The following is a 72,089-nucleotide window of genomic DNA, read 5'->3' on the forward strand; positions in this document are numbered from 1 at the left end:
TTAGATCACTTAGCGGTATTGAATGGGCTGGGAATGGATAGCAGCACGCAGGTCCCAGCGCCAGGGCATTGGCTGAAAGCGCTCTCAGACTGGGGGGGGCGTGGGGGGGAGCACACAGAGTGCTTGCCAGGCCGCAGTAATGTTATTACACAGCAGAACATTCTCAGCATGTTTAGCATGACGCTGCAGGCAGCCTGAGCCAGCAGCAGAACAGCTGAGCGCTGGCACAGCCTCCGGCCTGGGGGGGAGCGCATGGGGGGGGAGCCTGACTCGGGCCGGGGGGGTCTGGAGCCGGACTCGGGCCTGTGGGGGAGCGTATGGGGGAGCCGGACTCGGGCCTGGGGGGGGGGTCTGGAGCCGGACTCTCGGGCCTGTCGCGCACAAGGCAAGGGGGTGGGGGGGAGCCGGACTCGTGTCTGTCATGCACATGAAGGGGGGGAAGGGGGAAGGGGGGGAGCCAGACTCGCGTCTAAAATCAGTCTGAATCAGCTGTGTTTCCACGCCTAGTTAGCGTTAGGAAATACCCCACAAAATGGAGGACGTCAGGGATTCAATTTGTTGGCATGTTAATAGTCCTTAATGTTAATCTGCCCAAATTATGTCTGCCATTACACTATGACATAGTTCTGTCACATGACATCATGTTTTGACACAGGTCGATCGCTATGAGACACCCCACCACGCACTACAAATGGGAAATAAATTTATGCTGCCGTCACACTTTCACATTGTTCTGTTTCGAAACACTTTCCTTTTTATGAGCAAAGGTACGGCCAAAATGTTGCGCAACATACTGGAAAAGTAATAACTCTTTACTGGAAGTTAATAACCAATGGAATTACCTCAGCCTGAATCAGACAGAGGGGGAAGTACGTGCTGAATCAGCGGAAGAATCAGCCAAAACCCAGCCGTCAGTCAGGTGCACGAGCAAAAGGCACTTAAATAATCCCAGACCACAGGTACGCAGAGACAGAATCGCTGAGGCGTCTAAGTAAATTCACTCAGCTCTTTCACAGTCCCACATTAGCCTCGGGAAGCTTATTCTGTTTCAGCTGAGCGTGATTCAGCGCGATTCAGCCGTTAAATGGCCGCAAACCCCGGCCTGCGTTCGATAACGCTGTACAGGCACTGCTAGTCATTTGTCAAAGCAATGAGTTGCTTGTACAAGGTTAAAAAAAATGATCACTCCTTATGCAGTAACTCAAATTGATACTAAGCTTGAACAAATTCACTTTTACCATTTGGATTTTTACCATTGAAATGTGAAGTAAGCTGTTTTAGGGCCCTGTGTTAGATGCACAAGACATACATGCTAATATATAGTTTTAAATATATATAGAAAACATGTAAAATAGGTGCCATGCCTGTGCATTTCATCGTCACTGTTTGCATCCCCTCTCATAAGGATTTCAGGAGGTGGACTCTGATGCAGTGCACTGATTAGAGTGCTGATGGAGTCACTGGAACAGATGATGGAGTCTCTGGACCAGATGATGGAGTCTCTGGAACAGATGATGGAGTCTCTGGCACAGATGATGGAGTCACTGGACCAGATGATGGAGTCACTGGCACAGATGATGGAGTCTCTGGCACAGATGATGGAGTCACTGGACCAGATGATGGAGTCACTGGACCAGATGATGGAGTCACTGGAACAGATGATGGAGTCACTGGCACAGATGATGGAGTCTCTGGAACAGATGATGGAGTCTCTGGCACAGATGATGGAGTCATTGGCACAGATGATGGAGTCACTGGACCAGATGATGGAGTGACTGGCACAGATGATGGAGTCACTGGCACAGATGATGGAGTCACTGGACCAGATGATGGAGTCACTGGACCAGATGATGGAGTCACTGGAACAGATGATGGAGTCACTGGCACAGATGATGGAGTCTCTGGAACAGATGATGGAGTCTCTGGCACAGATGATGGAGTCATTGGAACAGATGATGGAGTCACTGGACCAGATGATGGAGTCACTGGCACAGATGATGGAGTCTCTGGAACAGATGATGGAGTCTCTGGCACAGATGATGGAGTCACTGGCACAGATGATGGAGTCTCTGGAACAGATGATGGAGTCACTGGCACAGATGATGGAGTCTCTGGCACAGATGATGGAGTCACTGGACCAGATGATGGAGTCTCTGGAACAGATGATGGAGTCACTGGCACAGATGATGGAGTCTCTGGAACAGATGATCGAGTCTCTGGCACAGATGATGGAGTCATTGGCACAGATGATGGAGTCACTAGACCAGATGATGGAGTCACTGGCACAGATGATGGAGTCTCTGGAACAGATGATGGAGTCACTGGCACAGATGACGGAGTCACTGGACCAGATGATGGAGTCACTGGAACAGATGATGTCTGTGGCCGTGTTGCAGAACCCGCTAAGTTCCGGCACACAGAACACAGAACAGAACCGAAGCAGGCCGCGCGTTCCGCAGGGAGATATCCGTCCCCAGCACATCAGGAAATACTCGCAGACTTTCAGCGGCGTTGAGTGGTTTTGTGATCGCAGATAATGGCGAACGCTCCGCAGAGAACAGTTCACCCCCTGGAGGGACGGCAGCGGCCTGGCAGCACTGAGATTAAAGAGCCCGAGAAACTGCTGAATGGCTAAATTTTATTTATTTATTTATTGCAATCTCAAGCCATCTCTTGTTTCTCTGCACATTTAGCAAGATCGCAGCTGCCAGTTCTATGAAAGGAAGTAAAATGTCTTATAATATCTTAAGTCTTGTTATAATATCTTTGTTTCTCCAAGTGCAAATGTCTGTTAGGGATGCCAAAAACTTTGCAGTTTTTTTCTGAACTTATCACTACCATTGGAACTGACTCTTTTGTCTTCTTTGATGGTGTGACTGTTGAGAGCAGCAGCAGAATTAATTCTGAAGTGTTCAGAAGTATCTTCTCATATCCAACCAAATGCCTCAAAACTCACTGGATGGCACTTCACCTTGCAGCAGGACAATGACCTGAAACGCACTGCGAAAGCAACCAAGGAAAGTTTTTTATGGTCATAATGTGGAATGATCTTTATTGGCCAAGTCAATAACCTGTCCTGAATGCATCTGGACATGCGTTTCGCTTGTTTAAAACAGGACAAGAGGCAAAATGCCCCATAAACACTCAGGAACTGAAGACTGTTGCAGTACAGGCCAGGCCCAGCATCACCAGGTTAAATACCCAGTGTCTGGTCATGTCTCTGGGTCACACACGTCAGGCAATCATTGACTGCCCAGGATTTGCAACCACATACTAAATATGACAACTTTATTTCAGATTATGTTAAAATTGTCCAGTTACTTTTACTCCCCTAAATGTGGGGGACTTTATATAAAACAGTTTATAATTCCAAAAAAAATGAACTGATATGGATGTAAATACCCTCAAATAAGAGCTGACAGTCTGCACTTTAACCTCATGTTTGTTCTTTTATTTAAAATCCAATGGGCTAGAATACAAAACAACAAAAATTGCGTCTGCGTCCCAATATTTTTGCATTTAAATGTGTAACCCAGAGGTTGCAAGTTCACGTCCTTGGTGGGGCGCTAATACTAGTGTACAGTGATGTATCTATTGAGTGTTTTAACGACCATGTCATACGCCATATGGTCATTCCTATTATTAACTGGTGCCATTTTAGTATGAGGTCACGTGTTCCAAACTATATTGTTTACTTTAATTAGTGTGCAATAGTTCCTTGCTTGTTCGAGGGATTAGTGGGAATGTGCTTTTGCATCTTGGCACAGTACGTCTGTGTGAACAAATGGCACTCTATTACTGTATATGTCTTGCCTCCGTGAACTACATCAGGTTTGCGGCAATTTCACATAATTTTGTTCGTGAAATGAATGGTCTGTTTTATGAGGACCTTTAGCATGTGCAAAACATTTTAGCTCACGCAAAACCAATAAAATCACCAGTGATTGGTCTCTGTGTTTGGTTCGCACCAATCACTGGCTGTGTTATTCGTTTTGCGTGTGCAAGATGGTTTTGCAAATGCTAAAGGTCCCAGAAAATCAGACCATAAATGTGTAAATAATTTATTATTTTGATAAGTGTTATTTGCTCCCCAGTTTTTAAATGAACCTGCCAATCCGGTTAGAGCTTAAATAAGTTAAATATGCAGAGAGAGCTGGCTGGAAGGGTTCCACCTGAAACAGCCCCTTTCAGTCCAAAGGGCCAAACACCTGATAAAGAACCCGGCTAAAGACCTGATCCTCGCTAGGAAAAAAAAAGGTAGAATTTCACCCCCTTTGAAGCAACAGAGAAGGATTCAGGGCTCTCATTCAGCAGATATAATCGACACTCAGACATGTAAGTTGGCGATTCGGCTCTGCGGGGACGGATTGAATTCCGTTAAATAGCGCTGTGGAGCGGTGTTCCCAGGCCCCTCGGACGGCTGAACTCGAGCGTTTGACAATGGAGCCGCGGCAGCGCATTCAGGGGCACAATCTGGCCCCACAAAATCCTGCGGCTGTCTCATGTTGCCATTTCTTTCTCTCTCTTTTTTTCCACAAATGTTGCTGTAAGTTGTTTTGTTTTTTTTGTTTGTTTTTTGTTTTCCCTTCCTTGAAAAGCACCTCGTCGCTTCTCGGGCGTCTCATAACTGAAGTTACAGCTTTGATAGAGGTCATATAATACATAATTTTTAAAATATACTTTGTGTTGGTTTCTCTCAAACTCAGTCCTGGGAGCCCTGTGTGGGTATGCTGGTTTTCCTTCTAACCGCAACGGCAATGCCAGAAATTTAACAAGCTGTTCATTTCTCTTAATTAGACACTTTCCCGGTTTTGAGAAATTATTTACCCTCTTCAGTCACATGATGTCAGAAATAGGTATGCTTGCCATGAAGAATAAAAGTTTCATGTTCACATAGTTCTTATTGTGCTATATTGCAATAATTACACACTGTATAAGTTTAACTGATCAAATTAAAGACTGAGGTCTGTAAATTTAACCAGATCTACCAGATGGAAATAAAAACACTGTGCTGTAAGTTGGCTCAGAGGGGATCGTCTACACAAAGGAAGCTCAGCTGCTTCACACCCTCCTGAATAAAACCTCACACTCTCCGCAAGCCGCGAATTTCAGCGTCTGAGAAGGGCAAATACTGAGCAGGGCTCCACCGCCATTCTCCTGGGGAGCGGGAAGTAATCAAACGTAATGTAACAGGAAGTAATCCAACATAATGTAACAGGAAGTAATCAAACATAATGTAACAGAAAGTAATCAAACGGAATGTAACAGGAAGTAATCAAACGGAATGTAACAGGAAGTAATCAAACGTAATGTAACAGGAAGTAATCAAACGTAATGTAACGGGAAGTAATCAAACGTAATGTAACGGGAAGTAATTTAAACTTAATGTAACAGGAAGTAATCAAACGTAATGTAACAGGAAGTAATCAAACGTAATGTAACGGGAAGTAATCAAACGTAATGTAACGGGAAGTAATCAAACTTAATGTAACAGGAAGTAATCAAACGGAATGTAACAGGAAGTAATCAAACGTAATGTAACAGGAAGTAATCAAACGTAATGTAACAGGAAGTAATCAAACGTAATGTAACAGGAAGTAATCAAACGTAATGTAACAGGAAGTAATCATATGTAATGTAACAGGAAGTAATAAAATGTAATGTAACAGGAAGTAATCAAACGTAATGTGACAGGAACTAATCAAACGTAATGTAACAGGAAGTAATAAAATGTAATGTAACAGGAAGTAATCAAACGTAATGTGACAGGAAGTAATCAAACGTAATGTAACAGGATGTAATCAAATGTAATGTAACAGGAAGTAATAAAATGTAATGTGACAGGAAGTAATCAAATGTAATGTAACAGGAAGTAATAAAATGTAATATGACAGAAAGCAATCAAATGTAATGTGACAGGAAGTAATCAAGCGTAATGTAACAGGAACTAATCAAACATAATGTAACGAGAAGTAATCAGTTGTATTGTAACAGGAAGTAATCAAAGAGGGTCACATTAGTTAGCATTGCAGCAAGGAATAAGCAGGGAGCCGGCTATGGTACCCAATCCAAGGCCTTCCGAAGACATGAACATTGGGCTTTGAGGAAGCTGCTTAAATAATATGTTAATAGGTACCTAAAGTTGGAAAATAAATTCCATAATAAATATAATAAATCCTGTTTGACCAAGAAAAACAGTAGGAATAATGGATTCAAATCCACGTGCCTGAACCTGTGCCAGGATCTTAACGTCAGCATTAAGCAGGGAGATTTGGAGCTTTGAGTTACGTTCCAGGTGGTCCTTATCTTTATTCACTAACAGTGAAGCAGGCCAGATAAAAACACACATACTGCCCAACGGGAGAAAGTTCAGATTATTTTTGTGAAAGTCAGATCTGTCCTGAATGATTTCCCTAAATGCATTGATGAGACCACCCTATTTTAAAATAAATCTTCTATTCCTTTGGGGTCTATTGGAGTATGCTGGTTTAGTTTTTGTTTAATATAACCCTGGTCCGATGTGACTAACCCTGACTCTGTAAGAGGCAGCACAATCATGAACTTTAGGATGATGCAACAGCTGAGCCAGAAGTTTCCAGTGTTTTGTTTTTTTGCCCTGTTCATGGAATTATGACTTCATCCTGATTAGCTGGCTTTCGATTTCTGTACTTAGTTTAATTCTCTCTTAAGCTTCAAACATTTTCTATAAACATCTCGGGAGGGAGACCTATCGTATTGTTTATCTAATTGAATAATCTGTCAACTGGTTGCTGCTTTTAGGAGATTACAAGGGTTTTAAAATGCTTGCCAATAACAGTAACAAATGTGCATTTTTAATTAAGATAACACAAGAGGACATGATTTACAATCTTTAATCAATAATTACTGTCAGTCCTCACGCCTTTGCATAAACATCAGAACGGAAAAGTCTGCAAAACATACTCAGAATTTCAAAAGTCTGTCTCCTGTAATAAATAAATAAATACATAAGCCTGACTTTCAATTGTGTGAAATGCATAAACACACTATTCCTTTTGATTTGCTGCTTCCCGACTCACAAAATGGAGGCTATTGCCTCTGTACAGGTGGCATTATGACTAAGTTCGTTATAATAAAATAACTTAATGAGCATCAGTTACAAGTTGAACAGAAATAACCCTTTTTCAGTACAGAGTAAAAAAAAAATTAAGCACAACCAGAGACCCAAGTCAACAGGGCAGAACTGATGGGGACCAAAAGAGTAAGGAAACCCTCACCTGTGAGGAAGGAAACTCACAGGAAACCTGTGTCCAACTCCAAGCTCCTCTGTTCTCATCCAAATCCTAAAATACAAAACCAAAACAATGCAGGGTCTCATGAAATGTGCCTGTGGTTGTCCTGTACCCTGGACATATTAAGCATTTAACAACACAATGCAACATCAGTAAGAGATTCGCTTTTCCGCACTGCTTCTTTACCCAGAATGCAATGCAAAGTTTTACTGTTGTTGCTGTCAGAAAATTAGTAGCATTTGGGGACACTGTAACTTAAATATATTAAATAAGATATTGCGTCTTTACAGAAAAAGTCTTTCGTAATTTATTCATCCAAAAAATAATTGATGCATTATTTAGATACGAGTATGGATGGCAGGACCCACACAATGTATTGTACATTACTCCAGAAATTACTCCAGCAAATACAGTTAATAGCGCCATTGATTTTATCAATTTACTGTACTAAGGAAAACATACATAAAATAACAGCAGACATTTAATTTTAGAATGTACCTGAAAACAGAACAGTCTTATTTGCCAGTGTCAGTTTATAGCCTTTTGGTCACACACTAAAGGTCACACTAAGGTAGATTGCCAACTAAGGTAGAATTTGGTCACACACTATAGTAGTTCATAGAGTAGTTTTGGTCACACACTAAGTAGAATTTTGGTCACACACTAAGAGTAGGATTTTGGTCACACACTAAGAGTAGAATTTTGGTCACACACTATGAGTAGGATTTTGGTCACACACTAAGAGTAGGATTTTGGTCACACACCAATACCAGTTCCACAGTTGGGTCAATAAAAGGAAAAATAAATATAATCAGTCACAACCGCCTACATGCCCGGACACATCCTGCAGCACAACACTGTCTCTGAAATGGCGCTGAGAAGAAACAGAATATCCACTTCATCAAAACATTCAGCAAATTGTTTTCTTGTGCGGCGAAAAGTGTTTTCCTCAAGGAAGACTTCATTCGGACATCTGAGTGTGATTAGGATTCGACGCAAACGCGCAATATCGAGAATCTGAAATCCTGAATCAACGTGAGAGAGCACAACGGCTGGGTATTTCATAGGCTGTATGAAAATGTACAGCAGAGAGCTTGTTTGTGTGGATCGTTTATGTGCTCATGTGGTCATGTTGGTAGAGCTACTACAGTATAGAAGGAAATATAAATGCTAGCCCTTACCTTAGCACCACTTCCCATCAGCTGTAGACAGACTCAAAACCTCTGAGAAGGAGCCAATCAGCTTTACTTTGCCAGGAAAACACAACTGAGGTCCGTGTCTCTTTCTAAGAGGGACCTGACGTGTACATACAATCTCAAAGACAAGATTACATGAAAAGGTGAGAACGGCACAGCTCAGTAATGCAGCTATATACATTGGGCAATCAGATTAAAAGCACATTCACTCCTCAGTTATAATATTATTAACTTAAGCATTCAAATTTGAGAATGGTCTTAACATAACCAGACCACGTTTGCTCTACAGACCATTTCAGCTTTTTTAGTCCAGAGTACTTAAAAGCTGCTTTCCCTGGTTCTGTACCAGCTGGGGGGAGGGTGAGATGCTTTTAAAATGAGTCCCCAAGCATTGTGCTCCCCTTGTTGGCAGGAAGTGCCTAACACAGGAAGCGGGTCATAATGTGGTTGTGCGGCAGCAGATGGAGGCTTTTTGCTAACTCATGGAGGACTGGTCCTGGCCAGTGAGCTCAGGTAACCTATCTGGGTTTGACAGAGCATGCGGGACGTCTCCATCATAGCAGAACGCAGTCGGATTTCGCGGTCGGAGGTGGCAGGCACATACAGGTGTCCTGCAGTTCCTCTGTGGGCACAGGGAGATGTGTTAAAAGTCACAGAAGCGGGCATCGATAGGTTCGGTGTACCTCAGCTCTGAGGAGGGTTGAGGGTTCCCTTGCTCTGCACTAATGAAATCAACACGATTCTCAGGCTTACGGACCGCAGCAGATGTTCTCACTCACCCACCTCCTCCAGCTGTCCCACCCCCTCCCCTCTCAGCTCAAGCCAACCTCTTATGGTCCCCCCCCGCCCCCGGCTTAAATGGCCGGTTGGGAATTTTGGCAAGGCTCAGTGACAGGCAGAACCAACGGGACAGGCAAATCACACAGGTCCTGGGGCAGATGGCGGTCCTTAACCCTTTGAAGAGTAAAAAGAATCTTCTGGAATGTTTTCAAAATTCTAAGTCGGTGTTCTAGAACTCGATTAGTTTCAGTCAGCAGTAGTGGTTGTTACAGCAGCATTGGAATGTTCAGTTAAAAACGTTCTAACCACACATTTGTTACACGGTAAAGGGTTAAGAGAAGATCAACACTGACCGGTGCAGGCTGCTGGATGACTCATCGGGTCAAGGCCCCACTGTCCAGGATCGGATCCCGACTGGGCCGGTGCCCACTGCGGATGCTAGCCCCTCAGGGCAACGTTAGGGAGGGGTCAGACGAAAGGGATCCACATCTCATCGCTCTCTAGTGCCCCCTGCTGGTTGGCCAGGTGCCTGCAAGTCTGCCTGTTAGGCAGCGTGTGAGCTGTTTCCCTCCATTGCATCTCTTTGCGAGCCCAGCCTACAAACTGTGGTGTGCTGAGAAGCCATGTTGGTCACAGCATGCTTCTGAGGTAATCACATGCTCATGCTGTGCTCTCCCAAACCGATAGCACCGGTTCCAGCAGCGAGTGCCCATTAATATGATTGGGTATTCCAAAATGGGGGAAAAGGGGGAAAGAGCATAACTGCTGCTTAGAGGAGGATTGTGGGAAGGGTGTCACGTACTCTGGGGGTGCTTTCTGTGATTAAAATGGCCGACTTCATCCTTGACAGACCGTTTGTCCCATTCGTTCCACAGTGACCGTACGCACGAACATCTCCAACAGAAAAATGCGCTCCAAGCATGAAAAACAAGACATAACCTGGCAGTGGTTAAAACCAGCCGAAACGGGCCATCCCACCCCACAAAATAAAAGTTGTCTGTGGGACAGGTAACATGGGGGGAAATGAGCGGAGATTCGGATTCCGTCTGACAATGTGAAAAGGAAATGAAAGCACAGAGACAGCAGGCCTGAGAGCAGGGCTGTATTTCATGAGTATAATCTCTCACACGTAAAACTTAGAACCCCCCGCCCAGCCCCCATGCCTGTCTCCTGCCCCCAATACCCTTCTACTGCGCCGCTACCCCTCTACTGCACCCAATATCCTTCTAGTGCCCCTTCCCACCCCTCTAATGTCTCCTCCTACCCCCTTACTGCCCCGCTGTCTCTCTACTGCCCACCTACCCCTGTACCACCCCAAATCCCCTTACTGCCCCCTCCTACCCGTCTACTACCCAGCACTTTCCTGCCCCTGATTAAATGACTCATGACTAAGCATCGTGTTGTGTGTGTGTTTTTGTGTCTGTCTGTCTGTGTTGGTGTATGTGTGTGTGTGTGTGTGTGTGTGTGTTTGTGTGTCTGTATGTCTGTGTTGGTGTGTGTGTGTGTGTGTGTATGCCTGTATGAATGTGTTCACATGTGTGTGTTTGTCCGAGTGCATATGATTGTGTGTGTATATGTGTGTGAATGAGCATGTGGGAGAGTGTGTGTGTGTGTGTATTGCATTGAGAGAGAGGAGGGGGTGGTTGAGTTTACGAATCATTGGGGGTGGGACGTGGTGTCAGGTCTCTGTTGTGGTGGTACAATTTTTGTGAGGTTCTTTTTGTTGCTGTTGGTAGTGGAACACTTTTTCAACTTTATGGTTTGTGTTTGTGCAGTGTGGTGTGCGTGAGTGTGTGTATTTTTGTGTTGTGTTATGTGTGTATGTGTGTGAATGTGTGTGAGTGTGTGTGTGTGTGTGTGTTGTTTTTTACAGGGATTTTTATTTCATGTTCACACATCAAGCAGATAATAATGAGCAGCAGCGTAACTTGTTCTGAAGTAAATAAAAAGAACGAGAAAAGAAAGAATACAGAGAGAGGGATAAATGAAAAAGAAAGGTCATGAATTTAAGGAAACGAAATAGCAACGATCACCAGGTGTCTCTGATACCCCTCACATACCAAAACACCCCGCATCGTCTGCCTAGGATTGCCCTGCCAACTGGAGAGAGAGGGAGGAGGGGGGGGTAGAGAGAGAAGAGAGAGAGACAGAGAGAGAGAGAGGGATAGAGGGAGGGAGAGGGAGGGAGAGCAGGAGAAAGAGAGAGAAAGAGGGAGGGGAGAGAGACAGAGTGAGTGAGAGAGGGAGAGAGAGAGGGGGAGAGTAGGAGCAAAAGAGGGAGAGAGAGAGTGTGGGAGAGAGTGCTGGAGAAAGAGAGAGCTACCTCTCCCAAACATTATTCACTCCCATCTAACCTGTTGTGTATGACTTGTGGGGGTTGGGATGTAGAGGGGGAGGGTGGGGTTTGGGGTGTAGAGGGGGAGGGGTGTGGGAGGGTGGGGTTGGGGTGTGAGATAGGGAGGGAGACAGAAAGGGCAGGAGGGGCAGCAAAAAAAAAACTCTCGCACACACACGCGCACACACACACACACGCACACAATCCCACATAGATCTTCAAAGCCAACTGGTCTTCATAGACTGGCAATTAGCTAAAGAGATCACATCTGGGGCCCCAGGCAGGATAAATAAGGTGAGAAGAGTATCACAGCTCCAGTGGCTCTAGAGCACAGAGCAGCTTAAAGACCAGCGCTACCACACGCGCTCGCTCGGAGAGAAGAGCAGAGAGCACAGGGGAACTCTAACACAGAGCGGAGACCAGACCAGCGCTACCACACGCGCTCGCTCGGAGAGAAGAGCAGAGAACGCAGGGGAACTCTAACACAGAGCGCAGGGAAGCTCTAACACAGAGCGGAGACCAGACCAGCGCTACCACACGCGTTCGCTCGGAGAGAAGAGCAGAGAACGCAGGGGAACTCTAACACAGAGCGGAGGGAAGCTCTAACACAGAACGCAGTCCAGACCAGCGCAGACCAGCGCAGACCAGCGCAGCACCAGCACAGCACCAGCAGCACCCCACAGCGACTCTTCAGCAGGACAGACTCCAGCAGGGCAGACTCCAGCAGGGCAGACTCCAGCAGGACAGACTACAGCCAGGATTACCAGACTTTTTCTCCACCCTTCGGCCAGGATTCTGCGCTGCTTCTTTCCCCGGTCCCATCCCGGGGTGTGTGTTTTTTTGAGGAGGTGCTGGAGCGGGGGAGCGGGGGAGCGGGCGCGGGGCAGGGGGGCCGTGTGGAGCACCAGCCCACCCCAGCGGAGGCTCGCTGAGTTATGGATGTTGACGCATTCCTGGTCTGGGACGCCAGGAGCGGAACCGGCTGGGGAGCGAGCAGCAGCAGCAGCAGCAGCGGCGACAGCGACGGTCGCCACGGTCGCCACGGAACCCCAGGGCCGCGCCCGCCGCCCTGTCCAGCATGCCCCTGAGCCCCGGTGCCCCGCCCGCCCCCCCCGCGCCGGGACCATGCGCGCTCGGACAGTGAGGCAGGGCTCCTGGACCCGGCTCTCCTACCTGTGCCTCCTGCTGCCGCTGCTCCTCTGGTCCCTGCCCCCCCCCGCCGCCGCCGCCGCTGCCGCTGCCGCCGCCCGGGACCCCCGCCACCCCGCCATGCGCTCGCCCCGCGTCGCCAACGGCAACGCCTCCGCCGTGGTGGGGAGGCACGTGCGCAGCTACAACCATCTCCAGGGCGACGTGCGCCGCAGGAAGCTCTTCTCCTTCCAGAAGTTCTTCCTCAGGATTGACAGGAGCGGGAGGGTCAACGGCACCAAGAGCAAGGACGACCCGTTCAGTGAGTACCGCAGGCGCTGACGCTAGCTACGCCGAAAATAACTAAAAACAAAAAAGCGCTCTAAACGTTTTCACTGCATTTATCTCTTGTATATGGGTGTTTTTGTGTGGGGTGAGGTGCTCCTGGTTTTTGTCAGACCCCGTCGCTGTCTGTAGCCTCCCGGGGGAAGCAGAACCTTCGCCGGTATGAACGTACGCAGCAGTGAGCGTGCTCAGAGTTTCTGCCCGTTTGCGTGAGCTCTGGCTCCAGTTCGGGAGAAGCAGAATGTTTTTCTTTAGCCTCTGAGCTGTTTTTCATAACGGATAATGCTGGAATCAATTTGATCCTGGCATTGAGAGGCTTTCCTCTGATTTAAATCACTTTAAAAATGACCAAAACAGGCTTTAAATACACAAACATCTGAAACTTGGGGCTGAACAGTCTTGTATATAACAATAACAACAGCAGCGTCATAATGATAATTCATTGACTTGATCCCTTATCTTATGGCTCGAGGGCAAATCTGATGCTTGCATTCACACAAGTTATTCACCTTCAGGGTTTTTGTGGTCATGAGGTTTAGAAGCATAATTCCAGGGGTTCAGTGCTCATTCTGTTTGGGGACCCCCCACCCTCACACCAGTGCCCCTTACAGAGCGCCCCCGCTGCTCCACACCTGGTTACCGTGGCACCCATGCCTCACCTTTCCGTACGCGCGTTGCGTTGGGCAGGCAGTGCTGCCCGAGAGAACACATGGAGTCCATGTGCGTGCTCCAGATGCTGCGAGCGTGAGCAGACATGACGGCAGGAACTCCACACCCTGCGAGAGCGGGCAGACACGACTGCAGGAACGTCTGTGAGCAGATCCTTTCGTCCCCAACGCTGACAAACAACCAGAACACAATTAATTCAAACTTCCAAACAAACCCAAAAAAAGAGCTGTTTGTGCAGTGCTTAGTCTGGTGCAAGAAACTTTGATTTAAAATATCTCCTTTCTTATTTTACTTTTTTACTGCTTGTCACTTCTATGGCAGAGCAAAGATTCAACAAAATGTGTGTCAGAAATTTTTGTCGATTGCAATGTAGCTGTTATTAGTTCCAACAATTACCTTTAGCATGTGGACTAATGGTTGTAATAGGTACAGTGTTTCAGGCAGCTACGCAGAGAATCTCAGAGAAGTCCCATTCAGTACTGAATCAGCCTCAGTGTGCACTGAAATTACTGAAAGGCTGAAATTACTTTGCGATAATTACGTATTTTTTTTTATAGAAAGCTTTGAATTCTTGATATTGCTATGTCCATTTAGATCAAAAGGTCATTACATTATTTTAAAAGTTTGCCCACCAGGTAGCAGTAGTGTTCTCTTCCTCTCTCAGAAGTTCACAATAAGCAACATATTAGTTTATTAATTCTGATATCAGAGACTCTTTCAGTGCACGTTCAAGCTTTTTTTAAAATTATTATTACAAATTTCAAAATTCAGTCCTGAAACTTTGGCCTCAAAAAGTGTTTTTCTTTTCTTTACAACACGTGATGTCACTGTTTAAAACTGTACGGAGAGAGACTTCATCTGTACTGTGTGACCTAGTACATTCTTTAGGTTATCTGAACATTAATCTTCATACTGAATATGTATCCTACAGTATTTCAGAGTATCTGAACATTATTTGCCTCCTACACCATGTCAGAGAACCTGAACATTAATCATGGCAGATTTGACTCAAACAGACTCCTCTCTCAGGGGCCAGCGGCACATTCAGTGACCTCAGCTCCATAAAACTTGAATAACTGATGAATAGTGTGAATAAAAGTTTTATGCTATGTTGACATCCCGTAAGTAAAATAGAGACAGCTCGCTGTGAGCAGAACCCTTTTGCTTCACCCTGTCAGACTGGGCTCTATGTGCGTATCGCAGGCTACAGTGGCTTCACCTGCACCTTCCCCCTAATCTACCTCTCTTCTCCTCCTTTAACTGTTGCTTGTAATCTTAAATTATTCCAACAAAAAATGCTTGGATACAGTGTTTGTATTTGATTTATAGATCTATCGGAGTTGTTCTTACTAGTTTCGGCAGACATGAGAGCTTATAAACAACACAAATGTCACTGCGATGTTTGGATTGTAAAGGATGGCGGTGTTTGGATTGTAAAGGATGGCGGTGTTTGGATTGTAAAGGATGGTGGTGTTTGGATTGTAAAGGATGGCGGTGTTTGGATTGTAAAGGATGGTGATGTTTGGATTGTAAAGGATGGCGGTGCTTGGATTGTAAAGGATGGTGGTGTTTGGATTGTAAAGGATGGTGGTGTTTGGATTATAAAGGATGGTGGTGTTTGGATTTAAAGGATGGCGATGTTTGGATTGTAAAGGATGGTGGTGTTGGATTGTAAAGGATGGTGGTGTTTGGATTGTAGATGCGAGTTGATGAAGATGGGGTGTTTGGATTGTAAAGGATGGTGGTGTTTGGATTGTAAGGATGTGATGGATGGTGTGTGATGGTAAAGGATAGTGGTGTTTGGATTGTAAAGGATGGTGATGTTTGGATTGTAAAGGATGGCGATGTTTGGATGGTAAAGGATGGTGGTGTTTGGATTATAAAGGATGGCGATGTTTGGATTGTAAAGGATGGCGATGGTTAGATTGTAAAGGATGGCAATGTTTGGATGGTAAAGGATGGCGGTGTTTGGATTGTAAAGAATCCTGACAGTGTTCTAAGTAATCGGACAGAGGGGCAAATATCTGAAATATCCAATTCAAAACAATTCTGTTAATTTTTGAAATATCAGCAAGTGGTTAACAAATATATCCTTTTCAAAAAATCCCTTTTTCTAACATGGATTCATCTGTGCAGTATATAATACAGCAGTATAACTTAATGCTGTTGTTTCCAACGTGAATTTGATTTGGAGATTTCTGTCACCTTTTATTGTGCACCAGTGAGATGGTGGATAGACATGCAGAAACCAGTCGGGAACATGTCTCGTCCTATTAAGATGCGGTCTTGTCCTGTGCAATTACACAGGAACGAGGGGATCACATGACCAGAGGTTGCCCCGCCCACCAAATTGTAGACTATTAAGGTCCTTAACCTCTGGACCTTTGATGTACCAGTGCATGGGCCCAGTCTGCGCCGGCTCAGACTGCAGAGGCGGGCTCTAACCGCACGGCTAATTAAAAGGCCAGTTTGATGCGTTTGTGTCGAACACGCCAGCGTCCGGGACGGTGTGCCTCTGTACTCCGTCAGATCGGACAGTCCACATCCGGGGGCCCGTGACAGGCTAATCAAATGATAGCAGGGTGAATAAGTCACCCCTACCCCTGTCCCAGCCGCCACCCACTTCCCAAATAACTTCCTTTAGCTCCGGCCATCTTTAAACCAGCTCCGTAGAAACCAGCTTGGTAAATGTGAGCTCTAAGGGGCACCACAAAACCCAAAAGGGATTACCACAGAGAGTAAACTGCCGTGTGCACTGTGTTCTAATTTCCAATTAGATAAAATAATTTGAATTGCCAATATTCCAGATGGGGAAGAAGAAAAGAGGAAATCCATTTGCTTACTTTGGTCAGAATTCAGTCCATGATTTATCGATGCATGTAGTATCCAATGATGTTTAGACTCATATTCTTATTACTAGATTACTTATCAAACACTTTAGAATTATTGTTAAACCCCTCTATGCCCTCCCCTATGTCCCAAATAGCTAAATATACAGCACGGTACACATAATATATATATATTATATAGCCTTAACCCTTTTAAGAGTCTGTTTATTGGAATGTTGTCAGTGTTCTAGAACTCCATTGTATTCAATTACCAGCAGTGATCGTTACATCAGCACTAGAATGCTCAGTTATGAACATTCTAGTCAGACATTTGTGACCTCACGGGTGTCCTGCTGGCTCTCTCTGCACATGTGTGAATGAATAGTGAAGGAGGCTGAGATTCCTCTGCAGCTGCTGAAGCCTCCATGCCTGTCAGAGATCTGACAGAGTCCTGCAGGCCATCTCCGCTGAGCATGTCATGTGTCAGCGCGGATCTGCTTTCAGGACCCTGACGTTAAGAGTGGACTCAGACCTAACCCTCCATCCTGGGGTGATCTGGGGGGACACGCGCTTCCCCACAATGCATACAGCCTGTCCTACTGTTCTCATCACAGTAAATTAGGCCACTGTGTGTGCATCTGTGCGTCTGTGTGTAATGTGCCTGCATGGTGTGGGGTTGTGTGTGTGTGTAATGTGCCTGCATGGTGTGTGTGCTATGTGTGCTCTGCTCTTGCACAAATGTACTTGTGCAGAGTGTGTGTGTGTGTGTGAGTGTGCACGCGCCCATTCACACATGCATCCGCAAATCTTGGACATCCCATGAATTTCTGATAAACTTCAAGCGAGTAATGTATAAAGCCCTGATTGGATCACCCTGAAGTTAAGAAGCTGCCCCCCCCCCCCCCAAAAAAAGTTAACTAAAATAGGACGTGATTTCAATGAAGCATTCATAATGTCAAAATGACATGTCATCAGAAATGACAAATTGCCACGACAACTGCAGGGTTGAAACCTCTGAATGACCAGCACCGTTTTCATTCAAATGGTTTCAAACAAAACTCGCTCAATACTAGTCTGCTCTGCCATCCATCAGGGGAAATTTTTTTTATTTTTATATTTTATTTTATTTTGTATCTTTAAAGAATAAGTCACCAGTAAAATCACGTTACCGCTTGATACGTACAGACAGTCACCGGCGGCTCCTTACTGTGCAGGAAAGGTTTACAGTGGAGCAATGAAAGTCTAAAATCATGCAGCACCCAGATACCTCCCAGGTAAAGAGTGTTTTTAAGTGGACCCCTTTGTGTGCTTTGATGGTCTGACCCGGTGTCCTGCCTTCCTCTCCCAGCAGGCTTGTCTTCACTGCGTGTGAAACCCAATCCCGCCGGCATTGTCCGTCTTCCTTTCAGAGTGGCTCTGCTCAGTGTCAGCCTGTCACACGGCCTTCAGCTCCACACCGACAGACAAACCACTCAGGGTTTGGGCCGACGTTGCGATGCAGGAACACAACTAAAACCAAAAAAAAAAAACAGATTTAAAAACTGCACCTACGCCAGGAATACTCTGATATTTGATACAGTAAAAAACATATTTTTCTTCAGAATTAAAGAATCTGTGAACTACATTTACAAATAGTTCAGCATAACTAGATTTAGCAGTATTTGAGACTCGTATATAGTGCATGTCAAACTTTTATTTGTTTGTTTTTAACTTTTGAGACATCCAAAAGCCATGATCCACTTGCTGAATGGTTACTGACCCACGACACAGGCTTTCAATCCTAGTTTCATCCGAAACCAAAAAATAACCATAAAACAATCTGTAACTGAAATTCTGAGAAATTCCAGTGTGTCGTCTTCATAATGCTACAGTCACAGTCAAGTGGGCATGGACCACCCCTATAAGGGTCTTCTCAGCCATGTGGTCGCAACACTACATTCTGAACAAAGCGTACATGCAGATTGTTGGAAGCCTCCTTCAACCTTTAACCAACAATCATCAGCAATTGTTAATAAGCATCATGTGACCTTGATGACCCTGATTGAGGTTAACGGATTAGGGCTCAGCTCCAGAACAGGAGTTCCTCGGTCAGGCTGTCAGGTTTGTGGGGCCGTCTGTCAGACAGGGGTCAGGCCAGCGGCCATCTTCTCCTCTCTCACCCCATTTGGAAACGGTTCAATCTGCCGCTGTTTCGTTAGGATTGCAGAGGACTCTCGCTAAAGCTCGCCCTTTCAAAGCCACAGCCCGTTAGCCGGTGTCAGGACCAGGCTGCAGAACTGAGTGCCTGTGTCTGAGGAATCAGGCACTGCCAGAACTGCCAGGAATTCAGGGTTTCACAGTACATATGTCACAGTTTATGGCCACAGCCCTAACTGCACCCTAACTGCACCCTAACACTAACACAGGCCTAACTGCACGCTTCCTGTTCCCTGGGTTACCACACTACTGCTTTTTACAGGTGTGCACTAAGGAACCTCCACCTGATTCCTCTGAAACTTACGGAGATGCTAACGGTGCATGCATGGCCTTAATGTTTGGGGGGGAAACCCCAGACCAGAGCACATCCTGACCCCCCCTTTGAAACGATGCCTCTGGTGGCCATCTGCAATCACGTTTATCAAATTCTTATGTAAATACGGCACTCAAGTCCATTTTATTGAGTTTCCTTAAAAACAGAGAACAAGAAATGCACTGATCAAAAACATCATTTTCAAAGGCCCCCTCGAAAATATCACGGATAAACACAAACATGTCCGCCCAACGCAGATTACTTTCAAAAGGTTGCGGTGAGGGAAATGTTTTTGTTTTCCGAAGCGCTCAAAGGTACCCTTTAAAGTGTTGTAGATTACAGCGGTGTGTTGCGTAACTGGGGAGTGGGTGTGATGATGGGCCGGTCTGAGGCTCGGCTGGGCTCGGATGGCAGGTCTGATGTGTTCTGTTTGGTGCTCGACTGTAATGACACGACCAGACACAAGCAGCGTTCGGTGGGAGCTGGAGGCGGACGGGCCTGGGGAGGAAGCCGAGCTCTCCGGCATATTTACTCTCTTTCAACCCTTATTTACCTCTGAGCTCCAACCAGTAATAAAAGACACACAAGCCATTTTAATATGACTATTATCCAAGATTAGAGAGCATGTTTTCTCTGTACATGGACATGACAGATAAATGAAAACAGATCGTCTCCTACGGTCATTTGTATTTGAAAGCGGTTTCACAATTGAATGCCGTTTCGGTTTTTATAAATTACAAGCAAAGGCCTGCAATTAAACATGTATTAGTGTGCGCCGTACAAAGCACTGCTCGTGGCAAATGATATGTTTTGAGTCCTAAATCAGTTGGCACTGAAAGCCCTTCATTAGTTCCCTTGTTTCATTTTTAATTGCAAACATGCAGAATTTCCAACAGCGTGTTTCCAAGCGACATTTCGACATCTTAAAACGGGCTCCGTTTCAAAACACGTGGCTCGACGCGGTGCTTATGGACGTGGTGCTCAGTGATGAAGTGCAGCTCTGGACACAGATCTCTGGAACACTGAGGTAGAATTTTACAAAAGAGGTGTGTGTTTGTGTATCTGAAAGATGAGCACTGAGAAAGAGAAAGGGAGACAGAAAGAGAGAAAGAGAGAGAGACTTTAACCACCTGTTTGCCCCAGAGAAGAATGGACGAGCTGCGGTCGAACGCTGCTAGTCGACTCCAGCCTTGCATAAGAGTCTAATCCTCTTTGTAACAAATCTCATGATCTCACTGAAAGTGAGCTGATAGGTGGGTGCTGTCAATCAAACTGGATCCAAACGTGTCATCGCGTCACTCAGGGGTCATCTTTAAACACATGCACTGAACAGCTTTCACTGACCAAACAAAAAAAAAAAAAAGAATCTTCAGCAATCTCAGTTTCCCAGCTTACTCTAGAAATGTGAGGTGATCGGTTCGCTCAATCAGATGAGGAGATGAGACAGCCAACACAGCCACTCGTGATGTTTCAGACCACGGCAAGAGCAGCAGAAGCTGGGTTAATCAGTGCAGTAATTAGTGCCAAATTTAAAGTGTACGAGCCATGGGCTGCTGTGCGGCTCATTCGGTTAAGGCACCATGCTGTGCCGCGTGGATTAGCTTCACGGCCTGGGATCGAATCCAAACCCTGGCATTGCTGGCTGTGGCTGCTAGCTCCATAGGGCAGGGTACCCAATGTGGGGCGATTGCATCGCCCAGGGTATGGGAGGGTTCAGTAGTTTAGTGACCCCCGCTGGTCGATCGGGTGCCTGTGATCTGCACGCGAAAGCCACACATGAAAGTCTTCCTCTGACTCTGCTCTGTGTGAGCTTGGCTGTAGTCTATGGAGCCATGGATGTCTGCACTTAAGAGGAGAACCCTGGATGTCTACACTTAGAGGAGAACCCTGGATGTCTACACTTAAGAGGAGAACCCGGAATGTCTGCACTTAGGATGTCTACACTTAGAGGAGAACCCTGGATGTCTACACTTAGAGGAGAACCCTGGATGTCTGCACTTAGAGGAGAACCCGGAATGTCTACACTTAGGGGAGAACCATGGATGTCTACACTTAGAGGAGAACCTTGGATGTCTACAGTTAGAGGAGAACCTTGGATGTCTACACTTAGAGGAGAACCCTGGATGTCTACACTTAGAGGAGAACCTTGGATGTCTACAGTTAGAGGAGAACCTTGGATGTCTACACTTAGAGGAGAACCTTGGATGATTACACTTAGAGGAGAACCTTGGATGATTACACTTAGAGGAGAACCTTGGATGTCTGCACTTAGAGGAGAACCCTGGATGTCTACACTTTCCAGAATTGGCAGTGGGGTTCACAGCATGAGCGTGGCTGCAGTTGGCCATTCCAGATTGGAATGAGAATTGAAAATGTTCAGCCCCATGTTGGATGCCTTATTTATTTTATTTTTTAAACTGAAAGAGTTCATAGCTTTAGAATTCCCATAATTCTTTGCAGTTTCCTCCTCTTTGCTGCAGGTTTTCCATCGCCATCTTAGGGATGCGTTCTCAGCGTTGCAATGGCTTCGGTTTCAATTCACAGCCTTTTTATTTGTGCGTAAATAGAGCTGACATGTTTATCATAATCTGTTATGTTTGGGATTTCCAGCTCGTGTTTCCTCCGAGTTTATTTTAGTCTGTGTTCCTGGGCTCGGCCGGGACGAGCAGCCGCACCGAAGTCCTGGCACGTCGTGTGAACGGCCATCTCGCACGTGTAAATACACCGGACATCTCGCGCAAAGGGTCAGGACACTCCTCATTAACACAGCACGTGTGTCTCTGAGAGAGGAGCAGGATGGGAGGGAAAGCAAGATGGAAAAGAGGGAGAGAGAGATAGAGGGGAGGAGAGAGAGAAGGAGGGAAAGGAGGAGAGAGGGGAAGAGAAAGTGGGAGAGAGAATGCCAGAGAGATGGGGCGAGATTAGGAGAGAGAGTTTACACACACATCTGAGACGGGGCGTCTTTTCTGTGAGACACCATCCTCTTCCCCACCCCCTCCACTCCCCACTTTCCTTTTGAAGACTCGGCACCTCTGGCTCGTATGTCACTGGGCCCTATAACTGTCAGGAGAGCCTCAGGAAGACGTCCCCTCAACCCCTCTCAGCCAAGGAAACAGACTAATCTGTTCCAGTGTAATTAAAGTCAGACGTATGAGTGGACCCCGCGGCCCTCCCTGGGAGAGAGAGAGGGAGAGAGAGACAGAGGGTGAGACAGAGAGAGAGAGAGAGAGGAAGGAGAGAGAGAGAAGGAAATAGAGAGAGGGAAGGAGGGAGAGACGGAGAGCGAGAGATGGAGAGAGGGAGAGAGAGAGGGGGAGAGAGAGGGAGGGAGGGAGAGAGGAGAGAGAGGAGGGAGAGAGAGGGAGGGAGAGAGGAGAGGAGAGAGGGAGGGAGGGAGAGAGATGGAGAGAGGGAAGGGAGAGAGAGGGAGGGAGGGAGAGATGGAGCGAGGGAGAGAGAGAGAGAGGGAGGGAGAGAGAGACAGAGAGGGAGGGAGGGAGAGAGAGGGAGAGAGAGAGGGAGGGAGGGAGGGAGAGAGAGAGTGCTGACACTCCACACATTTCTGTTTTCCCTGCTCATTTTTATTATCTCTGCACATTTCTGCGCATTTCTGCACATTTCTGCACTCTCTCAGCACATTTCTATTATCCGTGCATTAACATTCAACAGGAAAGTTAAACGTTTCACTAAAAATTCTTGACATGAAAGTTGGCCATGTAGAAATTTAGTATTTATAGGAAACACGTGGCTCCAATTTCTCTCAATAAACATGCTTTCCCTGAGACCCAAGACGAGATCTTATGATTATATTTGTCATAAAAGAAAAATACAATTGAAAACTTTAAGTTCTACAGGACATCGGAGTCACATACACACCACACCTTCCAAAACATCACATAAACAAACATAAACGCTAACTTAAATAGATATTGCTACATGCTGTGCTATGACATTCCATTTAATGGAATATATATATATATATATATATATATATATATATATATATATATATATATATATATATATATATATATAGTGGGAGAGCTTAGAGCATGAGACACTTTAATTTATCTGTTCAAGGGAGGTGAAGTGCGAAGCCATTTTAAAGCATGGCTTCATTTTGAGCTTGAATCAGAAGATTTGGCTATGAAATGAATAGTTTCACTGCACTTAACACACATGATGTTCAGCTGAATTATGGGCTCATTTTCACCACAAACCTGCCGGTTTGGGAGCTGCCCTGGAGGCCCGACGCTCTCCTCTCCTCTCGTCCCCCTAATCACGCTCGGAAGGTTCAGTCTGGAGGTAGAGGGACCAGATGTATGGCTGACCTTTGACCCCTATTACCTTAATGAGAATACCATTTGCGGCCCGGGCCGGGGAGCCGTGGAATGCGCCCGGGCCGTCGGCGGGACGTCCCTTGCAGTTCTGCAGCTGTGTGATTCCTTAAAAGCTGAGGAGTGTGCGGCACTCATTTTATAAGCAGAAAGGTTTACTTAAAGGATTTGACAGCTTCCCAGAATACAGATGGTGGATTATACGTGGGCTGCCAAATGGACCGATATGACCTCCTTATTTATATAACTGGAAAAAGACCCTACTAAGATTTAAAAAAAAAAAAAAAAAAACTATCCAGTCATTTGTTTTTTCACATGAGTCAATGACTGTTCTTTTCAAATGGCAAGTTCAAATGCCGAATGGCACAAGGTTTTCTTTTTTGGTTGCTGCCCATCCGCCCCCCCGCCCCGCCTCCCCAGTCACTTTCCGTTAGCTTTGTAAAGACAACAGCTTTTCAGCAAATTCTGATGTTCACCAGTCAATTCACTGCTGTGTCAATCATCACGATGTCTCTACAGCCTCTGAATGAGATACAGATTTAGAGACTCTACCACATTTTCAGACTTCACCACATCTCTGGACTGTGCTAACCACAATAATTCCTCTAAACCAACCCTGCCACCCTGCCCGGGCTTTTTCAGCTTCTTCAGTTAGCCGGAGTTTAAGTGTGTGAACTACACCATTCATTCACAAATAATCACATGCTGGTTTCCAGGAGCGCTCCATATTTAGTTTGAAACAAACCGGTTCCATTTGTTTCATCAGAATTTTGAATTCATGGCTTTCCTTTGTTTTGCATTATTTTGGGCTTTACAGCTCTGAAGGTGAAGGTGTTACTGAGTCATCAGTTGGGTCATCAAAGACAGAACCAACAGATGAGAGGCTTAAATGTCGTGCGATGCTGTGTTTATCATACGCATGTGGTTATGTGCACACTAGAAGCTGCGATGAGTGGGAATTGCTAACATTGATAATTTGTGGTTGGTGGGTGAAAATCTGGCAGTTAAATTTAAATTCATGCTGAGTCGCTCATGCTACAGTTCACTGCTGCTGTCCTTTATATCGGTTTTAGATTATAGTGGCTGTAACTATGTGATGCAGCCTAAGTCTTAGGCCCTCTACTTCGGCTCAAAATGCACACAGCATCCAGAAGCTATGCTACGCTATAGCTACACGATTCACATATACAGATCTCTAGTGCAATAACTGGGGATAACAACAATACTAACAGGAAGTACAACATTAATTACATGAATGTGATTAGCTACATTAGCCAGTTCTCTTTCCTTAAATAACTGGTCCATTACAGTACATTACATTCATTTAGCAAATGTTGCTATCCAGAGTGATTAAATGCAGAAGAAGCACAAGTGCATTTACCTGATTAATTGGAGTCATTCTCCAGACCCGTGCATTCAGATGCAACATCACTAATGCTGTTGTGCAAGACAGCCGCCCAAGAACCATAATACAAATTCTAAACACATATAGACTGCAGATTGCGTGATGCTCGCTGTGTGCTTGGTCTTTTATCCTAATTAGGTCGTTTTAGCTTTAATTTAATTGAGTTACTTTTATAGCGGTGCATTCATCTCTCAGATACATATAGTTATCCAATTATAGGATTTCAGTATATTTTTATAGATTTCATTTCAGGGAAAATACATAAGACATTAGCTGGCTTTACTGCCAGACCTATTTAATGATACATTCACATTTAACCAAATACTTTTTTAAACTATGTACTTGTGACCACCATATGACGCAATACATTTTCAGATTTTTATGGAGCCTTAGTTTTTTTTATTTTTATGGTAGCACAGCTGTTGAAATGATGAGCAAACCAATCATCGGTCCCCAGAGTCTAAAAGTATTAGAGTAAAGTAAGCTCCCAGTTTCAGAGTGTGTTGTCAAATCAAAGTTTTGGATTCATCTGGCTTTCATCAATAGAGCAAACATGACAGTGTGTCACAACAGCTCAGGAGAGGGGGTGGGGGGGGGGAGGGAACCTTCCCATCAATCAGCTCTAAACATCATTCTGGGAAGCATCATTGGCTAATTACCTTCGTGTCATTCTGAGAAACATCATTGGCAGGTTTACCTTAGTGTCATTCTGAGAAGCATCATTGGCAGGTTTACCTTAGTGTCATTCTGGGAAGTTTGCAGGTTGCTTTGTTATTACCCTCCACCCACAGGTTTCCCGTAACACTGCCATATAACATTCTTAAATGAGCATTCTAATGCTGATGATGTCACAATCGCTGCTGGTAACTGAAAGCAGTGGGGTTCTAGAGCACTGGCTTTTGAATTTTAAAGAAGAAAAAAAAAAAACATTCTCAAACACTCTGAGGGGTAAATGCAGCCGTCCCGGTCACGCAGGGTCCCGGGCCGGCTGCAGGGGTGAGGCAGGCAGAGACGGGCTCAGGCTGGTGGCTTTGGAGCATGCGCTCTGTGTGAACTGCGAGTTTCAGAAAGTCTGCTGTGGGCTCAGAGCAAGAAGGCCAGACAGGTTGGCTCAACCCACACATAACTGGCTGCTATGGAAACGCTTGTGGGTTTGATGTGGCCTGTGTAATCTAATTTGGGCTTCAGGTCTGCACTGCACTGCACCAGTGTGGTCTACTCCGGCACATTTGTTATTGATTTCATAGCGTTTCTGTCTGTTTGGAAAGGAGGAGTCTCTCTGTTCTGAGGCCAGTACAGCATCTCTGCAGTTAAAGCAGCCTTCTCTGCATTTGGCTCTGAACACTGCAGATAAACCATTCAGTTGCAGGTTGTATTCTCTGTCTGATTTATGTGTAGTACAGTATTAAACCTATGAACACTGAGGGCACATTTGCATGTGAATGTGTACGTGTAGGTGTGTGTGTGTGTGCGAGCATGCATGCGTGTGTGTGTGTGTGTGTGTGTGTGTGGAGCGGAGGAGCATAGAACACTGGAGGAACGTTAAAGCATAGAACACTGGAGGAGCGTTACAGCATAGAACACTGGAGGAGCGTTACAGCATAGAACACTGGAGGTGTTACAGCATGAAACTGGAGAAGTGTTACAGCATAGAACACTGGAGGATGTTACAGCATAGAAGACTGGAGGAGCATTACAGCATAGAACATGGAGGAGTGTTACAGCATAGAACACTGGGGTGCGTTGCGCTAGAACACTGGAGGAGTGTTACAGCATAGAACACTGGAGGAGTGTTACAGCATAGAACACTGGAGGAGTGTTACAGCATAGAACACTGGAGGAGCGTTACAGCATAGAACACTGGAGGAGTGTTACAGCATAGAACACTGGAGGAGCGTTACAGCATAGAACACTGGACAAATGTTGTAGTGAAGACCTTAGTGTTATCCAACTGATTTTTACTGAAATTGCTTGGCAGTAACCAAGATAAAAAGTATTTGATAACATCTGGATCAATGTGGAACTGATAATCTCGTAAATCCCTGAAAATCAGATTCCACCTTAGAGTTCAGTAAGTCCTGAATCCTGAAGGGTCTGAATCCTCGCTCGGGGCGTGTATCTCAGTAAAAGCCTGACGCACGCTGCTCCTGCACATTCAGCTTATTGAACCCAGGCTATCTTCTGGCAGAGGAGCAGTCTTCTGCTCTATGACAAATCACTTATATGTGAAGGAGATTTACTGGTTTTGTTGCCTTTGGCTGAATTTCCAGAGTTAGATTTCAGCAACTATATACTGCCCGATGGTGTGCATTTACTGCTAATGTCCTTTCAGATAAAGTTTCTCCAGTTCTCCCCACCATGGAGACTCAACATCTTTATAGCTAAAATAACAAAAGTTCAGCAGCCACAGACAAATGAAATATATTGTAAATAATAATAATAATAATAATAGCTAAATGAAAGACAAAGCAAAATATTGGGAGGAGCTCCTTTAGTAAACTGGTGCATTTGCTCATTACAGTTTAGTTCTCAGGTATGCACCTAAACTGCTGCTGAAACACTGAAAAATATTAAAATTGTATGATAATATTTCCAACATATTTCGGCTGACTTCCGATGAGTTGTGTCATTTTATTTTTTGATGGCAGAAATACAATGTTGACCTTTCACCCCAAAAAAAGCTGACATGTTTAATCAGAGAAAAATATAAGGCAGGCTAGTGTACGAAATGTACAGACAGGTTATCTATAAAAGATTTGCAGGTATAAGACAGTTTGAACAGACTGGTCCTGAGCTGGAGTCTAAATGTAGTCTGAACAGCACTCTGAAGTAGACGAGCGGACTGGAAAAAAATAAGTGCATTGCCAAAGAAAAGGGAAATTACTAACGCATTCTTACCCAGAGGAATAAAAATGAAATGTGAATAAACATTATTATAACCTGACTTTGGAGTTCAGTGCAATATAACTGTAACTTGCAGAAATATTCAGGAATTGCAATGCTGGTCTCTCAGGCCCTTATAAAACCCACGCTACTGGATTACTACCAAAGACCTGCCCTTCAGCGATGGGGGATTTTTAGCTTCCAGGACGAAGGAGGTTTCAGTCTTAAGCTCTTAAGCGTAACATGGCTGACGTGATTAGATACGCAGAATGTCACCCATATTACTCATTCAAAGGGTAACAAGCAGGTGAGACAGACCTGACAGACAGATGATCAAGACTACAAGGTGTGTGTGGGTGAGAAGAAAAATCTTCAGAAGGATTTCAGGAAGAGGACCATGGGATTTGTAGTGCTTGGTAAAAGATTAAATAAATCCAAGGGAATTGTAGTGCCTGGTATTAATTTACTTTAGAAAGCAGACCATGGGACATGTAGTGTCTGGTATTAGTGGACTTTAGGTAGAGGCTCATGGGATTTGTAGTGCCTGGTATTAGCTAACTTTAGGAAGAGGCCCATGGGATTTGTAATGCCTGATATTAGCTTGAGAGGGAGGCTTTCAGGTGGGTATGCATGAAATTAGCTGCTCACTGAGAGGTTTGTAGAATAAAACGTCCAGTCCTGGTTGAGCTGCACCAAGGGCAGGAGACATGCCTTCATTCGATGACTGATCAGATGTCACAGCGAGTGAGGCAGGTATTTTATTGCTGTAAGTGAGAGCAATAACTGTTTAATTACCACTGCTATCACCCTGCAGCTCACCTATTAAATGCAAGCATCTCCGTTGTGATTGGCTCAGAGAACGTTCCTGTGGCTTGCCTTACTAAGAGGAGCCAATGCAGAAGGCTCCTCTCAGTAATGGAAAGTGTTAACTCAAATGACAACATTTAAAATAATTTACAGTCTTCAGATTTGCTCATAAAACACACATGTGCTGCACTGTGGCATTCTGGCCTGCAAACCTGGCTCATATTAGAGTCCTAAATAATGTCAAACGTTGAAATAAGAGCGGCCCTTCTGTTTTTGGCTGGATTGCATGGTCATAATGATTAAGAGATCATACACTCACCCGATGGACAGCTGGACCAGTGAAATTTCTCAGGTCTAAGTGCTGTTTACTGTAAACCTGCAGAGGGACGGCTTGTTGGGGGCCCATGTAGCTCAGAATTAACAGTCAGGTCTTCACTGGGCATCTGAAGTCTGTATGGAAGCATGAGGGGGAAAATGTGATTTTGGGAGCTGCCCAAACAGGACCATAACACACCGTTTCCTTAGTTTGGCGCTTTTGCGAAACATAAAATGCTAGTGAGTAACGGGACACGGTTGCTTCCCGTGCAAAATCCGCTTCCAGTAGCGCTTAAAAACCCCCCCCTTTTCATGGCTTCCTGTGAACTCACGCTTTGATTGTCTGCTCCTCGTGAGCTTTCACACAGGGCGTCATAAACCCCCTCAGGAGGACGGGGGGGGGGGCGGAAGAACTTTAACGGCCGTCCTGACCCGGGTTCATCAGACGCCTGCGCTGGGGTACGGGGGTACGGACGGGACGGGCCGGGCCGGTGGAGCCGGTGGAGCCGCCCCCCCCACCCCCCCCAGCACCCCCACATCAAAGTGGATGACCGGGAGGCAGCGCAGGGTCAGGCCTGCAGAGGAGCTTTAATGGGGGACAGAGCCCCAGTTTATGGCCCAGGAAGACAGGCCCGTTCCCATGGTGATTAGGGCTAGGGTTACGCTCTCCGGACACTCTGCAGATCCGCAACGGTCACACACACACACACACACTCACACACATACACACACACACACACACACACACACACACACACACCATGCACACACACACACACACACTCACACACACACACACACACACACACTCACACACATCACACACACACACAACACACCACACTCATACACACACACACACCTCACACACACACACACACACACACACATACACACACACACACACACACACACACACGCATACACACACACACACACACACACTCACACACATACACACACACACACGCATGCACACACACACATGCACGCAGGGAAGGGAAGTGGTTTTGAGGGGACAGGGAAGTGGTTTGGAGGGAACAGGGAAGTGGTTTGGAGGGAACAGGGAAGTGGTTTTTCTTTCATAGACTTGGCAGAGATGCTCATGTTGTGAACGAGCCAAGCAGAGTTTTCTAATTATGGCAAGATGTGATAATGTGAGCTCTGTCACTCAGCCAACAGCTGAGCCTGCAGGGAACAGCTGGACTGTACACTGAACAGCTGGAGTGCACACTGAACAGCACAAGTGTGCAGGGAACAGCACAAGTGCACACTGAACAGCACAAGTGTGCAGAGAACAGCTGGAGTGCACAGTGAATAGCACAAGTGCACACTGAACACATAGTGAGTGATCACCAATAGACCAGTCCTACCACCCTGACCAAAGAGAACAGATGCAGCCAAGTCATTCCCGGAGGTTCCCACACTTTGTAATTCCATTATTCACGTGAATGCAGCCAAGCAGCCTTGGCTCTTTTCATACTGGAGATTATGCACATCTTCCAAAAGAATCTGAGTGATTACATTGCGTGTGAGCTAAAGCATATTTCAGTCACTTGTTTAATCAAAGCTTGAAGTAATTTTATACAATGGATAAATTGTTGTTAACAATTTAGTTGGATGATTTATGACAAAGATCTCACAGAAGAATTAGTATCTTTATAAGTCAGAATGAATCTGTTAAGATTTTATTTGAATGTTGTGGAAGACATTTATAGTAATCATATACCATGAAGTTATAAACAAAGGGATTTGTTCAACTGCGTGTGCTTCCTAAGTAAGCACTACCGTGACATCACAAGGTGCAGACTGACCTGAGTAACAGTCACTCTGAAGTCACAAGGTGAGGACTGACCTGAGTAACAGTCACTCTGAAGTCACAAGGTGCAGACTGACCTGAGTAACAGTCACTCTGAAGTCACAAGGTGCAGACTGACCTGAGTAACAGTCACTCTGAAGTCACAAGGTGAGGACTGACCTGAGTAACAGTCACTCTGAAGTCACAAGGTGCAGACTGACCTGAGTAACAGTCACTCTGAAGCCACAAGGTGCAGACTGACCTGAGTAACAGTCACTCTGAAGCCACAAGGTGAGGACTGACCTGAGTAACAGTCACTCTGAAGTCACAAGGGGAGGACTGACCTGAGTAACAGTCACTATGAAGTCACAAGGTGCAGACTGACCTGAGTAACAGTCACTATGAAGTCACAAGGTGCAGACTGACGTGAGTAACAGTCACTCTGAAGCCACAAGGTGAGGACTGACCTGAGTAACAGTCACTCTGAAGTCACAAGGTGAGGACTGACCTGAGTAACAGTCACCAGGAGGCGACTGACCTCACAGACCTCCGTTTGGCCAAGGTGGCAGTACTCAGTCTGGGTACTGGAAGAAAGTCAACATCTCGTATCCCATAAGGGTTTGACTGTGATAAAACTGAGGCATTCTGAAAGAAATCTGAACATGGAAACATGAGCACTCATCACTGTGAAAGCCTCGTTTCTTCAACGTGGATGCTTATAGTAGAAATATGAGTTCAGGTAAAAGAACTGGGAAATGACAGTGGAAGGACTGCTGCTCTGTTTCACTGCAGAATAAGACCAGACTAGACAAATCCAGACCAGACCAGACCAGACTAGACTAGACCAGACCAAAGTAGAGCATGAGACAGCACACGCAGGCTGCACTGATGCTGTGCATATGGCTGGGACTGCAGAATTGACCATTAAGACTGTGGGGCATGTTTTTATATATCTGCCTCATAAAAGCAGCTCAGAGCCCAGCTACATGCACAGGTGCGCTTAGTAATGTCTGAAAAATGTTGATTGGGGAGCGCAGGCACCTTTCGGCCTTGTTGTTAAAGAAACACTGGTGGTGTAGCACTTCAGATATTGCCCATAAAAATGTTTCGGCGCAGTTAAAAGTCAGCACTCTGACAAAAAAAAAAAAATCAAAGCATTTGGCATCATGTCAAAAATGGAATGCCAGGGAGAAAGAGAGGGAGAGAGAGATAGAGAGGGAGAGAAAGGGAGAGTGAGGAAGAGAGAGAGCAGGAGAGAGAGAGATACAACTCATGTGAGCCTCATCACTGAACTGAGCCACCAGGGTGCACAGTTAGTCCTGCGTTTGTTCTGCACAGTTAATGCACAGAGTTCTGCTGCAGTGTCAGCCCTGCGTTTGTTCTGCACAGTTTACACAGAGTTCTGCTGCAGTGTTAGTCCTGTGTTTGTTCTACACAGTTAATGCACAGAGTTCTGCTGCAGTGTTAGTCCTGTGTTTGTTCTGCACAGTTACGCAGGGTTCTGCTGCAGTGTTAGTCCTGTGTTTGTTCTGCACAGTTACGCAGAGTTCTGCTGCAGTGTTAGTCCTGCGTTTGTTCTGCACAGTTACGCAGAGTTCTGCTGCAGTGTTAGTCCTGTGTTTGTTTTGCACAGTTACGCAGAGTTCTGCTGCAGTGTTAGTCCTGCGTTTGTTCTACACAGTTTACACAGAGTTCTGCTGCAGTGTTAGTCCTGTGTTTGTTCTGCACAGTTACGCAGAGTTCTGCTGCAGTGTTAGTCCTGTGTTTGTTCTGCACAGTTACGCAGAGTTCTGCTGCAGTGTTAGTCCTGTGTTTGTTTTATACAGTTTGCACAGGGTTCTACTGCAGTGTTAGTCCTGTGTTTGTTCTGCACAGTTACGCAGAGTTCTGCGGCAGTGTTAGTCCTGTGTTTGTTCTGCACAGTTACGCAGGGTTCTGCTGCAGTGTTAGTCCTGCGTTTGTTCTACACAGTTTGCACAGGGTTCTACTGCAGTGTTAGTCCTGTGTTTGTTCTACACAGTTTATGCGCAGAGTTCTGCTGCAGTGTTAGTCCTGTGTTTGTTCTGCACAGTTACGCAGAGTTCTGCTGCAGTGTTAGTTCTGCACAGTTTACACAGGGTTCTGCTGCAGTGTTAGTCCTGTGTTTGTTCTGCACTGTTTGCACAGGGTTCTGCTGCAGTGTTAGTCCTGTGTTTGTTCTGTACAGTTACGCAGAGTTCTGCTGCAGTGTTAGTCCTGTGTTTGTTCTGAACAGTTACGCAGAGTTCTGCTGCTGTGTTAGTCCTGTGTTTGTTCTGCAGTTACGCAGGGTTCTGCTGCAGTGTTAGTCCTGTGTTTGTTCTGCACAGTTACGCAGAGTTCTGCTGCAGTGTTAGTCCTGTGTTTGTTCTGCACAGTTACACAGGTTTCTGTTGCAGTTAACAGCGCTTCTGTTCTTCCTGGGTGCAGACGTACAGAATGTTCTGTTGACTGGGCAGAAGCTCATAAACTCTTTACTTCCCACATCGGCCTTTCCAGACAGATGATTCGCAGAGTTCTGAAGAGGCAGAAGATTTACTTTCCTTCACTATTGAACAGTTCTCATTCGAGCCAAGGCTGCAGTGCTGGGGTGGTGGTCTCTATCCGTGAATCTGTGTGCTGCATATGACAAGCTACATTCTGAATGCACACATATCCCCCTGTTTCTGTGTCAGACAAGTATGTGTGTGTGTGTCCGTGCGTGGATATTTGTGTTTGTGTGTGTGTGCATATGTGTGAGTGTGGACATTTGTGTGTGTGTGTGTGTGTGTGTGTGTTCACCTGTACTCAGTGTGCAGGTAGATTTCATGTGAGCCCTTTGGTACAGCAGGGTGAGCAGGTAGGGTTCCTCCCTTTGATCAGGGATCATTCAGGCCCTTCTAACCCCCCCCCCCCCCCACCTTTCATTCGCTGGCCACGGTGCACACACCTGAGGCGGGGGCGGAGTCTGCTCCTGCACCTGAGAGGGGGCGGAGTCCAGGAGCAGGCCGGATCTCCTTACTCCCCCTGTGGATAAGGGAACCTGATCTTGAGCAGGGAAGGAGCGGTCTCAGCTCCTGAATGAAACGCCCTGTTGTGTGATGGCCGCAGCGCTGGCCTACCTGTCCCACAGGTGTGCAGTAAACCTCACAGCCTCACGGTGGCGTGCTCCAGGCTGGCGAATCACGCTGGAGGATCGCGCTGGGATCGTAGTGTGATTGCTTTTGTCTTGCAGACGTCTTGCTATCACCATAATAGATGCTGTAGACGCTGTAGACGCTGTAGATGCTGTAGATGCTGTAGACGCTGTAGACGCTGTAGACGCTGTAGACGCTGTAGACGCTGCAGATGCTGTAGACGCTGTAGATGCTGTAGATGCTGTAGACGCTGTAGACGCTGTAGACGCTGTAGATGCTGTAAATGCTGTAGATGCTGTAGACGCTGTAGACGCTGTGCGTGTTCAGACTCCCGCTCTGTCTCAGAGACCTCAGCAGCACACTGAGCGGGCTGGAGCCTCTCCTGGAGGTGAGAGAGGGGCAGACACTCCTGACCCACAGGAAGTGGATTTCCCAAACGGATTATGAGCCCCCCCAGGGCCCGTTGCCAGGCCCCGTCCTGCAGAGAGGGGGAGTAATGGGTCCCACATGGGGGTGTAGGAAGCCTAAACTCACCCCACCTTTCTGCTCATCCACACACACCCTGGCCCTGGCTGCATGTACGCCCACAGTGAAACACCTTCCTGTCAGAGGACACACACTGCAGACCCTGTGTGTGTGTGTGTGTGTGTGAGTGTGTGTGTGTGTGGGTGTGTGTGTGTGAGTGTGAGTGTGTGGTGTGGGTGTGCGTGTGTGTGTGCGTGTGCATGTGTGGGTGTGCGTGTGTGTGTGCGTGTGCATGTGTGGGTGTGTGCGTGTGAGTGTGAGTGTGTGTGTGTGTGTGTGTGTGCATGTGTGTGTTCACCTGTACACACACCCAGTAAAACACCTTCCAGTCAGAGGACATAAACTGCAGACCCAGAGACCAAAGAGACTTGCTCAGGAAGGCTGTTAAATCTAGATGCCCCCGCAATTAACGCCTGATCAAAGAATCTAGCTACATGGTCTGGCTAAGCCTGCCGACCCCTCCCCCTCCCAACGCCCCCCTCCCCCGTCCAACCCCCCCTTCCCCTTAACCCCTCCTACCCCCCCCAAAACACACACACCAAAGGGCTTGTAAAATCCCACGAGGTTGACAGGATGTTGCAAAACCCCCCCCAGGAGTCCAGTGGAGGGGGGGTGGGAAGTGGGATGAACTACAAGAGCACCATCCAATAAAATGGCGGGGGGAGCCGGTCAGAGGCCACTGTGTAAGGCAATATCTGCGCTGACCCTTGACCTCTGATACGGACTACACACAAGGCTCACGTTGGGCCACAGACCCAGTGGCTTTATAGGGTCACAGACACTGCCTTCAACGTTAAAAAAAACACCACGCAGATCTGAAATTTGTTTGGCAAAAACATTCAGGCCACAAACCGGAAATGGAGTTTATTCAACTATCGCCAGCAGCAAGATACTGCTGTCCAAGTAAAACGAAAATACAATCAGAGAGTTTATTTTTCTGACCAAAAACTCAGCCAGAAAAACGCATTGCGTAAATTCAATGTTCACGGTGCGTAACACAACCATAAAAAGCCAGAAAGAAATTTTCAATAATTTCCTGACCACTGGCCATTTCAAATGACTGTTTTTTTAAACTCTGCTTTGACTCCTGTGTTCATGAGAGAGCTTGATTGCACGTGTGACCATTGTTTTATCTGATTCTCTGATGTCCCGTTCTCTGAATGTGAGCTTGCAACATTTAGGTCATATAAGAAAAGAAATTGTATTTTTTTTTAAATATGGAGTACGCAGGGGAACCCTGTTTTAGGCATGAAGTAGATCTGTGAACTAAAAAACAAAAAGAGGTCAGCTGTGTGCTGTGTGTAAGGGTTGGGGTATGAGGGCTGCGGGGGGGCGGGTGTGGATGGGGGGGCGGGGTAGGTCTCAGGTTTACAGCTTCTCTCAATGCTCCTGTGTGATCTGCACTTAAGCAGACACATCTGAGTCACTCTGCGCTCGCAGAAGCTAACTGTTTGGCTAACTGTTCATTTTCAAACGTATGTACCCTCACCCAATATTTACAATACAGCACTTACTGTACTGCCACATCGTAGTGATGTATTAGTAACATTATTATTCCCATAATAAAAGTGTCCATATAAAGGCGTTCTATTGAAAACACATTTCTTTTCATCAACTTTAAAATATTTATATGTACATAACCAATTGCTTTCGTAACTAACAAATTGAGTGTACATGACTTTATATTGCATGTATAATATATACTTATATTGCAGGGATAAAATGCATTGTATTTTGCATTAAGTATAAAGTACTTCATATTGTATGTAAATAGTATATACTTTATATTGCAAGTTTACTTTATATCTCAATATGTACTTCCCATTGCAGGTATACTGGAGATTAAGTCCGTGGAGGTGGGGGTCGTGGTCATTAAAGGGCTCAGCAGCAACTATTACCTGGCCATCAACAAGAAGGGGGACCTGTATGGAGCGGTGAGTACTAAAGCTAACCTACCTGAGTCTAAACCACACCCAAACCCACCTGGGCCTGCTAAACCACACCCAAACCCACCTGAGCCTGCTAAACCACACCCAAACCCACCTGAGCCTTCTAAAACCACACCCAAACACACCTGAGCCTTCTAAAACCACACCCAAACACACCTGAGCCTGCTAAACCACACCCAAACCCACCTGAGCCTTCTAAAACCACACCCAAACCCACCTGAGCCTTCTAAAACCACACCCAAACACACCTGAGCCTGCTAAACCACAACCAAACCCACCTCAGCCTTCTAAACCACACCCAAACACACCTGAGCCTGCTAAACCACACCCCAAACCCACCTGAGCTTTCTAAACCACACCCAAACACACCTGAGCCTGCTAAACCACACCCCAAACCCACCTGAGCCTTCTAAAACCACACCCAAACACACATGGGCCTTCTAAACCACACTCCAAACCCACCTGAGCTGTCTAAACCACAACCCAAACCCACCTGGGCCTTCTAAACCACACTCAAACCCACCTGAGCCTTCTAAACCACACCCAAACACACCTGGGCCTTCTAAACCACACCCCAAACCCACCTGAGCTTAAACCACACCCAAACACACCTGAGCCTTCTAAACCACACCCCAAACACACCTGAGCCTTCTAAACCACACCCCAAACCCACCTGGGCCTTCTAAACCACACCCAAACCCACCTGAGCCTAAACCACATCCCTAACCCACCTGAGCCTTCTAAACCAAACCCAAACCCCCCTCCCACTGGTACTGACACCCCCAATCTCACACAAACAGCCCTCCTCTCCTCTCCTCTCCTCTCCTCTCACCTTCTCCTCTATCCCTACACTGTCTCTAAGCTGTATTTCTCCCAAGGAGCTTTTTGTGGGTCTGTCTGGCTGAGTAAATTACTGGTACATTTAATTCCTGACTGGTACATTTCATTATCTCTCTGGGAAAAAAAGTAAAACATGACATTTTTTACACAATGAGGAGAGCAGGCCATTAAGCCCAATTAGACTCCACATTTAACCAGAGAAACGCGTTCACTGGCAGAGCACAGCCACGCCCTCATCTGAACCAGTAACTTCTCAATGACAAGTATAGAGCTGAAACAAACACGGAGCAGAGCTTATTTGCTGTGTGTGCTGTCTTCCAGAAGGACTACGTGACGGACTGCAACCTGAAGGAGCGCATCGAGGAGAACGGGTACAACACCTACGCTTCGGCCGAGTGGCGGAACAGGAAGAGGCCGATGTTCGTGGGCCTGAGCGCCAACGGGAAACCCATGAGGGGCAAGAAGACCCGGCGGAAAAACACCGCCACACACTTCCTGCCCATCGTGGTGTAGCCGGGGTGTAGCCGCGGTGTAGCCTGGGTGTAGCCAGGGTGTAGCCGGGGAGTCGCGAGGGAGCCATAACTCCCACCGCAGCGTCACCAAGGCAACCCACGGACAGCGGCGTCACCAAGGCAACCCACGGACCGCGGTGTCACCAAGGCAACCCACGGAATGCGGCGTTACCAAGGCGACCCACGGACCGCGACGTCACCAAGGCGACCCATGGACCGCGGCGTCACCAAGGCGACCCACGGAATGCGGCGTCACCAAGGCGACCCACGGAAGCTCCTTACCTTTTACTGCACTGAAAGAAAGTCTCGGAACCGTAAAGAAATGCAAATATTTTCTCCAGACATTTTTATTTTATTGCAAAGAGGCACTATTTAAAGGAACAGTTTGAACTGACGCCGATTGAGGCTGATTGAAGTCATTCTGTCGTTATTAAGTTATGACCAGGCACAGAAGAAAATATAAGAACTCTTCCTGTGCCAAATCGCTCAGAAGTAATCCAACGTTGGACTAAACGGGGAATGGATAAAGAGGGTGATTCTGACATGATTCCAGCGTTACTGCTCAGACTGACAAAGGGAACTGTTTGTGTGCATATTTGAGGGTCATCCTTGAAAGCAGGTATTTATGCTATACTCACATGAAGACTTTTTAGTCGCATTCAAGCTTAGTAAACCAGTCACCAGAAGCACTTGGATGAGGAGCAGGGATGTGGCGCTGGGGAAAGGAATTAGCCGAATTTAAGAGTTTATAGTCACATTAGCACCAGTGGTTAGTTAGCGCCAACATAACAACTAACAACATTAATAAGCAAAGCCACTGTATGGGATTTGTCAATTTCTCTTTCTGACTGCTTTTGAATAAATTATTTATTGTATGTAATATTTAATGAAATGAGAAAAGAAAGAAAAATGTGGACAAATCTATTTCATTTATGCCGCTATTCATCTTCCCCAAATACAATCTTTTAACATTAATAACAGACAAATAAATGCATCTCACTTCCATTCAGAATAGGTAAGATTTGCACCTTTTTACAAATACTTCCGAAACACTTGGCTCTTGAATAAAGTATCTTGAAATATGCTAACTCGATGAAACTGTTTTTCATAAAACTCATAACACAATGCTTCTGAAAGTTATACAGGTTACTGTAAATTGTGATGTGCTTGGGATATTACAGTAACATACTGTAAAGCTCACAGTTTGCTTAAGCAGGTGAAAGTCGCAGTTGTTTGATAATGTCCCTTATGGGAGGTTCAGCAACTAAATACACGATGGATCAATGAGTACCTAGCTGATTTTATGTTAAGCACGTTTCTTTTCTAAATTTCGACCAGCGAGTATAAGTATTGAAACAGGAAAATAAAGATAGAGAAGATGACTCTTCATGCAAACTCAAAGACACTAGCTTACTGTGCATTGCAGGTGTTTGAAATGACAATGACACTGCGAGACACTTAATAAAAGACTTCAGGACAGACCTGGCATACAACCATGATTTCAAAGGCTATATTAAAATATGGATGCTGCCATCTATTATAATGTTTTTATGTATCTGTCTAATTTTAATTATTTGGAGACTGGTTTCCCATATTTTTATGGTACAGATAAGATATTTTATCATAGAGTGAACATATATATATATATATATATAAATATTAACTTTTTGGATTGCTGGTGTTAAATGGATCCTGTCTAAGTTATTGTTATATATGTATGTCTCCGCCAGCACATCCCTCTACTGTTAACCAAAGCTACTCAGACTGTGTCGGATCTGCGCGGTATTGTGCCCCTGGGATGAGACGGTAGCGCGTTCATCTCCGGACGGCCTTCTCTAACGGTTCTCTGGTGTCCTGCGCACGTGTCCTTCAGAACGTACAGCAAGCAACCAGCAGGATCACCCACGATCCACGGGCCCCAAACTGAGAATATAATCGTGATTTTTTTATTGTACGGACGGTTGGAGGGATGGGGGGAGATCTGAGTCCACCTGTATACTGTGTATGTACTGTACTGTATCCCCATGTTTTTATTAAATTCACTCTATTCATCCGTTTTCATCCACGCCTGGTTTCTGGGTGTTTGTGAATCTGTCTGTGAAACTGTGTTTGTGAAAACTGTGCACATGCTGTCTGTATGAGGTACAGACAGCACACGCACAGACAGGGCACGCAGAATCATGCAACACACAGAAGGCAGGACAGCGAGTTGCCCGAGAGCGAAAAGCGGACTTGGGCAACATGGGAAACGCAGTCTTTGGCGTGAGGCTTCAGTCGAAGCTGGTTCCAGAGGCCTCTGGTTTTCAGGGCAGCTCTGGCACCGCCCCTACATTGTGTTCATGTTTTTAAAAAAGCTGGAGCAAGCATCAGAAAGCCTGCTTTGCCCGCCCGCCCGCCCGCCCGCCACACATCGAAGCAGCGTCCAGGAAAAAAAAAAGGAGGAGAAATAATCTGCACAAAATGTACAAAGTGGAGGACCAACTCTGAACATTGTGGTACATTGTAGTTCACATTAGCTGTGTAATATTAAATCAACAAGTCAACTAGGTCATTTATGGTAAGTATATCAGTTAGCTATATAGAGAACATATTGAATAGCAACTTTAGAATAAATAATTATTTTATTAAACTGACCATAATTAGCTAGCTGGTTAAGCAGTTAGTCGTTTATCAAGGTAGCAAGCTAGAAAGCTGCTTAACTTTTGTTTAATGGGGGCGTACAACTACTGTACATGTTATCTACCTGAAATGAATGCTAGGTATCTAGCCAGTTTACTAGTTCCATATCAAGTAACACAGGGAGCATCTGCTAGTCAGCTATGTCAGTACAAGTGATTAATTCAAGAGATTTATTGTCTAAAGAGTCCCAACACCTTGTTCTTAAGGCCTTAATTGGCTTAATTGGCTGAAATGAAACCACAAATGCCAAAACGCTGTGGCTCTTCGGGACCAAAGAACTGCTCTGAACTACAGTTACTGGTGGATAAGCACTGCTCACACCCACTTGCTTCGATATTTGATTGAGAAGTACAAGACACACCCGAAAAACAGTGTTGCTTCAAGCTCGGAATCAGCACAAAGCATCACATGGGCATAGCTTCAACTGCCTGAAATGAAATGTGGAATTAAGCAACGTAATCAATGCAGTGGAAACGACCACACAGAATACTGAATATGGAATATCTGAGCCATGTCACTTGTGTATAATTGTGTACCTGAGTGTCATCAGTTGAAAGTATGGTTATCAAATTGTCAGGAACCTGGAGCTATTAAAAAAGAAAGGAAATCATAGTCCATCCAAGAATCTGAATAGGCATTTCTTTCTTAGCAGTATGCTGATTGAAATGCTCTCCCTAAATAAGCTCTTATTCCTGATTGTAGGATATCTCACACATTTATACAAAAAAAAAATTATAATCCAAATGAGTAAAGTGTTTAGTAATTGCATAAAATGTGCAGTAATGTGCAGTGAGTAAGTGCAGTAATGTGGGGTCACTAAGGGTAGTAAAGCAGTTGTAACTGCCAGTCGTCACACAATAACTATGAGGCCAGTTTCTTAAATAAATACCCTTTAAAATGAATAAGGCCATGTTTTCATTCTGTAATTCCCCACGTTTGTCAGCGTGTGGTGGATCCAGAGAAATGTCCATCAAGACCTCTGATAGACGATGCTAAAAGAGAAACAGCCCAGCGACAGGGCTGCCTGATTTCCAAAGAGAACAGGGGGAATTATGTCATGCAACGGAAAGGAAGTGATGCGTTTGGTTCTTATTTCGTGGAAATTGATACGAGTGTCTTGGCTTCATGGGCAAGTGTGTTTGTTTTGGCTGTTTAGGACACAAGATCCAAACATAAACAGTAGGATTGCACAAAAGCATCACATTTAATACGCATGATTCTGTTCATATTGACTGAACTGAGCGAATCCTACTATTCCGCAGCACGTGTAACGTGTCTGAGCCAAACCACGACACAGTATGTCAGTGTAAACACAAGAGAGGCGTAACCGAACTATAAGGGCATAATCACAGGTACATAATCACAGGTACCTCAGAAGAGAAAGCTGGCAATCAGAAACTCACATTCAAAAAATATATTCAAGGGCCCAGCAAGAAATACTAGAGTGCTTCATTTCTTCATCCAGGAAGAATGAGCTTGTAGACGGGATGCAAAAATATTACTGATGAAAATGAATGTTATGTCAATGTTTGAGTAAAGTAATCCTCCACAGCTGAAATGTGTTTGCCTAACACCACAGTGAGCTCAGGGCATAAAATTAGCTTTAATGGGGTACACATGTGAGCACTGTGCTGGAGATATGAGATACTGCAGAACGATGGTCATTATTCATACACACACACACACACACACGCCCGCACGCATGCACGCACACACACACACACACAAAACACACGCATGCACACACACACACAAGCACACACACGCATGCACACATGCCTGCACGCATGCATGCACGCACGCACACACACACAAACACACGCACAGAGTAACCCTGTGCAAACACACACACAGAGTAACCCTATGCAATCACACTCACACAGAGTAACCCTATGCAAAAACACACTCACACAGAGTGTGTGTGCGTGCGTGTGTGTATATGTGTATATGTGTGTGTGTGTATATATGTATATGTGTGTGTATGTGTGTACGGGTGCATGTGTGTATATGTATATGCGTGTGTATGTGTGTGCACGTGTGTGTATGTGTGTGTGCGTGCATGTGTGTATGTGTGTGTGCGTGCGTGCGTGTATGTGTGTGTGCGTGTGCGTGTGTGTGTGTGTGCGCGTGCGTGCATGCATGCATGTGTGTGTGTGTGTGTGTTTGCATAGGGTTACTCTGTGTGTGTGTTTGTGTTTGCATAGGGTTACTCTGCGTGTGTGTGTGTGTGTGTGTGTTTGCGTAGGGTTAGTCTGTGTGTGTGTGAGTGTGATTGCATAGGGTTGCTCTGTGTGTGTGTGTGTGTGTGTGTTTGCATAGGGTTGCTCTGTGTGAGTGTGTTTGCATAGGGTTACTCTGTGTGAGTGTGTTTGCATAGGGTTACTCTGTGTGAGTGTGATTGCATAGGGTTGCTCTGTGTGAGTGTGTTTGCATAGGGTTACTCTGTGTGAGTGTGATTGCATAGGGTTGCTCTGTGTGAGTGTGTTTGCATAGGGTTACTTTGTGTGAGTGTTATTGCATAGGGTTACTCTGTGTGAGTGTGTTTGCATAGGGTTACTCTGTGTAAGTGTGTTTTCATAGGGTTGCTCTGTGTGAGTGTGATTGCATAGGGTTACTCTGTGTGTGTGTTTGCATAGGGTTACTCTGTGTGTGTGTGTGTGTTTGCATAGGGTTGCTCAGTGTGAGTGTGTTTGCATAGGGTTACTCTGTGTGTGTGTGTTTGCATAGGGTTACTCTGTGTGAGTGTGTTTGCATAGGGTTACTCTGTGTGAGTGTGATTTTACTTCTCTAAGGTTAGATTTGATACATCTTGTGAGGTCTGAGGCTTTGAGCATTTGTCACTGTCAGTGTTACCGTGGCTATAGGGAAAGTGCTCAGCATGAACACTGTTGACAGGAGCCGTCAAGCATTTGATTGCAACAGCTGACAACTGTCCGTCAAAAACAGCCAAAAAATCACAGAAAGCTCTAAAAGTGGTGAAATTCACAGATCGGCCAAGAAAAAGACAAAAATCATGGAATCTGTGACACCTGTGACACACAGTCATAGGAATAATGACTCTTCGGGCGGAAATAAAAAACGACTCGGAACCTTCCACACAGGGTTCCCATAACATCCTGAGAGTAGCTGCCACAGCTGGAACATCACAGTACGGAATATCGTAGTACACACTTTGTCTTGTGCTGTCCATGTTGCCGGATACGCTCTTACGCCACACCAAAAGATACATCAGTTTCCCCAGATCCAATGAAGATGCACAGCACAATGTTCAGTGTCAAATCACCTCTTTTATACGAGTCCATTTTGGCCAGAATGGGCTCATATATACTCTGTAAGATTTATCTCTGGACATTTTACTGTGTATTCAGTGCACTAAACAGGTTTTTGGTTGCTGAACTGCACCTTTTAAGCTGCTGTTCATATGCAAAATGCGAATAGTAGGCAGTAGCATTCACTGATCGCGTAATTAGCGGTAGCCTGGGTAAATAAGACGTTAATTTGGTGGCAGACTGCGAACACATTAATGGCTATTTGCGGTGTAAGTAAGACAGTGATGTCTTCATTAGCCCAAACCGCTCTCCACAGCGTGTGGGGGGTCTGTATGGGCATAATGTTCTCAGTACACATGGAATTCATTTATTATTAAACAGTGATGAGGTGCTGCACTGCAGGGTAGGACACCAGTAACAAATGTTTCAGGGTGAACAGGATCTAATGTCACACTGGCTGTGATTCGCCACGTGTTCCCTGTTTCTCTGTGCGTGTCTAATAAAAGCCAGCCATTTCTCTCAATGAATATAGATAATAATCTGCAGAGATTTTTGCTCAGAGTACTGTGCCTTACCCATGATGCATTGTGACCGGTTAATACCTGGAGCTGCGGTGACTTTGTGGGCCTTGGGGCCCAGCCAGCTCACCTGCTGGGATGTTCAGGTGAGGTGCAGCTCTCTCAGGTGAGGTGCAGCTCTCTCAGGTGAGGTGCAGCTCTTTCAGGGGCTACCTGAATGCCTGTGGGAGGGATCCAGAGGAAACCCACACAAACACAGGGTAAACATGCAAACTCTACTCAGAAAGACCAACGCAACCTGTGCAGTTACTGTGCAGAGATCTGTACAAACTGTGCAGTTACTGTGAGGGTGATTGATCCAGTTTTATCAGATACCGGAGAGTGATAGATCCAGTTTTATCAGATACCAGAGAGTGACTGATCCAGGCTGAAACATACCCTTGACTGGATGGCCACGTCCACACAAACTCTCCCTTTGATCCTGGTAATTGTTCTGGGATTTAAGCAAAAACATTACATCACTGTAAATGGGAATCAGCCTATAACAGCGATCTCATATTTACATTACCGCACACATACAAACCTGTGTGCTGTTCACACATCCAGGAGAAGAGTAAGAGGTGTAAAGGTAAGGCTTTTATAATGGCTCAGTTCAAGGTGCTGCATTTAGCGAAATTCCTGACTTTCTGCCTGACTTTGAGAGGTTTACAAAATATCCTTTGATCCGATTGCATTGAGCCGATGAACCAAAGGTTTAAGTCAAGGAGAGGACAACGTAAACAATCTCCTCTAAAGTTTGATGATCATATCGATTGAGCTCCAGGGAAATACAGCAAAACTTCATGCATTCAAAAAATTGTTTGCAATTTCCTGTTCTGAACAGTATGGGTGTGCCCTACTAAGAACATTGGTTATAAGTGGTTAAATTTCCATGTTTATTTTCATTAAATGAATTGTACTGGACCTATCATAAGTTTGTTTTTATTGGAGATTACAACTTGTTCCCAATTCTTTTTTATTGTCCTCAATGTTATTTGAATATGTCAAATGTAATACAGCATAACCACAGAGATATGAACATGGGAGGTATGGGTTGACTGGTCAGGGTTCATGCCTAGATGTAGCACAGACAATTACACCTATTCAAGCTTATTTTTATAGGATGCATAGACTTACTATATTATCACAAAACATGAGCATTATAAAGAAACAGGATCCATTTTCCAAAGAAAACTCCTCTCCCACAGTAGCTAAAAGTTGGGTCCGTTTAAAATCAGCGAATTGAGAAGCTTCCAAGGTATTTAGTAAGTTTCCCAAAACACTGACATATGTATTCAATCTTTAACATTATATTTACATAATATTAAAATTTGTTTTGCGGTTCTCAGCTATCGACCGGTTAAAATTTTACTACGTCTGATATTTCTGATATCTTTCAGAAAGCAATGTTGGGGAAAAATTTTATTTTTTAAATGAGATACAATTTACCAACAGAGGAGCAGAACCGGTAGATGTTATCCTACATACAGTGAGATCCATTCCAGCTCGATCTAACCAGTGAGGTAAACAGAGGTGGAAAATCCAGGTTCAGAAAGTAAAACTCCTCCCCATTATTCTGTTCCAGTCACCCACATCTGATACTTAGCACACTTCATCCAGGAAGTAGAACTCAGCTGGCTGAGTTCATGGGTGGAAGAAACACATGGTAGGACTTGTACTTACTGACCCCTGGACTTTCCATCCCCTTTCTCACACATGGACACTGATACAGTGAATGTGATCAGACAGGATTCTCCTCTAAGAACCATCTGCAATGACCTTCGGCTGGCATTTGACCTTCAGGTTGAAAACGCCTGTCAAGATCAATTACAGTTGGATCTAACAGACTACGGAACCTGGAATAGTTTTTTTTGTTTTTTTATCTTTAATTTTGAAACACCGTCCAGAGCTCAAAATGAAAGAACACCCGCGAACACACCCGCGGCCACGCTGCCCAGAATCACAGTCCCGTTCGCCCACAGAGACGCTCGGAGAGAGACACACGGGTGGCTGCATCGAAACACTGCGACCTTGAACCGCTTCTCAGCATCAATAACAAACCTCACCGCCCATGACAAATCTCCGGTCTTATCACGGTTTTAGACGTATATAAAGGCTTAAGTCGGGGGAAGGGTGCGCAGGTTCCCTGGGAGACCCTGAACCCCGCGGTTTTGGGGCTCGTACCTCACACAGGGAGACGTAAACACCGCGGTGGTTCTGGAGACCGTCATGCGGAGAAATGACGGGCGGAGTCAGGGAGGGTCATGTGATTAAAGTGATCTGCCGCCAAAACGTTACCTCAAAATGCAAGTGGAGGAGCCTGACCATTCACCTGAGAAATAATTGAAAACACACACCTGTGCACACACACACACACTGCATACACACACTACATACACACACTACACACGCACACTACATACACACACATGCACACTACATACACACAGCACACACACTACTACACACATGCCACACACACTACATAATCAACATGCACACACACACTACATACACACACACACTGCATACACACACTACATACACACACACGCACACTACATACACACACATGCACACACACACACACTGCATACACACACTACACACACACACTACATACACAGAAACACGCACACACAGAAACACACACACACAAAAACAAACACTAAACAGTCATCTGCCAATTCTCAATTAACCAGCCACATCAGCTCACCATGTATAACATTATTACTATTATTATTAATATTATTGTTGTTTTATATGATTATGATGATTATGATTATTATCATTAAGTAACATTGAGGCTACCTTAATTACAGTATGCATTTTATTTTTCTCTGGATGTTAAGCAGAGCTCTGTGCAGATACTGAGCTCTCTATAGTCTGTCTTTATTGCTCCTGTAACCTGAATCCCCCTTTAACAGCCTCCTAACCCCAGTCTTTCAGCCTGTGGCTCCAGGACCAGGCCGCAGGAGCAGCTGCGGACGTTTCCCTGGAAGGGATCTCCGGCCCGCGTTGCTGATTCTCAATAACTCAGAGCTGTGAAGACCACAGTCACGGCTGTGTGTTTGGGAATAAGCGTGGGGTGGGGGGTGGGGGGTTGGTGGTGGAGGAAACCAAGTCCTGCTCCAGAGGGTCCAGGAACAGAGAGAGGTGAGCTCTGAGCACCAGGAGGTGACAGGTTTGTGAAGAAGGCCGAGCCTGACGTTGGCAGGCAGAGCCCGGCGCTGGTCACGGGAGCGAAGCATCGCCTGCAGACGGGGCAGCCGGGGGCCCGGAGCCTGGCGGACCTCCAGGGGCCTCCACGTTCTGTTCCCCAGGTGTGCCAAACGTTTGCCTTGGCACTGAGAGTGCTGGGGAATGCATCCCCGGGCCAGAGGAAGCAGGGGAGAGACAGCCTGACAGGGTGTTCAAGCCAGAACCAGACAGGCCTACCTTTAAAACAGAGTCCAGCACTGGCAAAAACAACCAGCCCAGCACAAGCTCAGAATAGCCTCCTGAAATCCAAGGTACGGATTTAATGATGACCCCGCGTTGGCCCTCAGTGCAGAGTGGAGTTTTGGGTACGCAGCTAAAACTCCATGAAAGCACTTTGGCTTTTGTAAGTTGTAAATCACAGTCCGCAGGTTTGTAAAACCACACAAAATTGTGGCCTGTTAAATCTTTCAACTTAGGGTTGGATCATTTTGATTGGGATTTTAAAGGTAGCAATTAAATTAGAAAAGTTTGTTTTGTATGTAAGACTATGGTGTGTGTGTGTGTGCACATGTACGTGTGTGTGCGTTTGTGTGGTGTGTGTGAGTCGTGTGATCGTGTCTGTATAAGTGTGTGTGCATGTGTGTGTGTGTGGTACTACAATACTCTGCAATACCACTCCCCTCAGAATTGCTTTGTATACAGAAATTGTTTAAAAAGTATGCAACGGCTGATCACTGCAGACATTCAAAAAGAAAGTTTTGATGAACCACAAAACCGCATGTTTTTATTTTAAAATGAAAATTTTGTAAATAAATATAAAATTCTTATAATTCCATGTACCAGGCACAAAAAAGAAAGATTGGCATGCATATTCAGAATCATAATTGTGATATATAATGATGTATGGTATATAACTCTAATAATGATATATGAACACTATCAATTAATAGTGATATACAAAAAGCAATTATTTTACAGTGTTTGAACATAAATCATGATGTAAGCTTAGGGTTGTAACTAGGCAGCTGTTTCGTAGGTGACTTAGGTGCATTAACTTTCTTAACTACTGCTTGTATTTTTTCCATAGACTGCGTTGTTGCCGTTCTCGTTGTTAGTGTTAATAGTTTAACTTCAGGTCCAAGTGAACTATGCGTTGTTCCTGACTGACCGGTATTTCTCTAGGGTTTCTCATACTTGTTCCTGGTTATGGTTATACACTTTGTTGTACGTCGCTCTGGATAAGAGCGTCTGCCAAATGCCTGTAATGTAATGTAATGTAATGATGTGTGAACTTTAATAGTATACGAACACAAATATATATAATAATGGTATCCACAAACTAATAATAATATATACCCACTTATTCCTAGTCAGGGTAACAGTAATTATGATATCTGAATATTAATAGTGATATGTTCTCATTCCTGTTAACATTTATTGTTAATGCCATGCGTGCCATTGCTGTAGATCTGAAAGAATATTTTTTTAAACTAACCACAATTCACATGTTATATTTGGAGCATAAAAATCTCCAGAAGTTGGTCTCCAAAGACAATCACTATGATAAACAGAACAACTAAAGCAGCTGTTTCTGCCCCCCCCCCCCACCACCACCATACACCCTCCACCTCCCCCCCATCCACCCTCCTCCAAACCTCTGCTCTGCTGCAGTGAATACATGTTTGAAGTTAAAATGAGAACGCGTTTGTTATTCTTGGACCCCTGACACCCGGGTGCTCTCTAAAAACCCGCCGGCCCCTGTAACACAAACGCTAACGCACCGCCATTCGCCTTGATCACACACAATTACAGCTGACCGAGCGCAGCGGCCAATCATAACGGCGTTCGCTTGTGCGTCCGCTTAATGCGCTCCGTGTTTACCGAGCCAGTAAACCGCGTAATGGCTCTTCGTTAATAAAAACCGTTTGAAAGTGCGGGGAGGTAGCCTGATTAAAGACTCGTATCCCAATTCAAACTGACTGCGCCCGACTACTTTGAGCAGGAGCGATGCTTTAATTAGGGCAGGGGAATGCTCATTAGCAGACAGGGAGCATTCGTCTTTTCTGTGCTGTACAGGGTCCGGTTTCCAGCTTTAATGCACGTGTTTTTGGAACCGTTTTATTCGAGTCTGGGCAGGGCATTAACAATGCCGGACAGTTTTTAGAGGTAAAATGCAGTTCAGATAAAATAATAAACACAGGTTAATTATTCAATTTCATTCTTATCCCATCTACTCTCAAAACTTAAAAAAATAATGTACTTTACATTTCTATTTTTAAAACACTGGATTAAATTTGGTTTCAGTTTGGTTTCATATTTAACTAGTTTTTTTTGTTTTGTTTGTTTTTTCTCTCACAAGCCTGATATAGCTCTGTAAACCCAAGGTGTCCATCACATTGCCAAGCTGTACCTAGCTGTGTGAAGTCATGTCCATAAATGTCCAAAATGTGTTGGAATATGAAGAGAACATTTTAAGTGTCAAGAAATAATTGAATCCTTCCAAGCAGAGATGGACTGAAAAATTGTTTGAGATATCATTCATCCCGGTTTACCAGGGCCTTATTGCAACAGTGTTCAGACACGAAATGCCTGAAAAAGCTCTCAGATACTACAGATATTTTTATATTTGTGGCTGGTCCTACAGATATATGTCTTCACTTGTGAGAAATCCAACAGATATTGGCGTCTTCATCTGTGACTGGTCCCACAGATGTATGTTTTCACGTGTAACTATTCTGGTGGCCTAAAAATCTCAAGAAAATTAAATCTTGGCAACCATTTTTCATCTTTTTGAAGTCTTAACCTGTGAACCCTGAACTAGCACAGTCCAGTTCTGACGATTCAGAACCACGGACAGCTCTGGTTTAGTCCTCTTCCTGTAATGTCAACATGGGATTGGCAGCTGGCTTCAATCAGTCATATAAAATATCTAAAACTATACATTTTCTCAGTTGTGTGCTTAGGCAAGATGGGCAAGCGAAGTGTGGTACAAGAATGTGTTGCTATGAAAGTTTGTCTTGGATAATGGGGTGAACACTTGCACGAAAATGCGAGTAAAAGTTAATAGCCAATGTTGACTGAACCCTGGCCTAAGATCTAAACTGAATTATTTAACAAAAGAACTCACTATAAAATCGAGTACCTGCATTTACTGGACAATGTAATATGATTTATCAGTATGTGGACAGAAACAAAATGGCAACTCTGTACCCAGCAGATTCCCATTTGTTTTGCAATGACTGCAGAGTTACATTCATAATTCTCTGCCCTTATAGTGCAGCATACAGAAGTGTGTCGATGTTGAGGAAGCGCCATTAAAAATCCTCACCTTTGAGAGGCAAATCAGTGATTCTGCACTCAGTATGACCCTAATGCAGAGCGTTTGATCTGGCCTGATAGAGAAGAGGGCGGCTTCATCGCCCGCGGTCAACCAATGAGCACGGATCAGCCGTTTCCACGCTTTCACATGAACGAACCTGGGCCTCTTCCCCCAGTCCTACCCCCCCTCGTCAAAAGAAATGGTTCCAACCTTACCGGGCGGCCGCGACTTTAGCACTAACTGAATGTGACTTTTGAAGAACAGAATAAACGGAAAAGAGCAGCTGTGGATCTTATGAAAACACCGCGGAGCTGACCCTGTCTGCTGGGTCCCGCACGAGCGCACAACCGTCTGACAGCGTGACAGCTCACTGGAGGGGCGTGACGTAACCACCCCCCCCCCACCCCCCCTCCCCGAGCCGCACAATTATCGCACTTCATTCCTCCTGTGATGATGTAAGAGCTTTATAAAATGACATCAGAGTGGAAGAATGGGAGAAAGCCTGAAATCCATGATGCTCTAAAAGTTAGGGCCATAAACTCCACCATTCATTTTTACATTTACAGCTTTCAGTCGTAATATTTAAATGGCAAAATACATTTTTACATTTTACCATCAACCGTTAACCCCTAACAATTTCCTGCAATGTAGAACAGAGGTAAAATGTGGACGGTACAGTTTCTGTGAAAAAGGGAAAGGAACTCACCAGTTTTATGTATTTACAGTCAGTCTGGATCATCCATCATACGTCATGCAAAATTGATAAGAAACTTTCTTTTTCTCCTCCAGTTTAGGTCCATTTCAAGTCTTTGAAAATATCATCTGAAATAACAAAAGCTGAAAATAATTATCAAGATCGCAGTATTTGCTGGACTTACCTGAAACAGAACCTTCCATAATGGAACCATAGGATATTTATTCCATAGAATAAAACAGATTAGGAGAATGAAACTAATAATCATGGCAGCCGGGTCCCAATGCCGTGTGTTCAGGCTGGTGGAGCTCGTGATTCGTCAGAGGTTAGGCCGAAGGAAACTAAATCTCGGTCCACAAAATGTGTTGGTTAACGCTGGAACAAACAGCGCAAAGCGATGATTTACACACAGGCATCTGCGCCGAGGTCTGAGAGCACAAGGGACTTAAAGAAAATCCCTTCTTTCACCGCGAATCATTTCACTACACGAGAGAAGAAAGGAGATCTTTCACCCGTCAGAGCCCTGCGCTAAGATTTTAACGGGCTCAAGCTGAAAGCAAATCCCTACGGTTCTCCAAAATCTGCACCAATTACACAGTTTCATTCTTAAAACCAAAATAAGCTTTGTAGTTTTCAAAATAAACATGATCTATTGTAGCAATTATGACAAACAGCACGGTTCCTCCAGCACTGTGATCCGAGGCCTAATCCAAACGACATTAAGAATAAGAAAACTACCCTGAACACCATGTGACATTCCAGCGACAGCGATGCAGTTTTATCACAGTTATGGGAAACATGCGGAACGTCCCAAATACAAAATATATTAATAATGAATTTATTAATGTGGTTTTATAAGGGACACATTTAGTTATTAAAGCAATATTTTAGTCACACGACATTAACGCACACACATATATGACACACACACATTCAGTACACACACACATTACACAATCACACGCACCGCACACACCACACATGTACACACACACACACACACACACGCACACACACACGCACACGCACACACACACACAGGCGATGGTAGATTTCTCCCTGCCCAGCAGCGTGAGGTCTGACAGTTTCCCTGCTCCAGGCTGCACTACGTCACCAAGCAGCAGAGAGGACATCTGGCCTTGACATGATATTTCCCTCTTAGCACCTGCTGGGCCAGAGAAAAACAAGTCTGGAGCTGCTCAGAGAGACGGGCGCTCTGCTCTACTCCAGTAATCACTCTCACTGTGGGAGAGGGGACCACAGACACGGGTCCTTTCCTTCCGCAGAATGGATGAGTACCTCACAGGCTGCGTGGCAGAGCTCTGTGTGAAGATTAGCCTGCTTCACTCAGGGGTTCGCATTCCCTCCTAACCCCCCCTCACCCCTCCACCCCCCCATTGCAAGACCCCCCCCTCCCAGTCTGCATGCTACAGGAGAGCACACTCAGCAGTTTTACTGCAGAAAGACCTTTATGAGTGGACCCATCTCTCCATCAGTCTACAACCGCAGAGAGACTGGCTTCCCATTGTTACCCGCTCTGTCAGAAACACCAGGCCCCAGACTGCAGTGGGGCTGTTACCCTCTCTGTCAGTTATGCCGGCCCCCAGTATTGAGCAACACTGCAGTTATTCTCCGGCTATATAACTGACATAAAAAACTAATCACAATGACAGGGGTGTTTATACAGGTTTTAAACAGGGCTTGCGGAATTTGACAAGTATTCCAACTCTATGATGGCACTGCACCTCTTATAAGGGGTACAGCAAACCCTCTCATAAGGGGTACAGCAAACCCTCTCATAAGGGCTACAGCAAACCCTCTCATAACGGGTACAGCAAACCCTCCTGAGGTAAAAACAGCTTTTATTCTGTAAATATGGTTGTGACTTTACTCTTTTACCATTTCAGACCGGAACACCTCTGACGGACACAGGGCCAAACACAGACTTAGAGACACGCCATCATTCATCGCATCTGAGGGTGGTTGGGGGGGGCTGGGGGGCTGGGGGCAGATGTCAGAGTAATCGGTACTCTGAGGCCTTTGGGGTCTGAAGGCAGCTTTAAATCCTGCTGCACCGGAGCCCACCTGAACGCACAGGTGAGAAGGCCTGGCAGAGACAGCCAATCACAGTGCAGAACAGCACTCAGGTGATCATACAGCGGGCTGCTCTAAAGGGGTGGTGGGGACTACCACTGCAGAACAACCCAGCATGAAAATAACCCAGCAAGAAAATAACCCAGCATGTAGAAGCACAGCGAGAGACGAAGCGGACTGCGGCGGCAGGAATGGGGGATGCATGGAGGGGATAAAGCCATCGCTAAACTGGCTCTAAAAGCGTGGCTGCACCGGGAGGGGGGTTTGGAAACAAAATAAGAGACTGAGACGAGGGAAAGCACTTCTGCTGCTCTTCAGGTCTGTCATTCAGCTCCATTTCCTCACCGCTCCTCTTCATCGCCCTCTTTTCAATATCCTCGCGCACGTTAAAAAAAAATAAATAAAAAAATAAAAAGTCTGTTGGCTTGCCAGGGTAATGTGTTCCACATGCCTCTCAGCGTTTCAGCCTCTTATTTCGGGAAACGAACCTGAACCTCCGGTCGGTTCCCGCGCTCGTCAGCTCGGAGCTCTGCCCCTTGACCCCTCGGGCGCAAGTGGGTAATTTTGTCCAATCACCTCCGGCGCGTGTGTTCCATAACCCCAGTGCACGCCGCGCGCATGAAGGCCTCTGAAGGGTCTCCTCTGGGCGCAGAGGGAGAGGTCATAGGTCACCGCTGCATTGCTTCAGGTCCACCACAGGAATGAGGACAGAAAGTCACCAACGCGTCACCTGTGCCTGGCTTTACAGCAGGGCCCTGTGACATCATAAATATCACTAACTTACTGCTCCCTCATAATTTTATAACCCCTGCTAATATCACACCACTAATAACCAGAGTGCTGCAATAACAGAGAGAGGGAGAGAGAGAGATAGAGAGAGAGAGAGAGGGGAGAGAGAGAGAAAGAGAGAGAGGGAGGGGAGAGATAGAGAGAGAGAGGGGGAGTGGGAAAAAGAGGGAGAAAGAGAGAGAGGTGGTCAGTAAAATAAGGTTATATTGAGTAGCTTTAGGCGGGGATTGTGGTAGGGAGATGCAGTAGAATGTGTGTTTCAACAGAAGACATGTGGCATCTGTGGAGTGTATTAGGTTGTGTAACCCCCCCACTCCCCCCCCCCCCACCCGTCACCCCCATCGTTATACTTCAGGTAGATTTTACGGTATTCCGCTTAAATTGCAAATTATTTTTTCTGGAGTCCCGAACCATATGTCCGGTAAAAACATTTTTTTAAACAAATTTTTGAAATCTTTAAAGGATTTTTCTTTGGAGAAATCTACAAATGCCCTCATGTACATGTTGACCGGAGGACAGGCGATTGTTAGTCAAGATGTTCTTGTTGGGTGCAAGGTGCAGAAGACTTTGCACGAAGTAAACGGCTGTTTTTCCCACATTTTTGAACTCAGACTGCCTGGGAGGCCAAGCTTCCCTTCTGCTGCATGCAGCCCTGCCTGCTTTCGTCTGGTTGCAATTTTGAGAGCAGGGGGATGAGATTCCGCAGCGTGTGGAAGTCTGAAAACCCGCATGAGTAGGAAAACTGGAAAACCAGGAAGGCAGACAGAGGATAATTACAGAAAAGCTGAATTAAGGGAAAACAGAAGCATTTTTAAAAAGGTGTGAATTAGTTGCACATGAAGGATTGCACTTCGTGTTTTATGCAAGACATTTGTGACAAAGTGATTCAACAAAGTTGCAAAAAAAAACAGGGTATCTGGGCAACTTTGACTTGGTGGTATATGAAGAAGAACAGACAGGCCTGTTAACAGTCAGAGAGGCTTGTTGTGCTGTCGTTTTGTTTTGTAGGTCAACATGTCCTCCTTCCCATTAATTGGGGCCTAGTCTATCACGCAAAGATCTAAACAGATGGATCGCATTAAGGAGCAGAGCCGGTGGGAACTAGATGCTCCAGTTTGGGGAGGGTTCCATCACGCTGTTGATCAGGCTGCGATACTCGAGGACTGAGTATAAACCAGAGAGTTTACGTTACTGGTATACAACGCTTTTATTGGAGCACATGCGAGCACTGCGTGCAGTCCTGGTAGCTGCACAACAAGAAAGCTCCACAGATTCATGAAAAAGTAGAAAGAAGAGCAACTAAACTGGTTCCAGGTATGAAATGCAAAAGGCAAAAGGAAGACTGAAGACTTAATTTCTTCATGTATCATGAAAGGAGGTTAAGGGGGATCTAATTTGTTTTTGTTTTTTTAAAGATATTAACATAAGATATGAACAAAGCAAACTACAAAATATTTTTAAAGTTGAGTTCTGTCAGTTAAACAAAGGGTCATAGGTGAGAAAATAGCTAAAGGTAAATTCAGTCTTTATCAGGATCTTTTTTCTCAATGTGTTTAACAGCTTGCCAGGTCATATAGTAGAGACAGAGACTCTAAACTCTGAGCACCAATTTGTTAAAAAAACTACATCATTTGCCAAACGTTTAGGGCCATAATATAATCATTTAAAATATTTTAACAGTATTACTTCCCTTTAATATAGCTACATTACAGTACAAAACATTCATAATTACACCATTGCTATAGAAACATTTCCAAATAAGGGATAAATAGCAAACACCTTGAGGTTTTTAAAACTGTAACTTAGCCTGCATTCTGGATCCTTTGTTTTCTGGCATGGAGAAGCAGGTGTATAAACAGGCAGGTGATTACTGAAATGCTGAAGGTGTTTGTGGCCTGTGGAGATGGAGAATTTTATATGGCTGGCTTGCAGTACATGGCTCAGCACATGAAGCACTTGTTAGTTTGTGCCGCACAAACAGACTCTACGTGCAGCACATAAATGAACACGTGATGTAAGCGTCCCCTGGAACCAATCGGAATGGGCGGGGTCAGAGGTCGCCTGCTCTCAGTCTTGGCCATCCTACCTTTCCAAAATCAATGGGCACTCTTTGCATAAAATTCACACGGTTCACTGGGGGCCAAGGATGGTTTTCAAGTCGATGTTCATTTTCAGCTCAAACAACCAGTGGAGTATCACTGTAGTTCTCGTGCTGTTTTTTTTTTTTTTTTTGTAAATTGTTTTCAAGTGTCAGCACATAAAAATGTACTTAGCAATATGTCTCGCAGGCATACTTACTTAATGAAAAAATGTTTTTAAAAAAAGAAGCTCTCCGTGTGGTTTGTTATAATAGCGTTCACAGGGGAGGATCATTCCATCAAGTAGCAAGTGAAACACATGAAGACAATATAAACCACACACAGTGGAAATCTCACAAGAGACTTACTCATTCCAGCCCCCCAAGAACTTCAGGGGGTGGGCAGGAGGGGCAAACTCTGCACAGGAGAGACAGTTCACATGACTGCGGTACACCAGGAATGAGACATGGCTAGCCACATAAAAACAGACACTGCGGTTGTTTTAGAGTAAAGAGAGGGACTAGCTCTCCCAGCTGCTCAGCCAGGTACAGAGAGAGAGTGAGAGAGAGAGGGAGGGAGGGAGGGAGAAAGGGAAGACAGGGAGGGAGAGAGAGGGTGACAGAAAGAGGGTGAGGGAGGAAGAAAGGGAAGAGTGAGGGAGGGAGAGAGAGGGCGAGAGAAAGAGGGTGAGGGTGAGAGAGAGAGGGTGAGGGGGAGGGAGGGGAGGAAGAGAGAGAGAGGGTGAGAGAGAGAGGGTGAGGGAGAGAGGGTGAGGGGGAGGGAGGGGAGGAAGAGTGTTTGGGAGCACATTGGCGGTCTATTTCTCCTTTCATTAGGATGCTTAATTGCCAGGACTTACAGAAGATGGAGAAGGCTGCTGGCGGCTAGCGGCTACTTATTGGAATATTATTACACACCAGGACGGAATGCAGAGGAATATTATTACACACCAGGACGGAATGCAGAGGAATATTATTACATACCAGGACAGAATGCAGAAGAACATTATTACACACCAGGACAGAATGCAGAAGAATATTATTACACACCAGGACGGAATGCAGAGGGCTGACTGCACTGCCTCATGGGAGGTACAATTTGGATGGAATGCAGAGGTAGAGTTGGTTGCCTGGTTACAGGGCACAGTGGCACATAATTATGTGGACCAGCAGGACCTGGATCCCAAACCCAGATCCTATCAGAACCATGTTTGGGTTTCGGTCACCATTAAGGCTGGGAAAAATTAGCCACCATTTGTTTTTGTACTTTTTTTTTTTTTTTTTTTACAGTCCTTTGAAACGGTCAGTGCCCCCCCACATAGAAAAGAGGCATCCCGCACAGGGGCATGGGGTGTGTCTGCCTCAGCCAGAGGGGCCTAAACATGACTTCAACAGAACTGCCAGCAGATTCATCAAAACGGCATTTGAATTCCTTTGTACAAAAATAGACACTCTCAATAGTTCCCTCCGTCTTACACACTGAAATAGTCATATTCAGGGAGCGTATTCTGCATGTGTTGTGAAGAGATTTTTTTTTATTGTTTAATCTACGGAGGTCCTTTAGGAGACGCTGCAATGCCACGTCTGTCTCAGACACAAACACACCTGCGCGTATACCTCACTGTCTCAGACACAAACACACCTGCGCGTATACCTCACTGTCTCAGACACAAACACACCTGCGCGTATACCTCACTGTCTCAGACACAAACACACCTGCGCGTATACTTCACTGTCTCAGACACAAACACACCTCCGCGTATACCTCACTGTCTCAGACACAAACACACCTGCGCGTTTACCTCACTGTCTCAGACACAAACACACCTGCGCGTATACCTCACTGTCTCAGACACAAACACACCTGCGCGTATACCTCACTGTCTCAGACACAAACACACCTGCACGTATACCTCACTGTCTCAGACACAAACACACCTGCGCGTATACCTCACTGTCTCAGACACAAACACACCTGCGCGTATACCTCACTGTCTCAGACACAATTTGTGTTTGTGCGTATGTGGGATGTAAATGATTTGGGGTGTTTGTGCGCATGTGGGATGTAAATGATTTGTGTGTGTTTGTGCGTATGTGGGATGCAAATGATTTGTGTGCGTATGTGGGATGTAAATGATTTGTGTGTGTTTGTGCGTATGTGGGATGTAAATGATTTGTGTGTGTTTGTGCGTATGTGGGATGCAAATGATTTGTGTGCGTATGTGGGATGTAAATGATTTGTGTGTGTTTGTGCGTATGTGGGATGTAAATGATTTGTGTGTGTTTGTGCGTATGTGGGATGTAAATGATTTGGGGTGTTTGTGCGTATGTGGGATGTAAATGATTTGTGGGTGTTTGTGCGTATGTGGGATGTAAATGATTTGTGTGTGTTTGTGCGTATGTGGGATGCAAATGATTTGTGGGTGTTTGTGCGTATGTGGGATGTAAATGATTTGGGGTGTTTGTGCGTATGTGGGATGTAAATGATTTGTGGGTGTTTGTGCGTATGTGGGATGCAAATGATTTGGGGTGTTTGTGCGTATGTGGGATGCAAATGATTTGTGGGTGTTTGTGCGTATGTGGGATGCAAATGATTTGTGTGTGTTTGTGCGTATGTGGGATGTAAATGATTTGTGTGTGTTTGTGCGTATGTGGGATGTAAATGATTTGTGTGTGTTTGTGCGTATGTGGGATGTAAATGATTTGTGTGTGTTTGTGCGTATGTGGGATGTAAATGATTTGGGGTGTTTGTGCGTATGTGGGATGCAAATGATTTGTGGGTGTTTGTCCGTATGTGGGATGCAAATGATTTGGGGTGTTTGTGATTATGTGAAATGTAAATGATTAAGGAGGACACAGGTGGCCCTGATCATCTGGACTGCAGCTGGACAAATGAGTCACTTATACTCAAACTAACAGCACAGTGCACACAAATACATACACACACACACACACACACGCACGCACACACACACACATTCACTCACACAATACACATGCATAGACACACGTATGCACACACACACATGCACATGCACACACACATACACATACACTTGTTCACGCACGCACACACACAGACACACACAAACACACACACATACAGACACACACACAGACACACACACACACATACACAGACACACACACCAGCACAGACGCACGCCTGCATGCTCACACACACACACACACACACACACCTGGGACCACGGTGTCCTCCAGGCGTTCTTCTCTGTCTGGTTCTCGGAACACTGAACACCCGCATTTACCTGACAAGAGGTTGCGCAACCCTTTGAGCCTGTTTACAGCCGATCATGCCTCTCTCTGGACAGCGCTGAAATACTCTTTATCACTATCAGATTCCTATCAGCAGTTTCTGAGCATAATTCATTTCCTCAAGTGCAGTCATTTAACGTGCAAAGTAAATATTTCGGTTTATATCACTTGTAATATAGTTACAACTTACCCTTCAAGCAAAACATTCCACTGAGTGCTTGTTTTAAATGTATGACTCATCATTATAACCTTATAAAAGTCTCCAAAATATGTTTCTAGCTTCTTAGTGTTGGACACAGAAATGCAATCCATTTGAATTAAGGGAAAGAACGATAGGACTGTATTTTTGTACTTCTCTGTCAAAATGAGAGGCAAATTAATCATACATTTAGGACACTTTTTACCTTTTTAAAACATCATAATCATGAATGTGCTTGTCCTACCATGGTAAAGCACACCTCTTTAAAACATGAATCCCAGAAAAAAGAATAAGTTCAATCTTTCTGTCCATATAGGTGGACTCCTTTCAATTTAACAATCTGCTATTGGCAGTGGTAACTCATTCCACACTGGAAAATACTAACACGGGCTGGCTATCAAATTGCTAATGAATGTGAAATGTTTTATTTGTTTGTATCACTGTGGCTACATACTGTTTTGTTCTAGTAGTAGTAGCCCTGGATTCTGTTGATCAGACGACACCGGCCAGTCAAATTAGCTTTATTCTGGGTTAACTATTAATGCCAAGAATTTAATGCAAAATAAGGTGCTAGGCTAAAATGTCAGTAATATGAGATTGACCTGGTTAACCTTACAGTGCTATGAGCCTGACCAGGTTAACCTTACAGTACTATGAGCCTGACCAGGTTAACCTTACAGTACTATGAACCTGACCAGGTTAGACTTACAGTACTATGAGCCTGACCAGGTTAACCTTACAGTACTATGAGCCTGACCAGATTAACCTTACAGTGCTATGAGCCTGACCTCATGGTACTATGAACATGACCAGGTTAACCTTACAGTACTATGAGCCTGACCTCATGGTACTATGAACATGACCAGGTTAACCTTACAGTACTATGAGCCTGACCTCATGGTACTATGAACATGACCAGGTTAACCTTACAGTACTATGAGCCTGACCTCATGGTACTATGAACATGACAAGGTACTATCAGAGGTGGTGATTCAAGCCAAGGAGTAATTAATTTTAACAGCACTGGTTAAAACCTGGTTGAACCAAGCAGATTGCAGGACACCACGTAGACTACTTGTGCATATGGGCCAAAGCTGTGCCACACAGAAAAAAGGTGAAAACTCACGCTCGTGCTCCGCCAAGCTCTTTATTAGAAGCAGTAGACGAGCGCTGGCCCGGCTGAAACTGATATGAACACACTCAGAGTCAGCTGCTGGTCTGGCTCTGCTCGGGGAAACCCGATCGGCCATCTGAGTTCTGCACAGACGAGTGTGTTCAAATATCGGGCCAAAAGTTCCATTTAGAGCAACTTAAAAAATCAGCTGCAGAAAATCATGGCAGTGCAGATACATCTTATTTAGGGACCCGAACCCCCAAACAGGTCTTACCCGGGGCACAGTGACCCCAACATGGCGTGTACCCGAAGCAAAGCCTCAAGCCCTCATTTTTCACTCGGTCTGGTGATCTCATGGCATGCTCTCTCTGCAATAGCCCAGTGTAATCAGTCACAGGGAAAACACGGATAAATACACAGTATCTTTTTGGCCGTTTCACAGCGGGACCACAGAAATCTTTTCAGAGTCACTTCGACGAAATCAGCTTGGCTGGAAGGAGAGTTCAGGCAAGGACATTCTCGTGTAATTTTGGATCATAACCGTGCTTACAAAAGAGATGAATAATCAATCCTGTTTTATCCAAGCCCTTTCCAGCGAAAGGTGAAGCGCTTCTCCACATCCCTATTTTGGTCTAACTGAATATCGGGACATTCCAAATGAGACCTCGTAAACAACATTCCCTCTGATTTTTCCACACAAAGACATCTGCATTGAATGTCTCACGGGCACCACATATTACTCAGTGCACGTGAACCTGTCCACATCAATTCATTTTTTACTCTAATATTTAGCTCCATAAAGCAGGCATTAGGCATCCTTTTTTTTTTCTTAGGGGTTTTTTTGAATCTCATTTCTTCTCACTGATGGTACCTGATCTGGAATTCTGTATTTTTGGTGTAAGACCACTTAGGAGGGTAGCAAGCCTACAAAGCCAGGGTATTTTAAAAATCAACAGAAAGAGAGATTGGTGATCAGTGTCGTGTTTTTCTGAACATACTTAGTGGTGTGTAGTTTATGACAAGAACAAATGTCAATAAAAAGGTCAACTACCATCTAATAAACATGAATTTTCATATGAAACTTTCTTATTAAACTTCTTACCTAGTGAGCTGGGATTCAGATGAACTCAGCTACCTCAGGACTCCTGGTAGCAGTTCCAAGGTTAGGCTACAATACGGAAAAAGTGTCAACCATCTCAACTTCTACTTGAATTTCTGCAGCAAACAACATATGAATGACAACATAAATACATAAATATATGAAATGGTGGCATTTCTAATTGCCTTCCCTGACGTGGCAGGTACCAGCCCAGAGCAATGTTCTCCTAGTTTGACGGACCTTCACAGCAGTATCAGGACTATTCAGCTCACTGAAAGCATGTTGACAACTGTGTTTCAGTTTTCCTTCTTCAGAAACACAGACTAAACAGTTTCATCGTACGATAAAGAGACCTGTGCATTTCAGCCCAGGGCACCAGCGCGCTGGGGTGGTAATCTCCGACTGAAACGTTAACTCAATTCATCAGCGCTATCTTCCTGTCAACGGCTCGGTTTAAATATTTATAATAGCATCGGTGGTCTGAGCACGCGGGTGTGTGGGGAGAGTCCGGCAATCCTGAACAAGGCGGCCATTTTCCTCACTCTTCCTCACTCTTCCTCGCTGGACTGCACAGCACAGCCCGAATTCCTCGGAAATTTTCCTCCTCATCCCCAAGACAGGTTTTGTGTTTATGTACACATTTGCACATTTTTAAGCTTTCCGTGCTATAGCTTGATTTGCAAAATGACATAAAAGGCAAATAGCCAAAGAAAAACCTACAATTTAAATGCCTTTCCATTGAGCCCCACAGTTGAAGGCAAATGAAAAACATACAGAACAAAAAATGCTATTCCAAAATGTCAATATTCCGTACAGAAATAAATCAGTGGTATTCCACACTGAAAGGACAGGTAGAACACCTGCTGCCCCCATAAGAAACAGGTTATCACAGGACCTGTCAGACATTTGTTGGAAAAGATAAACTGGACTTTCCTGGCCCAGCTGGTCTTTGCTGAAATTTGGGCAGAAATCTGCTTTCCAGACACGTGACTGCGATCCCTCCATCGGAGAGAGAGAGATAGGGAACGCTGAAAAATTCCATTACACCATCCAGTGGAAAGCAGTGACCCTCCATCCAACACAAATCACCCTAATCCAACACACATCACCCTAATCTTACACACAGCACCCTAATCCAACACACACTCACACCTAATCTTCAACAACTATCACACACAGCACCTAACTACCAACACCAATCACACACCCTAATCCAACACCTAACACACACACCCTAATCCAACACCAACACACACCCTAATCCAACACACACCACCTAATCCAACATAACAACCACCCTAATCCACACAACACCCAACCAACACCACTAATCACCACACACCAACCAACCACCCCCTCTCAACAACACCACCTAACCCAACACACACCACCTAATCACAACACACCTACCACACACACCTAACCCAACACCACCCAATCAACACCACCCTAATCCAACACACAGCACCCTAATCTTACACACAGCACCCTAATCCAACACACAGCAACCTCGTCCAACAAACACCACCCTAACCCAACACACACCACCCTAATCCAACACACACCACCCTAATCCAACACACACCACCCTAACCCAACACACACCACCCTAATCCAACACAAATCACCCTAATCTTACACACAGCACCCTAATCCAACACACAGCAACCTCGTCAACAACACCACCTAACCACACCCACCTAATCCAACACACCACCTATCCAACACACATCACCATCTCCGCACCTAATCCAACACACACCTAACCACACACCTAATCCAACACACACAACTCTCACAACACCACAAAACACACCACTAATCCAACACACACCACCCTAACCCAACACACACCACCCTAATCCAACACAAATCACCCTAATCCAACAAATTTCAGACCACAGGGAATCCAAATGTTTAAATCTGACAAGGTTAAGCATTTCATGGCCTACTGAAATGCTTAACCTGGCCTGAGTAGGCCTTGGTAGGAAGGCTGGGCTATTTTATGCTCTGTTTAATCACAACCAGTCTGTGGGAGTCACTTGCATATAAATTCGCTTTTCGCAGACTGCCAATTTTCAGTTGGTGGATTCCTGGAAAGAGGGCACTGGGATTCCATTTCGGAACAGATGGAGCGCTGATGTCACAGTAGCCCGGAGAAGCAGTGTCCTTATAGGGTGATCGGTTTAAAGAGAGAGAGAGAGAGAGAGAAAGACATCGGTCACCTGTATTACAGCGAAAGGGTAGTCAGTCAGTCGTGTCTGTTAAGTTTGGGAATTAAAGGACACTGTTTGATGGAGACGCTGGATGTGCCTGGCACTGTATAAACCAGAAGGGGTCAGATTAACTTCCTAAAACCCAGCAGAAAAAAAGTTGAAGTATTTAAGTGTCTTGAATGAGAAACTTGCTGCAATTAACATATTTTCAAAAATATGATTTATTTTATTTTTATGTCCTCTGCATAGAGCAGGTTTCAGCACAGTGGAATATGAGAGCATGACCAGAGACTCATGAGAATATGAGAGCATGACCAGGGGACAAACATGAATGGTTGGGTCTGAGGAGGTTAATGTGCACATGAATGCCAGTGTAGGACTGCAACATCTATCTGCACATTTACCTCATTTGCTAAAGGTTAGTAAGCTACTTGCATTAGTCCACATGCTTTTTTCTTCTCTTAATGTTTTTGTGAATATGTAACGCTGTACTGCTTTGATGAGAAACGGGGATCCATTTCAAAGCCGAAGAGTAACTGATATATTATGGTCATGAATTCCCCATATTTCATGCTTTGAGTAAGTGATTACAACAAACCGTTGCTTGTTCGTGAACTGAACATGGGAGGAGAAGAGTGCGCACTCATCCACAAATATGCATCTCAAGGTTCTTTACCAGAATCAGCTGAAAAGTGCATCAGATGCAGTGTGATCAAACTGTGTGTGTGGTACAAGGAGCAACGCACCATGATTAAAAAGGTGGATTTAAAAACAAAAAAAAAAGTATAAAGCACTTACAAAAAATAGCAATATAAAGTTTCTGTAAAATAAAACTACAGGAGGTAACACTCAATAAAAAGCAAGAATCGAAAAAAGACATTCAAACATTTTTTTTAAGGGTAACCCCTACCTCATTGGGCAATAGTGACCCCTCTGGCCAATGAGGGGCCTGTGTTCTGCCTGCAGCAGCTGCATTGGCTGCGCAGACCCAGCCATTCTGCCGGGAGCAGGTACGGTGGCGGGTCTGTCCTGCGGAGCTCGAAGCAAAGGGGAGCAGGGTGACGGGCTCGTGTCCAGGTGACCGTGATCCGGTGCGCAGTCTCGTGATCAGTGATCCCAGGTGATCTCAGGTGATCCCAGGTGATCCCGGGTGATCCCTGGTGATCTCGGGTGATCCCTGGTGATCTCGGGTGATCCCAGGTGATCTCAGGTGATCCCAGGTGGTCCCAGGTGATCTCAGGTATCCAGGTGATCTCAGGTAACAGGAACGCAGCCCTCCTCAGGGTACTGTCTGTGATTAATATGCCCTGGATCTGGGGATGCTCCTCTTTCATATTCCGTTCGGTTCTGTGGGGGCTGAGTTTACAGTTATGACAAACCTGCAAACGAGATCTGAGCAGCGGATCCAGCAAATGAGTCAAACTAATGAGAACCTGATGGAGGCTGATGGGTATTTATTTATTTATTTATTTATTTATTTAATATTTTTAACTTTTAACTTATTGAACTGGGTATTACATTTATTTAGGGAGAAAAGTAAATCAGTGATGGCAATCAATTACAATATGAATCATTTTATTAGTGGTCTGGTCCACAGCTGCTACACTGTTCATTACTAAAATACTTCTATTTAATTAAATATGACTTTTATATTAATGTGAAAAAGCAGTTGTATGCCTCATTATGCCTGTATGATGCACAAAAGGCTTCTACACAAATAGAAATAATGATAATATGATGATGATTCTTATTAATACAATTATGATCACACGCACACACGCACGCACGCACATGCATACACACACACGCACAGTCTCTCTCTCACACACACACACACACACACACACACAAGCACACGCATAGTCTCACACTCACACACACACACACGCACACGCAGTCTCACACACAAGCACACGCACAGTCTCACACACACACACACACACACACACAGTCTCACACACACACGCATAGTCTCACACACACACACACGCAGTCTCACACACACACACACACACAGTCTCACACACACACACACACACACACTCGTGATCGAGAGATGCTCCCGGCTGTAGAGCTGAAGTGTGTGAGGGCTTTGCCCATGCAGTAACAGACACACGATCGAGCAGGCGCAGCGAGCGCTGAGCGCTAACCCGCTAACCCCGCTTCCCTCGCACGCTCAGTGTCACTCCCACACCCCCGTGGCACGGAAAGGCATTGTGCGCACCCCCACCCTCCCGCCGTCCCACCAGACCGCCCCCCCCCGCTCACACAGCACCACGCCATGAGGGCAACACAAGCCCGCGCTGATTTCCCAGCATGCCTCGGGGCACACCCTCTCCCAGCACAAAAGGGGCCCTGTTGTTATTTGCATTTTTCCACGCCATTTGCTTATCGATTGAGCGTGAGCAGGAGTGCCTCTCTCGCTGATTAAACGCTTGGGGAGCGAGGTTCGAGAAGGGTTCGGGAGGGGTTCGAGAGGGGTTTGAGAGGGGTTCGAGCGAGGTTCGAGAGGGGTTCGAGAGGGGTTCGAGCGAGGTTCGAGAGGGGTTCGAGAGGGGTTCGAGCGGGGTTCGAGTGGGGTTCGAGCGGGGTTCGAGAGGGGTTCGAGCGGGGTTCGAGGGGGTTCGAGCGGGGTTCGAGCGGGGTTCGAGCGGAGGTTCGAGCGGGGTTCGAGCGGGGTTCGAGCGGAGGTCCGAGCGGAGGTTCGAGAGGGGTTCGAGAGGGGTTCGAGAGGGGTTCGAGAGGGGTTCGAGAGGGGTTCGAGCGCTTTTGCGCGGGGGCACCTGAGGCTCGGAGGAAAAGCGTGTCGTTCCTCTGACAGGGAGCAGACGACCCGCATGGGGGGCTGCAGCGGGGGGCTCTCGCCTCCCTCAAAGGAAAGAAAGAGAGAAAAGAGAGAGGGATGTTTTCCTTTTCATGCCAGGGGCTCTGAAACCTCATCCCTCTCTCAGCCGCTTTGTTCTGCTGGGCGGCCGGCTCCTCTGACTCCTCCTGACACCCGACCCCCTCTACCTGCTCTCCTCTTTGTCTCGCCGTCACCTCTGCTCTCTCTCTCTCTCTCTCTCTTTCTCTTCCCCACTCTTTTACCCCACTCTTTCTCTCCCCCACTAGTTTTCTCTCCCTCCCTTTCTTCTTTTTCTCTTTCTCCTTTCTCCCTCTCTTTCTCTCACCCACTATTTTTCTCTCCCTCCTTCTCTTCTTTTTCTCTTTCCCCTTTCTCGCGCTCTCTCCCCCATTCTTTCTCTCTCTCTCTCTCTTTTCTCTTTCCCCTTCCTCACTCTCCCTTTCTATCCCCCAGTATCCCTCTCCCTCTCTCTCTCTCATCCTCACTTCTGTGCTTTCCCTCTCTCTCCTTCTCTCTCCCTCTCTTTCATCACATCACATCACAGTCGTTGGCATTAAGAAGCCACTGAAAAAAGCCCATGAAGAAGAATCTCTCTTTTTTAGGAGACCTGGCTAAGAAAGCAGGATACTCACCGCTAAGTGAAAAATGAACTGTGATGGAGGATGCCTCATTCTGAGAGAGTGCCTTTCATCCTCTCCAGACTCAAACAAACCCAGCTGGAGGTGCAGTGCAGAAACGCGAGTGCAAAAGAACATGAGACTATTTTTAAAAATGACAATACTGTTAATCAGAGGCCAGAAAACAAATTACACGAAGGGCGGTTGTGCGTGAGAAGGGCTGCCCTCCGCCCCTCTGCTGTGCTGGTACTCACGCCCCTGAGCTCAGAAAGGGGCCATTAGCAGATCAACAGGTGTCCCAACAAGGGGTAAAAAGTGAAAAGACCTGTTTTCTTAAGACTGGAAGAAAACAACAACATGGCTATGCTGGTTTGTGCAATATATTCTAACCCTTTATACCTTCAAGAAAAATAAAGCATGCTGGAGTGACACCAGAATAACTTTGTCTAAACAAATGTTGGAGTAACGCTGGAGTAACGCTGAAGAAGTATTGGAGCAACAGCTCTTCGTTAACACGTTAGAATAACTCTGGACTACCTGTCCTCTCAAACCCACTGGGTACCTGTCCTCCTGGCCTTCGCTAATCCCTCTCCAGCCTCCTTCCACATTCCTGAGCAAACAGACATCTAAAAATACTCCCAGCATGCCCCACTCATGTGGGACTCTGACTCCATTCCAGAGGTGCCTTTCCGGCCGTTTCCCGGGCGATACTCACGGAAATCCCCGGAAATGTGCCGATAAGCGGCACCTCTCCCGACAGCCCAAGTGGTTGGCGTGTGACAGGCGGAGATAAGAGGGAAGGGCGTGCGGGCGGGGGACAGTCACGCTGATTGTTTATTGTTCGGCTCTAAATGCAACATTTCAGATCTGTCACCGACCCACCAGCATCACTTAGGCCTAAAGAACATCCAGCGTTTAATGTCACGCAGAACAAAGGCTTCGCAATAAATGCACATGCGTGCAAACTGCCCGTCAACTGACTGCACTTTCCCAGAAGAGTCTTTATTGCCCTCAGCCAGCCAGACACACACTCTTTAATGCGTGTGTGTGTGCGGGAGTGTGTGTGTGTGTGTGTGTGCGTGAGTGTGTGTGTTTGTGTGTGCGTGAGTGTGTGCGTGTGTGCGCGAGTGTGTGTATGTGTGAGTGTGTGTGTGCACGTGTGTGAGTGTGCATGTGAGTGTGTGTGGGTGTGTGTGCGGGAGTGTGTGTGTGTGTGAGTGAGTGAGTGTGTGTGTGTGTGTGTGTGTGTGTGTGAGTGTGTGTGTGCATGTGTGTGAGCGTGTGAGTGTGTGTGTGTGCGTGAGTGTGTGTGTTTGTGTGTGTGTGAGTGTGTGAGTGTGTTTGTGTGTGTGAGAGTGTGTGTGTGTGTGCACGTGTGTGAGTGTGTGTGTGTGTGTGTGTGTGTGTGTGTGAGTGTGTGTATGTGTCAGTGTGTGTGTGTGCGGTCTTGTGCGTTATCGTGTGTTTTATAGTTCCACTGACCTATGGTATGCACTTATTGTACGTCACTTCGGATAAAAGTGTCTGTCAAATAAATGTAATGTAAAGTAATGTAACGTAAAGGTTCACTGAGCAATATTTCTGAGATTTCAGAAGGTAATTGAGACGTCCCAGGCTGTCTGGGAGGTCGAAACAGCAGTTATGGGAGCATCTTTCACCCGCTCACTTTATGCGGCTGCCGACTGCCAATGGGAAGATTTTTATACGACCCTGAGATTTCAGTCTGATCCTGAAACTGTATCTGAGACAGCTGAAACAGGGATAAAACTGAGCCGTGTGTGCCCAGACTCAGAGGTCCCGCTGTGCAGCCAAGACACTCTCTTACTGTACTTACAGATGGACATTACTGTTCATTGAGGTAGCAGTGAAGCCTTTCTACGGTTACCATTCAAAAGGGATAAATCACAGACTCAATGGTATTTCAGTGGTTTAGTTCCTAAAATGTAAGAGGACTCTGGTGTCCAGGAAGCAGATGCATTCTGCATGTCTGCGTGTTCTCTGTGTAGGCCCGTTTCTCTGCATTCTGAGGAAAAATGAGGTAAATTTCACTACACTTGCAAAACGCAAATACACATACACTCACACTCTCACGCTCACACGCTCACACACTCACGCTCACGCTCACGCTCACACTCACACGCTCATACTCACATACACTCACACACACGCTCATACTCACATACACTCACACACACACGCTCATAATCACACACACACGCTCACACTCACACACACACACACAGTATGTGTCCTGATTTAGCAGCTCTGTACTGGGCAAGTACACTGCATTACATTTATTTGGCAGACACTTTTATCTATAGTATGGTTGAGAGGAGTCACATTATTATTATTATTATTATTATTATTATTATTATGATAAAAATAATAATAATACATAAAAGTTCTGCATGCAGGTTTATGGACTTAATTTATAAGACTGCACACATAACTGGAAAAGCATTTATAGAAGACTGGTGAACGTGGGTCTGAAACAGCACCCCCTGCTGGTGAAGCAACATCATTACTCATCATCATTACTTTATTTTACCTGAGCAACACAGGAAGAAGCTCCTTCCACCGTAAGGCTGCAGGACCAGGGCCTCCGCCAGGGCGCAGTGCGAAAGAGACAGCGAGGCGCCAGAAGGGGGCGCTGTGGAGTGGTCTGCCCGGGCGGGTGAAGTCATCAACACATCTTTATGGCTCATTAGGGTCAGCCTCCAGGGTCTTCTGAAGTCAGGTGTGTCGGTGTGATAAAAATGGCTCCTGAGCACGCAGCATTATACGGGAGAAGGGGTCATCTTTACGGCCGCTTCTGGAGCGATAGTGCTCCTGATCAACGCTGTCTGGGAGCTGTGTGTCCTTATGAGAGTTTTATATGGAGGCAGCTGAATGGAAAATGGCCTTAAAACCACTCAGGAAAGGCCTCTGTTCTAACAGCACAGCACAGCACAGAGATTAGCCCACTCAGTCAGAAAGGCCTCTGTTCTAACAGCACAGCACAGCACAGAGAGTAACCCACTCAGTCAGAAAGGCCTTGTTCTAACAGCACAACACAGAGATTAACCCACTCAGTCAGAAAGGCCTCTGTACTAACAGCACAGCACAGCACAAAGATTAACCCACTCAGTCAGAAAGGCCTCTGTACTAATAGCACAGCACAGCACAGCACAGAGATTAACCCACTCAGTCAGAAAGGCCTCTGTTCTAACAGCACAGCACAGCACAGAGATTAGCCCACTCAGTCAGAAAGGCCTCTGTTCTAACAGCACAGCACAGCACAGAGATTAACCCACTCAGTCAGAAAGGCCTCTGTTCTAACAGCACAGCACAGCACAGAGATTAACCCACTCAGTCAGAAAGGCCTCTGTTCTAACAGCACAGCACAGCACAGAGATTAACCCACTCAGTCAGAAAGGCCTCTGTTCTAACAGCACAGCACAGAGATTAGCCCACTCAGTCCGAAAGGCCTCTGTTCTAACAGCACAGCACAGAGACTAAAGCACTCAGTCAGAAAGGCCTCTGTTCTAACAGCACAGCACGAGATTACCACTCAGTCAGAAAGGCCTCTGTTCTACAGCACGCACAGAGACCACTCAGTCAGAAAGGCCTCTGTTCTAACAGCACAGCCAGCACAGAGATTACCCACTCAGTCAGAAAGGCCTCTGTTCTAACAGCACAGCAAGCACAGAGATTACAAGACACTCATCAGAAAGGCCTCTGTTCTAACAGCACAGCACAGAGATTAGCCCACTCATTCAGAAAGGCCTCTGTTCTAACAGCACAGCACAGCACAGAGTCTAAAGCACTCAGTCAGGAAGGGCCTCTGTTCTAACAGCACAGGGATTAAAACGGCACCAGTGTAAATATTTACTGCATAGTTCTGCCAACATTTTCCACTCAAAAAGAACCACATTCACCATCTCTTGCGCAACACGTCTGATTGCCAACAGTTTGTTGACTGAAATACCAATTTACAGGAAAATCCAAACATTCCTATGCATTCACCTGCTGTGTGTGTGCGTGAGTGTGTGTGTGTGCGTGTGCGTGAGAGAGAGACAGAGAAAGAGAGAATAGCATGGCTGAAAGTGTTGTGTGACAGTGTGAATTACACTGTTATTCAGTGTCTACAGGCTAGACTACTGATCACACAATCCTTCTACAGGCGATAATCTGACAAAAGATCCCTCGAGCATTTCATTTAAAAAAATAAGCAAAATAACAACAAAAACAGTAGATGGTAATCAAAATGTCATCATAATGATAATGCTTACCTTGGGCAGTGATCATAGCATGTCATGATTACATTTAGAATCACATTTTTTAGAATCCTATGCAACGTTTACAGAAGAAAACACAGGAAATGTTGTGGCATGTAAGTACAGTGCATTAGTGAGCTTCCTCCTTAATGACTGTGTGCTCGTTCAGCAGCGAGAGGCTGCAGGTCCTAATTAGACCCCTTCTGTGTATGACACGTCAGT

General features: G+C 45.5%; 1 protein-coding gene across 2 annotated transcripts; it reads left to right on the top strand.

Annotated features, from left to right (window-relative positions):
• Positions 1-11,701: 11,701 nt before the first annotated feature.
• On the top strand, positions 11,702-39,432 carry fgf10a (fibroblast growth factor 10a). 2 transcript variants are annotated; one of them, XR_010325430.1, is made up of 4 exons: positions 11,702-13,032; positions 36,096-36,199; positions 37,376-38,185; positions 39,297-39,432. XR_010325430.1 is itself a non-coding variant. In XM_064308457.1 (3 exons), the coding sequence occupies exons 1-3, from the start codon at positions 12,522-12,524 to the stop codon at positions 37,565-37,567; spliced, it is 807 nt and encodes a 268-aa protein (XP_064164527.1). In that variant the 5' UTR covers positions 11,702-12,521; the 3' UTR covers positions 37,568-39,426. The 2 variants fall into 2 exon arrangements, 1 of the variants encoding a protein (XP_064164527.1); XM_064308457.1 differs by having other exon boundaries at positions 37,376-39,426.
• Positions 39,433-72,089: the final 32,657 nt, after the last annotated feature.

Source organism: Anguilla rostrata, chromosome 14 (assembly GCF_018555375.3).
Source record: "Anguilla rostrata isolate EN2019 chromosome 14, ASM1855537v3, whole genome shotgun sequence".
NCBI classification, from domain to species: Eukaryota; Metazoa; Chordata; class Actinopteri; order Anguilliformes; family Anguillidae; genus Anguilla; species Anguilla rostrata.

What these genes read in the sequence shown, in the direction of transcription:
- fgf10a (XM_064308457.1), top strand. Translation starts at nt 12,522, where the DNA reads ATGTTGACGCATTCCTGGTCTGGGACGCCAGGAGCGGAACCGGCTGGG. An exon ending in GAGCAAGGACGACCCGTTCA is followed by an intron (nt 13,033 to 36,095) that starts GTGAGTACCGCA and finishes TTCCCATTGCAG; the next exon opens with GTATACTGGAGATTAAGTCC. An exon ending in AGGGGGACCTGTATGGAGCG is followed by an intron (nt 36,200 to 37,375) that starts GTGAGTACTAAA and finishes GCTGTCTTCCAG; the next exon opens with AAGGACTACGTGACGGACTG.